This window comes from Gorilla gorilla, chromosome 8 (genome assembly GCF_029281585.2).
Source record: "Gorilla gorilla gorilla isolate KB3781 chromosome 8, NHGRI_mGorGor1-v2.1_pri, whole genome shotgun sequence".
NCBI classification, from domain to species: domain Eukaryota; kingdom Metazoa; phylum Chordata; class Mammalia; order Primates; family Hominidae; genus Gorilla; species Gorilla gorilla.
Window position 1 is genome coordinate 71767870 of NC_073232.2, and position 60948 is coordinate 71828817.

At 44.0% G+C, this 60948-nt stretch overlaps 1 protein-coding gene and 1 long non-coding RNA gene across 5 annotated transcripts; one reads left to right on the top strand and one right to left on the bottom strand.

Annotated features, from left to right (window-relative positions):
• Positions 1–14677: 14677 nt before the first annotated feature.
• On the bottom strand, positions 14678–59946 carry LOC129524842 (uncharacterized). 2 transcript variants are annotated; one of them, XR_010135221.1, is made up of 5 exons: positions 59757–59946; positions 41933–42817; positions 41036–41647; positions 17227–17328; positions 14678–14953 (listed from the first exon to the last, which is right to left on the bottom strand). It is a non-coding gene; the product is annotated as an uncharacterized lncRNA (long non-coding RNA). The 2 variants fall into 2 exon arrangements; XR_010135222.1 differs by lacking the exon at positions 14678–14953 and adding an exon at positions 16945–17070.
• Positions 39423–44884, top strand: ZNF32 (zinc finger protein 32). Of its 3 annotated transcripts, XM_004049311.4 has the most exons (3): positions 39423–40173; positions 42557–42695; positions 43948–44884. In XM_004049311.4, the coding sequence occupies exons 1-3, from the start codon at positions 39480–39482 to the stop codon at positions 43958–43960; spliced, it is 846 nt and encodes a 281-aa protein (XP_004049359.3). In that variant the 5' UTR covers positions 39423–39479; the 3' UTR covers positions 43961–44884. The 3 variants fall into 3 exon arrangements, with proteins under 3 accessions (XP_004049359.3, XP_055208041.1, XP_018891009.1); XM_055352066.2 differs by lacking the exon at positions 39423–40173 and having other exon boundaries at positions 42560–42695; XM_019035464.3 differs by lacking the exon at positions 39423–40173 and having other exon boundaries at positions 42676–42801.
• Positions 59947–60948: the final 1002 nt, after the last annotated feature.

Below are 60948 nucleotides of genomic sequence, written 5' to 3' on the forward strand. Positions count from 1 at the left end.
TTCCCAGCACCTGTTTCCGCACAGCTCCTATTTCTCCTTCACACCCTGACACATTCACCTTTACCCAGCACTCCACCAAAACCACTCAGACATGGTCAGTCTCTTTTCCGCCTCGCCCTGCTGCACTCTGAGGTACTGGCCACCGCTAAACATTCCCAGCTTGCAATGCTTTCCCACAGGAGGGTCTCAGCCTGCCCCTCGCTCCCCAGCCCCTCAAGCCTCCTTCGCAGCCCCTGTAGCCCAGGAGAGCCCAGCTTCAGGCACAGTCCCTGGCCCTCTGGAGGCACGCTCCTGCCCCGATGACTTCACCCACCCTCACTGTTTAAAGGCCAGCTTTCCGCCCGTGAGTCACCAAGGAACAGCCCTGTCCCAGCCAGCTTCTCACACCAGCTCCACACTCGCCTTTCCTGTAGTCCACCAGACAGCTCCTGCCAAATGCCGAATCTTAAACTGAAAACACAAAGGGCAAACTCCTGATTCCCCTCCCCCCCCATAAAAAAATAGTCCGCAGGCTGGGTGCGGGGGGGGGGGCTCACGCCTGTAATCCCAGCACATTGGGAGGCCGAGGCAGGCAGATCACAAGGTCAAGAGATAGAGACCATCCTCGCCAACATGGTGAAACCCCATTTCTACTAAAAATACAAAAATTAGCTAGGCTTAGTGGCGCGTGCCTGTAATCCCATCTACTCGGGAGGATGAGGCAGGAGAATCGCTTGAACCCAGTAGGCGGAGGTTGCAGTGAGCCGAGATTGTGCCACTGCACTCCAGCCTGGGCGACAAAGCAAGACTCCTTCTCAAAAACAAAACAAACAAACAAAAGCAGTCCGCTGGGAACTTCTTTGCCTTTCTTTCGGTTGCTTAGATCCAAATCTCATTTGTCTTCAACTACCCTGCTTCTCCTCCATCCAAACCCACTGTCAGCAAATCCTGCTGGACTTGCCTACAAGGAAAACCCAGAGAGCAGCCACTTCTCGTCACCTCCCTCACGCTCAGCCCAGGACGCGCCACCACCGTCACTCCCAGAATCATGTCGCGTCCTCCCTCTTCTTCCTACTTCTGCCCTTACCGACCCCTCCAGGAATCTAGTCACAACACAGCAGCCAGAATGGTCTTGTTAAAGCATTAAGTGAAAGTCATGTCACTTCTTTGTTGAAAATCCCTCAATGGCTTTCCATCCCAGAGTCCTAAGATGTCCCAAATGGGCCTCCTCTGCTGAGCACTTCCCCTCCTCCACCCACAGTGGCCCCCCAAACTCCCCAGCTCAAGCCCTCCCCGCAATGCCACCACCATCTCAGGGTCTCCACAGCACCATCCCCCTGCTTGGAATGCAGCCTCCACGTCTCCCCGCTTGCTCCCTGATGCCTTCAGCTCTCTGCTCAGAGCTCCCTGCACAGCAGGCTCCTTCTGGCCACCTTATTTAAGACTGCAGCTCTCTCCCTCGTCCCCACCCCTTCTTTTCCTCTTCCTCACTCTAGGTTTCCAAAGCCCTGGCCGCTTTCTCTCATTCGATGTGTCCTGACTTGCTTATTGTCTTTCATCCCTCACTAAACATGTGCTTCAAGCAAGCAGGGATTTTTTTTTAAGAGACAGGGCCCCACTCTGTTGCCCAGACTGAAGTGCAGTGGCTTTTCACAGGTGTGATCATAGCCTGCAGCAGCTTCAACCTCCCAGGTTCAAGCAGTCCTCCCACCTCAGCTTCGCCAGTAGCTGGGATGACAGGCACGTGCCACCACCGTGCCCAGCTGATTTTCTTCACTGCTAGATGCCCCTTGCTAAGACCATTGAGGAGGATCTAGTGGATCTTTGCCCACTAAATGCATGAGGGAATCCTATATCTGCCTTCTCTCCGCTCTTTCCTGCCATTTCCATCACATTTTACTCTTGCTCTGCTCCGTAAGAATTTCTCCAGGTGGAGTCTTTCCTGCCTCAGATTTTAGAGTCCATTTTGGGACTCACCGCCTCCAGTGGGTTTTGCTTTAATTTGGGCCACTGTGGACCATTTCTATTTCTAAGAACACTCCCTTGTTCTCCCACTGCTGCTTTTTCATAATTGCCTACACTTGTGTTTAATCAAAGTTCTGGCCCCTTAATGCCCTCTGAGATGCAGGCTAAAATTGTGTAAACGTGTTTCTGCCTTCTACAGTAACTATTTGGGTCAGGGTATTTTGTGGTTCTAAGCACTGCTGGCTTGCTGACCCACCTGGACGTCTTCTGTGGCCCATCCACATTTGTGAACTTGATTAACTGCCATGGAGCTGGTGGGATTCCATCAACCGGATGTTGAGGCTCCCCTAAAGGCATCCACATGTAATTATTTGAGTTGAAGGAAAGGCCTCCCCACTGAGAGATGAGTGAACCTTATACCTTACACCTTTCCTTCAGGGTGTTCAGCTAAGAGGCTGACCAGCAGAACGAGGCCCTCTCAGAAGGGAAGTAGGTGATCAACCACATGGGGTCCTCGGGGTGCACCCACCTCGGGTAACAGGTGGCCAAGCTGAGCCCCGGGAAAAGCTGTGGCCTGCTGTTCTGTGTGTGCTCTAAAAGAGTTCCGGAAATATTTTCCTTTATTCTCCCATAACTGCTTCCTGACCCACCTGTTCCTCCAGCCTCTGGACTTTAGATTTATTCAGTCAGATCTGTAATTATAACAACAAGAGCTAAAATCATCCTGACATTTGCTGTATGCCAATATTGTTGTCAGGACTTTATAGAAATTAACTCCTTTAGTTAGCTCATATCACACCAATCAAGTAGTTACTATTGTTTTGCCAGTTTTGAGAGGAGGGAACTGAACCGCAGAGAAGTGAAGACCTGCCCGTGGTAAAGCAGCTGCTAAGGGGCGTCCCTGAGACCACAGCTCACTCACCAGTGGGGAGCGAGAAAAACAGAGGGCGAGCACATCTGAGACCTGCCGTGCTGGGCCTTTGGGAGTGTCTGTGAGCGCATGAGCGTGTATGCAGTCAGGAGTCACCTGGGGAGCTGGCCCGGGGCTCTCACATGAAAGCCCAACCAGCCACAGCCACAGTTGCCCTGCTATTCCTATCAAGACCTTGCATAACAAGAAATTGTTCACATGCCAAGGCTAGAAAGGCAACAGACTCTGCAAAGCCAAGCTTTCATTGACCTTATAACCAGAGGGCCTAGCTTGTGCATATAGTAGGTTGCTTAATAAATATTTGTTGGAATAAAGACATTAGAAACATCAGAAGTCTCCTTTTGATTTTTTTATTCTGTATGTGCATGTATTTATGTATGCATGTGTACAATGTATATCTGTAGGTACATGTATTATACATGTTTTCATGTATGTGTATAATATACATACACATGCCTACATATACTATATGTAAAATATAAGCATGTGTGTGTTGTCAGAAGTAGCTTTTTACAATCAAACTCTACTGAGGGACACACGATTTGCCTAGTAAAGGATTCCCAAACCAGTAGGAAGCCAGTTTTGTTTCCAGTCTTGAAAAAGAAATATAACTAGCATCAATCAGAATTGAGAAGAATAGTCCTTCTCAACAATATTTCATATTATTAGAGAGTAATCCTGAAAAGATCAGGCTACTACATATACCACACCTGTAGTTAAAATTCAGTTCTGTAAAACCCTGTCTTCTAAGTATACCATTTATGGAGTCAGAACATAAAAGATCTTAAAAATAAATCCTTCAGAGGGTTAAAAAAATCACCAACTTAAAAATAAACACTGAGACATTGATTTTGGAAAGACTCTAACAAGGATGTTGCAGAAAGTCCACAAACACAGCACCAACCAAATTCAGGTTCAAGGCTGCACACCAATCAACAAGAACTGGTTGCGCATGAAACACCCATCCCACTTTTACAAATCTGCATAGAGAAGCCTTAGAAAGCCACAGAGTGCACTCCATATTCCAGTCTGTAAAGGCTATGACTGATTAGCATCACTTTAATATTCAATATAGATTTCTCACAAAGCCCAATATGTATTAGTCTGTTCTCACACTGCTGATAAAGACATACCCAAGACTGCGCAATTTACAAAAGAAAGAGGTTTATTGGACTTCCAATTCCACATGGCCTGTAGGCCTCACGATCATGGCAGAAGGTGAAAGGCATGTCTCACATGGCAGCAGACAAGAGAGCTTGGGCAGGCAAACTCCCGTTATTAAAGTCATCAGATCTCATGAGACTCCTTCACTATCACGAGAACAGTGCAGGAAAGACCCGCCCCCATAATTCAATCACCTCCCAGTGGGTTCCTCCCACAACACACGGGAATTGTGGGAGTTACAATTCAAAATAAGATTTGGGTGGGGACACAGCCAAACCATATCACAATGTGTTAATAAAACTACACAATTGAAAACCTCTACTATAAGCCAAATATGTAAAACCTTTTAAAAAAAAATCTCAAACCGAAGATTAGAGGATAAATGGGGTTTTTTTCACATAAAATTTCATAAGAAATTGGCTGAGTATGGTGGCTCACATCTGTAATCCCAACACTTTGAAGGCCAAGGCAGGAGAATCACTTGAGCCCAGGAACATGAGATCAGCCTGCACAACATAGTGAGACTAGTCTTTACAAAAAACAATTTTTAATAAAATAATTTTTTAAAGAAATTGTCCAGAATACAGGGCCAACTAGACTTGAGGGATTGCAGAAAGTGTCCTCAAACTTGGACGTCAAGAAAGATGAACTTGAAAAAACAGTCCTGCGTCCCATCATCCTTGAAGTTAGAACTGTCTGAAATGTGTACAGTATGCATTGCAAAAACCTATTCAAATGTTTCTGTTTTTCTATCCAGATATGTTTTGGTTCTGTGCCTGTCTCACACTTGTCCAGAATGTCTTGCCTGCTACTGAGTCATTTGCTTGAAATCTGTAAGTTCTATCTCAGTGTGCTTAGCACGAAGAACCACACAGGAAGGATACAGGTTTCTTGGTGACAGGAATGAATGAGGAGGGATACAGGTTCTTGGGTGATGAATAAGAGATAACCAGGGAAAAAAAAGTCAAAGGAATTGTGTCCAGAAAGAGGAATTAACTTCATGTTAGGTCAAAGACATGACAGAACAAAACTCAACTGAAGAACTGTAAGTTATTTTAAAAAGCTGGATTCATACGGTGGATGGGTGGCGGAGGGAATCATGAGAAACGGGCTGGAGACTTGAGCAGAAGCAACACCACAGGGCAGAACTCTCGCTGAACTCTAGAGGGAGCCGCTGAGCTTCACATCGACCCCCTTCACTCCATCCCTGGGCTAGAGGGATGGGGGTGCTCTGGTCTAAGTGATGAATCTCTGCAGCACTGAGCAAGGTGTGTTGTCTAATGGGAGAAATTTCAACGGTAATCAAAATTACAGGGCTGACAGGCAGGTCCTCTCCTTTCTCTGCACAAGGCTGGGAAGATGCAGCTGGAGGCAGCTGCTATGGGAGGCTCAAAGGATAAACCCAGTACTTGAAGTTTTTACACTTTCACATTTCCAGGGACTGTTCATCATCACAGATTTCTTCTCCCATTTTTTGCTTGCATCCTCTCTCTCTCTCTGAAATTTTAACATTTAAACAAGTTCAAATCTCTCCTATCGTCAAAGCAAAAAGCAAACAAAAAAATGCCTCAACTGCAATGTTCCTTCTAGCCACCATCCCCCTGTCTCCCACTTAACATCAAGCTTCTCAGGAGAACTGTCTGTATTCATTTTTGTTGACTCACATCTCACTGACTCTCCATGCAGTCCACACAGATTTCTGCCTTCATTAGCTCCCCAGGAGCATATTCCCTCGAGTCATCAATGCTCTCCATGTAACTGGTTTCAGTGGATGGTTGTCAGACTCCTTCTGACTTTCTCATACTTCTCCTGGTTTCCCTAACTCCACATTCTCTTAGTTGTCCTCCTCTATCTCTGGCTACTCCTTCTCAGTTTTCTTTGCCAGTCCACCTTTTTCTAACTGTCTGTATATGTACAGACGACTCAAGGGCCAGTCCTTAATAAGCTCCTCATCTTCAAACTCCATCTTCTCTTCCCAGGGGGTTCTCATTCATAACAACATTCATTACCATGGTTACCTGGCTAGATGCTCACCAACCTCTGTTCCTCTTGTGGGGCACATAGACCAACTATAATTCCCAGCTTCTCTTACAGTTACGTTGGGGACACATGACTGGGTTCCAGCTCATGGGACAAGGACCAAAGTGGCATACAGCATAAAACATCCTGAACAAGCCCTTTTGTTCTGGAACCTGAGTTCAGTCACCATTTGGAAGATGGCCATTCAGAGGAAGATTCTGACCCACAACAGACTTTGTGAGAGCAAGAAATCAACTTTTATATGTTCACTCACTGAGATTTTCCAGGGTTTGTTTCAAAAGCGAGCATTAATTACCTTAATACACGTCTACCATCTGCCGGTAGCTGACTCCCAAAGGTACATCTCTACCTAGATCTCATCTCTGAGCTCTGAATCTGAATATATGTGTCTCCTCAATATCTCCCATCATAAGTCCAAGGGCCTTTCTTCCAGAATATGCAAACCTGACCTCATGGCACTGCCAATTGCTTCTCTTCCTGGGTTCCTATCCCAGTGAATGGCACCTTATCCATCAGCTGCTGAAGCCAGAAACTCGGAAATCATCTTCCACGTCTTCTTTCCCTCACATTCCCCAATATGCACCATCAGACATCTAGTCTATCCCTAAACCTAGTGGATTTTTCTCTCCTAAGTTGTACTTTTTCACCATTACTTCCCTAGTACCAGCCACCATCAGCTCTTGCCTGAGCTGCTGTGAATCCTCTGTTGCACACCTTTAATCTGCACACCTCTAACACTGCAGTCTAAATTTTCAAAGAACAAAACTAGCCACAGCCCTGGCTGACTATTGCTCCCAGAATAAAAAGTTGGCATCCTCAATGCAGCTGCAAGACCCCACCTGATTAAGTCCCTATGAGTTTCCCAAACCTCATTTTATGTCCCTCGGCCCTCAGGCTCAGCGCTCCAACCACTTGACCCTTCGTCCAGTCCTTGAACCCACTGGGCTCCTTCCTTCCTCATAGCCCATGCTGCCAGGTGCCACGACCCTGCTCCACAGAGACAGAGAGCTCTTGTGCCCTCGCCTGCAGCCCAGGCTAGAGGCTCCACATGTATCACTACACCTAATCCTCGAAACAGTCCTCTGAGGTATGTGTTTTTATGCACATCCTATAGATGGGAAATTTGAAGTTCTGGGGATTTAGGAAACTTTTCAAGGTTTACATACCCAGTAAGTGATAAAAGTAGAATTCAAATGTCAGCCTGCTTGGCTGCAGCGTCCGTGCTGTCACTCCCTGCACTGTGAGGGAGACACCTGCAATGGTTGAGAGGACCATGGTGGAGGACCAGGAAGGATGGGCTTCATTGAGGAAGAGTCAAGGCCCCAACACACCCATTCCTGGAAAACTACAGGCGACAGGGCCTGCAGGGATGGAGGAGGAAGCCAAGCCAATAACAAGGCTGGCGCTCTGCCTGAAGCATCTGCCGTGCTCCTTCCTCTTCCCAAGGCCCCAAAGGGCTCCACTGATTGTCCCCACAACTCATGAGGGAGTCCACGACTAACATACGTAACAGTATTTGATAGCTAGTGGATAATTTTCTTATCATCAAGGAAATTATCGAGATAATTCCACGTCCTCATCACTATCACACATTTATAAAGTGTCTTGCCAAGCACAGAGAGGAAATTGGTTTTTAAAAATAAAAATGCTTATTGAGCACCGCTGGATCCAAAGTTTTAGGTTGTCAAGAGATGTGATCCTTATTCCTGTGAAGCTTAAGTACCCATTGGGGTGTGTTCTGGTTATCCACAATCATGGAACAGACAAATCCAAACTTAGTGGGTAAAAACAGCCACTGCTTCTTTATGTCTCATTTTTTTGTGGCTGGGGAAATTGGGCAAGGTTTGGCTGGGTGACTTCTCTGTCCCACATGGCACTGCAGAGGTCACTTGGTGGTATTCAGCTGGCAAGCAGGCTCTTCTGGAGGGACCAAGCTGACCTCACTGACACATCTAGTGACTTGGAAGACATGGGGGATGGCTCAGCCAGGCCTATCCATCAGAGCTCTATACAACAGACTACTACCGAGCAGTAAAAAGACAAATTACCGATCCATGCAACAAGCTGGCTGAATCTCAAAGGCATTACACTGACTAAAAGAAGCCAGTCTCAGAAGTTACATACTCTATGATTCCATTTATATGACATTCTCAAAACAGACAAAACTATAGTCATGGAGTGGGTACCAGGGGCTGGGGGTGAAGGAAGGGACAGTGTGACTATAAAGGAACAGCATCAGGAAGCTTTGGGGGAGATGGAACAGTTCTGTGTCCTGATTGTGGTGGAACGGCCCATTCCCAAAAGGTCACACTTACTGCATGTTAATTTTAAAAATAAAATAACTTTGAGTCAAGTAACAACTTCTTCTGTACTGAATACATGAGCACAGAAGTAATTCTGAATAGAAGTCTGAGCAGTCTGTGCTAGGGACATGATGTGCTGAAGAAGTGCCTCAGTCCATTTTGTGCTGCTATAACAAAATACCTGAGACTGGGTAGTTTATAAAGGAGAGAAATTTCTCTCACAGTCTGGGGGCTAAGTGCAAATTAAGGCTCCAGCATCTGGTGACTCATTCTTGCTGAGTCATCCCATGGTGGAAGGTAAGAGGGCAGGAGAGGATGAGAGAGGGTAGGGGAAGGCAGAAAAGGCAGGGCAAACACCCTTTAGTAAGGAACCCACGCCTGTGATAACGAACCCACTCCCAAGATAATAGCGTCAATCCATTCATGAGGGCAGACCTGCCTAAAGGTCCTGCCTCTTCATATTGTTAAAATGGCAATTAAATTTCAGCATGCATTTTGGAGGGACATTCAAACCATAGGTGGAAGTGAGGAAGGAATCCCTACCATGAGCCTCACCCTTCATCCAGGGCTCACCCAGTTGACTCCATTCATCCCAGCAGAACTCTGGGGAGTGGAGCCATGGTGAGTCCTGTCATGTCCCAAACAGGCATGAGGAGAAAGGCACAGAAAGACTCCGAACCTAGGAGAAGGCCGGGCCAAGTCAGCATGCTCTGGTTTCCCCGCCTCCTGGTTACCAGAGCTCCTTGGGCCATGCCAAGTCAGCATGCTCTGGTTTCCCCGCCTCCTGGTTACCAGAGCTGCTTGGGCCATGCCAGCACTTGACAGCAGGCACCGGGACACCAGCCAAAACTCCTCAAAACCGCCTCCCTAAGTTGCACTTGTCAGCAATTAAAACATTTGTCAAAGAGTATTTAATCCTAGTGTTATAAAGTGCTATGGCAAACAGATTTGGCTCGATATTTTTAAAAGTTCTGCAAAATGGCTACTCCCAACTGTAATTCAATTATGTTACTATGGCTTTAAACAAAAACAGTAACTAAAAAGATCATATTTTGATGTACCAGGAAAAAGTCATTTGGAACCACAAAGTCATCAATACTTTTTAAAAAATAAAAATAATAATTCCAACTATAGAAAGGATCCTTAAAGCCAAGCCCCAGAAACCTCATTAGTCAAAGGACAAATTCAACACACAGGATAGCAGAGGTCACGGCACTTACACCAAACTGTGGAAGAGACTGCATTTTCTTGGGAGACCTTCAACTCCTTCTACCTCCCTTTCTGTTCACCACATTTGGCAGGGTTTATCCCCTTGAATTAGGAGTAGTGTGAAAACCAGTGGTTATCGTAAATCCAGAGGTTATCGTAAATCCAGATCATAGACAGATATTTCCATCAGTCAAAATGTATGTGTGAGTAGGATTTAATTTACATGAAAGGGTGTTTGCCAAATGTTAACAACTGGTGGCCTGAGACGGTGCTGGGAGGTAGCAGGAAGCGAAGTGCAAGGCTGAGGAAGACCCTCTATAAGGGCCAGGGCCTGTGCAGAGACATGGCGGGCAGCATGGAGATGCGGAGACAGAGCAGGCAGAGAACATGGCAGATGGAGGAAGATGGCAGCGAGCAGAGAACATGGTGGGCGGACAGGGAAGATGGCAGCAAGCAGCGAACACGGTGGGCAGGAGGGGGCGTGGTGGGCTTGGAAAATGTGGCATCAAGGATGGAGAACTTGGTGGGCAGGGAAGATGGTGGGTGGTGAATATGATGGGCAGAGAACAATGCAGTCCCCAGACAACCCTTCTCCTGCCTGGATTCTGACTGATGGTGCAGTCTCCAGACATCGCTCCCTGCCTCCACTACACCCAGATAAGAAGATGAAAATCTCATGCCAGCTGCCCAAAGTGGAACACTGCCCCTTAGGTTTCCCTGAGGGCCACCCCTGCTTTCTTCTCTGCTTATGAGTTCCTAAGCATCAGCAGTATCATTGCATCTGCCATATATCTCCGGTTCTGCCCTCTGTCTTCATTTTTTTTTTGTTTGCTTGCTTGTTGCTCGCAAATAAAGAATAAATGAGGAATAAATAATCTTTTAAAGAAGCCAAATTGTGCCTTTTGTTCATGGTCCCCAAGTCATCTTAGGGCAGAGCTGTCTGATGGGAAGGGTACAAGTTAGACTTGATAGATTTTTTTAATGTTTACTCAACACACAGGAACTAGAATTCTAGAGGAAGGAAAAGGCATGCAGAGATACAAAGTGAATCACGTTATGACGATCAGAGGCACCAGCAAAAAAGAACACACAGCCCTCACCACCACATGAGGCTCAAATAACATGCTATGCCAACACATGAAGTAACTCCTGCAGGAATTACAAAGACAAAGTAGAATAAACAAGTGTCCTGGGATGTTTTATTGTACCTATTTTAATATACATTTATGACAGATTAAGTACATTAAAATGAAAATATAAGGAATCTAATAATATATAATGAGTCCTTGGTTCAGACTCTTTCGCAATAGTACTTGTGGGGCACATATAATAATAAATCATGATTTCAATTACAAAGGAAAAATGAAATGTTAACTCCAAATCCACCATAAAACTCGCTTCCCTGCTTAAAGAGAGTTGAAATGCGCTTCTGGAGACAGTGAAATGCAGGTCCCTGAGACCTGACCAACTGTGCCTGCGTCCGGTTCTGGTCACTAACAGTGTGGCATTAGGCACCTCTCCCTGCCTTAGTTGTCATCTTCTGTAAAATAGGGAAATGGTGATCTTGGCTTCAAAGTGTTACTGTAGAGATTACAAAATATACACATAAAATGCTTAGGAGAGTGCCCAACAAATAGGAAACACACACTCAATATGAGTTGTTATTATTAATACCACCAATAGTCGTAATACTGCTACTGCTATTATTATTACTACTACCTGCTCCTGGGGCTTCAAAACAATATTTAAAAAGAAGCAATTCAAAGGAAGAAATGGTTAGTTTTGGATATTTGTAACTTCAAGGCCATAAGTGAGGATGCATCACAGAAAGGGAAGTGAAAAAATCTTACACCCACAAAATTATGGAGAATCATTCTCACCTCTGTATTACTCAGGACCTTTCCAGTATATGTAAGAGGAGGCCCAACGCAGCCTGGCTTAAAAAGAATTAAAACACATAACCACTAAGTCTAAGAGTTAACACAGCTTCAGAATTGGTTAGCCCAGGGGCTCTCCAATAGCACGGAGTTCTTCATTTCCTTCTTTCTGCCACAGTGTCAGCTCCATCTCTTCATGACTGAAATTCAGTGCTGTGTAAAGACCACACTCCATGCTTCCTTATTCTTGCCTAGCAAGAGGTCTCACTGTTCCAACAAGCACTCTGCACCCCTCCCAAGAGAGTATGGCTAGAGGAAGAGTCTGCCAATCCAGTGAAGCCAACCAGCTCCATGGCAAGAACTGGGATGGGTCATCGGCTTCATCCCAGATAGGAGAAGACAGAACACAGGAGAAATTCAAGAGAAAATGTGGATGAGAATAAGTGCTGAATAGTGCATCACGGGGTGGGCTGTCTCCCAGAGGGGGTTTTTCAGAATAAGAACACTGGATGGTTAATTGTGTCCACTACACACATCTTTGAGACAAATTCGCCACATTCAAGTGGGTCCAGTTCTGCCCAAAGGGTGGTCAGTGAGTTATCCTGCGAGAAACCATCTGCTAATCTCATTAAATGTCTGAAGACTACGACTAGCTTCTAATGTAGTCCCTTTCATCCACATGTTTCTGTGCTGGGTACCATGAAAACCCAGGTTCCACTGGGCTCAAGACGGAGATGCGGCCCAGAAGCCACAGACTCACCAGACTCACTAAGATGGGGTCAGGAGGCCCAGTGCTGACCTGGCCCGGGCTGGGCTCCAACCATCCTACTTCCTCAAATTAGCAGTCCTGATTACATAAATTACACAGCTTACTAAATGCATCCAAATTTCTGACAAAATTTTTTTTCCAAGTCTGGTTTATTTCCAAAGGTGAAAAGTCTAAATTATAAAATATTACAATGTCTCAGTGAAAGTAAACAAGGGAGAATTAGGTGAAAAATAGTGGAAGTTTATAAAAACCCCTTCACAGAATGAAGAATTCCCAAGAGCATTCTGTCTGGTTTAAATTGATAACTTATGATTAAAACACCATTTGTACGAATCCTCCAGTTAATCCACATAATGAGAAAGGTCAAAGCGTGACCGGTTGTATGGTTGTGACCCTGCTCACACTCTTCCATTTGAAATGAGCTGCTCTCCTAGCCCTTCCTGGAGGCTCTTGGCCATCAGCACAGGAGCATGTGCCCCTCTGAATCTCAGGAACCTTTAATTCCACTTCTTGCCTGGAGTGAAAATATCTATGGGCTCTGCCTGCACTTTTATCTTTAAAATTCAAAAAAAGTTAATAGCCATAAGACATAAACAGGGAGCCAAAGATAGAGTGAGATGATAGTTTTTAACTGACAAGCAGAATCACTCAGAGAATCACGGCTTAGAGAAAATATTAATTTAACCCTGAAAGTATTTACTCTCTTGGAAAAAAATGAAAGGTCACAGCCGTATCTGTTTACCTTTTCAAGCACTGCACTCAGTAGTGGTGCTTGCGGAAGAGTTTTACAGCTTCTCACATGTGTTTTCTGACATCTCTGCAGATCACAAGGTTACTCTGTTTCCACTCTAGTAACATGGTAGTAATGTTCACAGATTTCCTTTTGTTGAACTATCCTTGCATTGCTCACAAACCTTTCTTGGTCAGGATGCACTATCCTTGAGAGCACTGCTTGTTTGATTTGTTACCTTTTTTTTTCTTCTTTAAAGAATGGAAGACAAGGTGCCTCAAACCTGTAATCCCAGCACTTTGGGAGGCCAAGGCAGGTGGATCACCTGAGGTCAGGAGTTCGAGACCAGCCTGGCCAACAAGGTGAAATCCTATCTCTACTAAAAATACAAAAAATTAGTCAAGCATGGTGGTGGACGCCTACTCATGTGTCCCAGCTACTCAGGAGGCTGAGGCAGGAGAATCGCTTGAACCTGGGAGGCAGAGGTTGCAGTGAGCCAATGCACTCCAGCCTGGGCGACAAGAGAGAGACTCTGTCTCAAAAACAAAAAAAAAAAAAACAAGATAAAGACTGTTTCATCCTTTGCTGTGTTCTGGAACAGTTTAAAATGACAGAAGTTATCAGTTCCTTAAAAGATGGTGACTATTATTTAATAGGTAACTGTGGAAGGACTTGTGAGCAGTGTTTTAGCTACAGGAGGAAATAGACAAGCACACACGAGGTGATTCGTACACTACACAGGATTGTCCATGCACAGGTCCTTGCTGTGTACTAAATGCCTGCTACCCACAGTGCAAGTGGCCATAATCCCGACTGGGTTCTCATAGGCTCATGGTTGCTTGGTAACACTGACATTCCCTCTCGGCTCATCACAACCTCCACCACACTGATGTGTGAAAAGAGGTAACAGGAGAACCCCAGAGCCCCAATGATGAGGCAACGCCTCCGTGACATGCCTGCCCCCTTGGCTCCAGAGCCCCAAAGCATGGTGGCTCCCTATCACAGAAATCTGAGCTCACACTGAGGCCAAGACTGGGACAAAGGACACGTGGAAAGAAGTAACAGTCTTAATATGTTGGTGCCAGATTATGAGTTTCTCTGGAGTCTGTCCTAAAGGAAATGGAAAATCACTGAAGGTGCAGCAACGGGAGGCAAGTTAACAGCAGGTTGGCAAGAGGGACAGCAGTAAGGAATTTAATTGAAAAACACTAAAACGTTTTCCAGGAATATGTGCCAAATGTGACACTTTAGCAAGATGGGAGACTTCTGCAGACCGCCAGAAAGGGTTTCTGCTTAGACTTTAAATCCTTCCTCTACATGTTGGATTTTACTATAAACCCATTTTTAACATCTTTTCCATTTCTAGAATTCCCTAACCCTGTCATGCTGTGGTTGCTTTTCGTTCATCTTTCCACATGTTTCTGAAGAGGAATAAGTCATAGAATATTTACTGATTATATATAAGCCACAGAATATGTACACAATGTGAGCATAATAAAATTAACCATTCAAATGTGCAATAAATGATTCAGTTCCAATCATCCCAGCTACATAGTCATGTAGAAAATAATATCTTAATATTTCTTCCATTCTATGTGCCAAATTAAATGAAATTGGCCAAAATATTGTACTTGTTATGGTTGTCATGCTAAACCAAAAAGGTTTTAATGAAACAAAACAGCTAAAAGTAGAATGATGGTATGTATTTTCTAACCCAGTCCTTGAAAACATCCGCATCAAGGTGCCAAACTGGTTTTCCAGTCTTGTGGGTCACAGTCCTCATCACAATTTAATCATAGCCACATTCATGATGGTTGGCATTTACGGAGTGTGAGGAGCTTTGTCGGGTGCCTGTCAGATGGGGCTTTCCTCAACAGCCCTGCAGAGTGGGTCTTAGTGGGCCCTCTTTGCACTGATAGAACCTGAAGAGCAGAGAGTTCTGTCTTTCACTTCAAGAAGCCGACTCACGGATCCTGGCCAGGAGCCCTGTTAAAACAATACCCAAACTTTTTGAGATAATTTGTTAATGGAGGAAGTATCTACAGTTCCAACCCAGTCTTCAGTACTTGGGCAGGCTTGCCTCTCAAGAATTCATTTCGTTATTTATTCATTCAACAAATATGTGCTAGGCACCTGCTGCATGCCAGATACTGCTCTAAGCACTTGGGGCACATCAATAAACAAAGCATGCCTGGCCTTGTGGAGCTCGCATTCTAGAAGGAAAAGCAGTCAGCACTAGATAATAAATAAGCAAATCCAATAGGATGCTGGGGGATAAGTGCTGCAGTGTAAGTAACAGCACAGCACCAGGGGGTGGGGAGACAGAGTGCGACATGAAGGAGGGTCGAGATAGACCTCGGAGAGAAAAGGACATCTGGGCAAAAGCTGAGAAGAGAAGAGTGTCTGAGGAGGAGTGTTCCAGACAGAAGTACCCAGCAGTGTGAATGTTCTCAGTAGGTGTGTGCCCAGTGCCCCAGAGGAATAGCAAGGAGACCACTGGGGACAGACTGGAAAAGGCACAAACACAAAAGGTCAGAGACATACAGGGCCAGAAGGCAGAGGGCCTTGGCCATCAGTGAGCTGAGGGGCATTGTGGGATTTTGAGCAATGGAGGGTGAGGAGCTCCCTACTGGTTTGATGGCCACTGTGCTCGCTCTCTTGACAATAGCCTATAACAGGCCAAGGACTGAAGCGGTGAGAGCCATTGAGAAATTTTTGCAATAACCCTTAGGAATGAGGTGGCAGAGTCTTAGACCAGGTGACAGCAGAGGAAGAGGTAGGTGGTTGGATTCTGGACCTTTTTTGAAGGTAGAGACAGCTGAATTTCCTGATAATGCTGAATATTTGATCAGATATCATAACTGTACTTCTTTTAACAGAACATATTCTGGGAAATCAACTTGCTGTGGAAATTACTTTCTTGAGTTGGTCTGTTGAGGATGTTTCCATGAGAACCCAGGCCTGCTAGAGCAGGGACTGTAAGTTCAGGTTTTCAGAGTTTAGCAAGTTCTTGTCAAATGTCAACTTGACCCTATCATCCATTACCCATCCAAGACTCATGAAGGAGTTCCCTTACACAGTGTTGAAAATCAGCTGGGATTTCAGACAGGGCTAAGACATTAGCAGATGCTCAAATTGTCACCCAAGGAGTTTGAAAATCTGGAAGCATTATTCTGCTAGGTCCAGGAATCAAAGTTGGTGCACGGACTAGGACCCTCAGACCAGCAGGGATGCTGAAGCAAGAACGTAATGTTGAAGACAGGACCACAGGAACTGCAGCTAGTCCTAGGACTGAGGGGGATCACTTCTGCCAAGGCCTGCCCCCCCACTTCCCAGACAGGGTGCTGTGCCCTGGAATAAGAGAGCTCATAACCACCTTCTCCCAGCCGCCGGGTCTTCCCATTAGGTCTCGGCCCTCACTTGCTCTCTTCTTACTTCCAAACACACAAAAATACTGTGAGGGTTTGCAGCTGATGAAGTCCCAAAGGAGCAATCCAGGGCTTTGCACATTTTCCTGTAAAGGGCCAGACAGTAAATATTCTAGGCTCTGCGGCCACACGGTGTCTGCGGCGGCTTCTCAACTCAAAGCAGCAGAGACAACACTGAACAAATGAGCACTCATGTGTCCAACAAAACTTCATTTACAAACCCTGAAATTTGAATTTTATGTGAGTTTTACCTTCCACAAAATATTATTTTCTTTTTTTTTTCAGTCATTCAAAAATGTTAAAACCATTCTTACCTTGCTGGCCAAACAAAACCAGGCAATGGCCAATGTGAGCCCTGAACTAAATCGCGTGTTTTGAAAGGGCTCTGGTGCAGCCAGGCCGACTTGGAGCCCCTAGGTCATGCAAAACGCAGTGGTCTTTCTGCTGTGGCCTTGGCTTAGTAGTGACTCCAGTAAGTCCAGTGTGTGAAGCCTGGTCGCCGCTAACTCACAAAGGTGCAGCACAGGGCACCAGGCAACTCTGTTTCATGACACTTTACTGCCATCTGCTGGACAATTGTTGCAATACAATTACATACAGATTGCGCCGACCGTGAATTTGAAGAGTCCCGTTGTAGTTTTGTGATGCATCATTTGTTCAATTTAAGCAGTGGCCCTGGGTTGGGGAAATATAGGAGGAAGAAGCAACTAATTCACAGGAGTCCCAGAAGTCATCATGCAAATGACACAAAGATCCCATCACTTTCTAGTTTGGGAAGGGGGCGCAAGGGGAAGGAAGGAGGGAAGAAAGACATCTTCCAACTGTTATTACCTAGTCTCTGCAGGCTTAGATTGGTGCTCTGCCTACATTGGAGGTGTTCTGCAAACCGGAGTCTTCCTCGCCAGACTCCCATAAACATGCCTCAGTCAGATGCTGGAGAGACAGAGAAGGGAAGAGTCCATTAGAGCCTCCTGATTCGAGCATCACACAGCAACCCTTCTGAGCTCGGTGGTCCACACAGCGCAGGGTTCTATGAACTCCTGAGGAGAGCCAGGAGTGCTGCTAAGCTTTCCCAGGTATGCGTGACCATGTGTGCCTTCATCTGTGTGTGTGCCTTCATCTGTGTGTGACTTGGGCCAGCACCTGCCCTCCTCCTTCCTTGGTTTCTCTGCCCCCTCAATGGGGATAACACTCCTAGACGTCGCTGCCTCATAGAGACAGTGTGACCGTGGAACGAACACCGTTTGCACAGCATAATCAGGATCAGCAGTCCTGAAGCTGCAAGGCTGGAGAGAGAACAGGAGGTGAAAGAAAAGGGTGAGTTAGACCACAATTGGGTGCAGTCAAGAAGCCACAGCACGCAAGAGATTGCCTGTGATGGGGCTCCAGGATTCCAGGCCTGGCAACAGATCCCCAGGTTTCAAAATGAAAAAGGAAAAGAGCTAGAGACCAAGACCAAGGGATACGTTCAAAGACTATGAGGTCCACTGTCTCTGATTTAAAACCAAAACGTTTGCCATTTGCTCTAGGGAATCAGGGAAGAAAGATACAGGGTGATCTGTTTGGCCCCGCCCCCAGGCTTCTGGACATTTCCAGGACTCTAGGCAAAGGCAGAAGCCAAGTCAAGAGTCCCACAGCAAAACAGGTGTGCCCAGGACCGGGGAAGGCTCAGGAAGCCCATAGTACATATCAGCTGGAACTTGGGGGGACAGGGACTCAAAGTGCCCTGTGTCTGGCCTGGGGGGACCTGGGGCGGGCGACATGATGTGCAAACCTCAGACCCAACTCTGGTAACACAAAGCTGTCCCAGGGAAAAGCGGGCAGATTCCAGTGTTGTGACAGCTCAGGCTCAGGACGAAGACGCCTGCGTGGGTACAATGTGTCCTCTGGGGGTGCAGTAGTGGTCTTTGTGGGGGAGAGCAGTGCATGGGAGTCTGGTGGCCCCTTCAGCTCCTTCTAGAACCCTTGGGAAAGAGACACTGCATGGGAAAGGTTGAGTGTCATGACTCACCCAACCCCTTGTCCAACATGAAGTGACCAAGCCCTTGATCAGCTTTAAAAACTAGTTTACGGCTGGGCACAGTGGCTCACGCCTGTAGTCTCCGCACTTTGGGAGGCCAATGCAGAAGGATCGCTTGAGCCCAGGAGTTCAAGAACAGCCTGGGTAACACAGGGAGACTCTGTCTCCACAAAAAATTTAAAAAATTAGCCAGGCATACTGACACGTGCTTGTGGTCCCAGCTACTCAGGAGGCTGAGGCAGAAGGATCTCTGGAGCCCAGGAGTTCGAGGCTGCAATGAGCTAGCTATGATGGCACCACTGCACTCCAGCCTGGGAGACAGAGTCTTGCTCTGTCTCAAAAGACTAAAAATACAAACTAGTTTCCGTCTCCTCAGCCACACACCATGATTAAATTTCAGCACTAACACTTTCATGCAGGACAGTGGTTGACATGCTTTAAGACTGCCTCCTTAGCGCACAGAGGGCAATGGCACAACATCATGGCCAACCAAGCCCAGGCCAAGGTGGGATTCCACTCTCACCCGGATCTGGAAGGCAGAGTCCCCCTGGTCACTGGCCAGCGCTGTTTAGAACTATCCAGGGGGCTCAAGGACTCATGGGCTCTCTTCCTCCCTTCCCTTCTCCCAGCTCCCATCTCCCTCCACACTTTTCCTGCTCACAGCCCCGGGGAGTCAGGTCCACAGGGCTCTGCCCTGTGGTAAGCCTTGCTGTCCTAGGAAGCAGGCTCTGTCCCTCTGGGCTGCTCACCAAGCCACATGCACAAAACCCTGCCAGTCCCCCCAGCAGCCTGCCACGCTGCTGAGCCCAGATGGTATCTTTTAGTGGAAATTTCCTGAAGACACAGGAAGAAACCAAGGGAAATGTAACAGAGAACTTAGCAGCAGGCTTTGCCTCTGTCATAGAGTCCCTGAACTGACCCCCTGCCTGGCCGAGGAGGCCTGTGCATGACAGAGGTGTGACCTGCCCACTAGCACTAGTCAGGGTCAAGCCATGCCTTGGCCCCCACCCTTCACTCTTGGGGGAAAGCTCTCAATTTGTTCAGTACCTACACATGAGGGGCTGTCTTTACGGGTTTGCCCAGACATCCCAGGCCCTCCCGAGTCCATGCCCTTCCCTAAGAGTCTCCACTTCCCAGGATGGTGACAATAAAGGCCCAATCCCCTCAGGAGAAGCCCCCTCTACTCAAGATGTGGCCTTGGAGATGTGCTCCGACCATGCCCAGAGCCACACAGACCCAAGTGCAGCCAGGACCACCCACACTGGCCTGCCCCTGCCCTCTGATGGCTCCTTCTGGCCCAAGGACCATCCCCTCCTCATTGAAACCCTGACTCAGGGATGCTCTGGGGAAAGGGGAGGTCACTGTGGAACCAGAAAATAAAGATACAACCCTAGCTTCTCATCTAGAGAGTGCCATCCAGCTGTGAGACCAAAGATTGGAAAGGCAATGAAGTAGAGCGACCCCGGACCTGGTGTAGTCCTCACCCGCAGCGCGTGCAGACACATGGCACTGCAAGCTACAGGCACGGCTTCTCTATATCTAGAATTGTGTATGTGTGTCCATGTGTGTCTGTGTCTCTCTGTGTACATCCACGTATGTGTGTCTGGGTCTGTGTGTGTGTGTGTGTGTCTCTGTGTGTATCCATGCGTGTCTGTGTCTGCGTGTCTGTGTGTGTGTGTCTCTGCATATCTGTGTGTGTCTATGTGTGTCTGTGCCCTCCAGGCCAGGTAGGGGGAGGAAGAGTTGGGAGAGGAAGCCTGAGACAGGCCCAGGCCCCAGGCCCTGCTCACTCCCCTCAGCTCCTTGGGCTGAGTGCAGTGGGCTTGAGGGTGGATGTGCAGTGGCCTCCTTCCTGAAGTCTGAGGGCCTTGGTCTAGGGCTGAGGTTGAAGGACAGCCTGGATGGCACAATGCCAAGGCTCTTGGAGAGGCTGTGTCACCCGCCTCGGGGGTGCAGGTGGTTTGGGCACATTTGGCACCCACAGCAGCCCCATCTTCCCTGAAAGGCTGAGGAGGGAGGGCAGCCAGAAGTTCCATGGGGACCCCGGTGGACTTGAAAGCTGGACAACCCAGGCGAATCTGATCGCTGGAGTCGGAGGTGGGGAGGCTGCAGTGAGCCGTGATCGCTCCACTGCACTCCAGCCTGGTCGACAGAGCAGAGCCTTGTCTCTAAAAGAATTAATTAACATGACTGAGAAGTGACTAACTTGGCAGAATTCACCAAGAAGGGGTCGATTGCTCTCTATCAAGCATGAAATAGGGGCTAGACTAGAATTACAGAACATAATGGGAGTTAGGTTTTTTTCGTGGGCGTCCTACTGGGAACTCTGCACCCACGGCCAGGCCTCCTGCCGCGTGCGAGTCTTCTGACAACCCCCTGCGCAAGCGGGGCCCCTCCGGCCACCCCAGGACGTGCGTGTTCCTCCCGCTCGCGGCCCACCCCACTCGCGGGGCGTCCTCCCGCCAGCGGGACCTGCCGTAGGAGGGGAAGGGAAGGGAAGGGAAGAAGGCCGAGTCGCCTCCCCTTAGGTGTAATCTGTGCTGCTGACTTCAGAAGGATGTCTTCGGGTTGGAAGATTTAACTTGGAGCGAAAGTCAGTAAACAGACCACGAAACAAAGGCCAAAGCTCTCCAGGCCCTTCCAAAGGTTTTTCGTATGATGAAGCCCCGCAGTGGGGAGGGCCCCGGAGCGCACCCGCCGCGCCCCTACTGGGAGCTTCCCACTCTCCGCGGAGGCCCGGGGCAGTCCCGGCCAGCGTTTCCATCCGCGAAAAACACCCACTAGGCCACGTCTAAGTCACGCTTGGAAATCGCTAAGTGCGGGACCCTGGCTCGGGCCAGTGGACACCCGGACTCCCCGCGCGCACAGCAGCCCGGCCGAGCCTGGGCGCCAAGCCTGGGCCGGGCTCCACATGGCTCCCCTTGGCCCCAGGGAACTGTCACCCCTGGGTTCCGCCGCGGCTGTCCTCTCGGCCCTCTGCTGGCGCATCGGCACAGTGGTTTTCCGAGGCAGGGGACGGGTCCAGCCTGTGCTGCTTCTGAGCCGCAGGAAGTCGCTGGGACCAGCGTAAGGAGGAAACCCCAAAACCTCTAACTGGACAGGAGAACCCCTGAGGAACCTTCCGAGAGGAGGGGCCTCAGCTGAAGCCGGCAAGCAGAGACGGAGAGAAATTTGACGTCGTCATAATCAGCACCAATACATATATACATAAATACTTGGAAAACCACCCAATGTTAAATTTCAAATTAGAAACGTCCTAAATGTCCAACAGCAGGGGAATGGCTAAGTAAAGTATAATACCTAGCTAGAACAGATGGTACCAGCCAGTCTAAAAGGAGGGTTCAGAGTTTGCTGTAATTTTGGAAATTGTAATTAATACCCATTTAACTGAGGAGATAATTTTTATTAACTAACATGATCTCATTTATAGCTTTAAAATGCGCCTAAAAATAGCAATTGTCATGGTGATTTTATTTGTTTGATAGAATGGGTGACAATTCATATATGAATGAACAAGTTACCCCAAGAAGACAAACAGGTTAGAGTAACCTTGTGCAAAAAAAAAAAAAACTCCATCTGCTTCCAAAGGAGGAGTGAGGTTGCCTGTGTGGTGCCTGCCTTCTTGAACGTGGTGCAGAAGAGCTGGGGCTCTGCCCGGCAGTGCCCACTTCCTCTGTAACAGGCAGGATGATGTCTGCTGAGGAAAGAGCTGTGGCCTGAGGAGGGGACAGCGGATTCGTGAAAGTAGAGCCCAGGGAGTGAAGGAGGGATGGGATGGGGGATGGTTAGGGGACAGGGAGTCCAGAATCAGAAGCGTGAACCCCGGGGCCCGGGCCACTTGGGCTGATGAAGCAGCCTCCCAGCTTGGCAGCAGGAGGTGAGCCCTTGACTATGGCCCCCATGAGGTCCCCTTCTCTCAGGAGGGTAGTAATGGTCCCTGCTGCTGTGATTTGAATACTCCTCCCTTCAAAACTCATGTTGAAACCTAATCCTCAATATGGCAGTATTGAGAGGTGGGGCCTTTAAGAGGTGACTGGGTGATGAAGGTTCTGCCCTCTTGAATAGGTTAGTCCATTCCTGGATTAATGGATTGATGAAGGGGTTGATGGATTAATGTGTTATGCAGTAGGAGGCTTATAAAAAGGGAAAAGAGACTTGAGATGGCACCCTCAGCCCCCTGCCGTATGATGCCCTGAACCACCTCTGGGCTCTGCAGAGTCCCCGCCAGCAAAAAAAACGCTCACCAGATGCACCCACTCAACCTTGGACTTCCCAGCCCCCAGAACTGTGAGAAATACATTTCTTTTCTTTATAAATTACCCAGTTTCAGGTATTCTGTTATAAGCAACAGAAAACAGACTAAGACCCCTGCTTCCTAGAGCTGTAGAGAGGGGCCCACACCAGCATCCACAGAGCACTAGGAAGAGGGCCTCCATGGCATAGGTACCCAGGAAATAAGTGTCCGCTGAACCTGTGGATTCGCAGGTGCCTCTGATGGACTTTGGGATGGGCTGGTGGTGCTGTTAAAGACCGGTGGCTGCCTCTGTTGTGTTCGTGTTGTCCACATCACTGCTGGGATGACAAACCTGCAGAGGCTCCATCTGCACACAGTTTTGATGAAGCTGGAAATTCTCCCTCTCTCCTTGCACCTCTTTCTCAGACTTTCTTCAGGGATTTTTATGGTTTTCTAAATTATTTTTGCATAAACACTATTTTAACAGCAAAGAATAAAAATTTTTAAGTGTAAACATTCACACTTCATCTCACTGCTCTCAAATTATCTTTTACATTTTCATATTTATCTCCTATCCCTTCTCATATTCAGACATAATTTGACATAGTGCTAATTATAGCATTAATTCATATTCTGTCTTTGCTGTTCAAAGGAGTTTGGGGTAGAATGGTGGAAAAGTCAGATTAAATGAATGTGAAGCAAGGTAGCATCAAGCTGCCCCTCTGCAATCATAAGCACCAGATCTTTGGGAGGATCAACAAGTGTTACATTCAGAATAGCCAGCTTCAAGAGCAAAGGCGAACCCAAATAAGCCATTTCTGAAAATATTATCCCAAGTGTATTATGTGTGTGTGTCAAAATTATACAATGGTTTCATGCAAATTGTTGAGTAGTGAATGAGAACATTGCCGTTTAAAACAAACAAACAAAAAGCCCTAGGTGAGTCCAAAACCACTTACTGGAAGGGATGAAGAATTAAAGAAAATCACTAAACTTCAATAAGAGGATATATTACTAACAAGTCTGATGAACCAAGTGAACTAGATGCAACCCCTCTCTCTCTCTCTCTTTCTCTCTCTCTCTGTCTACACACACACACACACACACACACACACACTCCCATCAGGAAAAGAGAGTAAGTTAGCATCATTTTAAACCAGCATTTAAGATCACAAACTAAACAATAAAGAATAGAAACAGGTGGGAAATTGGACAGAGGGAAACCGAAAATCATTAAAGACTTACGCTTCCATAAAGGGCAGACCAAGTTTTGTGTGTTTGTTGCCAATTGTAGATATATTTTAAATGAGACTGATACTGTTTTAGGATAACAACCATAGGATCAAAACTGGGCTGATTTCCTGGCTGACCCTTAGTAAGAGATGGAAGCAAATGGAATGTGGCTCACTCATCCAAAGACAGCAAATAGAGAAAGAAGACAGAAAGCTGGGCCTACTCTGCAGGTGTCCACGGTAGGCACCGCTAATGGGGCAGGGGCTCCCTCACCTCCCATGCTCCCCCCAACACTGGTCCTTGCAACCTTCCTCTTAATAATTTAGTAGATCTGTCACCTCCTTCTTCCCTTTCCATCACTCCACACCATCTGTGTGAACTTTTTCTGGATTTCTGGGTGGGCTCCTAAACGTTGATTTGTCTAAAATATAAAACTCGTTGTACAGAGTAGGTACCCAACAAATATAAAATGTGAGTATTTTGGTATATTCATTTTATTTACATCAAGTTTATTTCTATCTACATAAGTGTAATACTGTATATCAGCATGTTTCAGATTTTACTATGATGGTTCTGCTAGCTACAGTAAAGGAAGAAGGCTTTTATGTGTGTGTGCATGTGGCTGTCTTGCAAAATGTATATGGGATATGCATTGTCTGTTCTTTAAAAACATACAATGATTCATCTATGTATTTCCAACTTATTAGTTCTGTTTACTTAGTCATTTCCACTCTCAACTTCTATTAGTCTGCTCGGTTTGCCATAACAGAATACCACAAACTTTTTGAACGTGTCTTAAACAACAGAAATTTATTTCTCACAGCTCTGGAGGCTGGAAGTTTGAGATCAGAGTGCTGGGCAGTTTGGTTCCTGGTGAGGGCTCCCTTCCTGGCTTGTAGACAAACACCTTCTTGCTGTATCCTCACATGGCCTTCTTTTGATGAACATGCATCCCTTGTGCTATGGTGTGAGTGTTTGTGTCCCTGCCGACATTCAGTTTCATGTTGAAACTGAATTTCAACAGTATTAAGAGGTGGAGCTTCTAGGAGATGATTAGGCCATGAAGTCTCTACCCTCATAAATGGGATCAGAAACCTTGTAAAAGGGCTCAAAGAAACTAGTTCAGCCCTTTTTTGCCCTTCCGTCCCTTCCAACACGTGAGGACACCTAGACAGTGCCATCTTGGAAGCAAAGACTGGACCCTCACCACACATTAAACCTGCCTGGGCCTTGCTCTTGGACTTCCCAGCCTCCAGAACAGTGAGAAATAGGCTCTATTATTTATAAATTACCCAGTTTGTGGTATTTTTTATAGTAGCACAAATGGACTAAGAAAACTGCTATCTCTTCCTCTTCTTCTCAGGACATCAGCGCTGTGGCATTAGGTCCCTGTCCTCATGGCCTCATTTAACCTTAATTACCTGTTCAAAGTCCTCATCCCAAAATACAGTCACATTGGGGATTAGAGCTTCAACATGTGGATTTTGAGGGGACACAATTCAGTCCATACCACAATTTTTCTGGCCAATTGTAGGATGGTGCTTCTTGGCACACTTAGGGATGAATTAGATTGTGTGATTAGTTCTGGACAACAATTTGTGAGCTGCTATGATTTGAATATTTGACCCCTGAAAACCTCATGATGAAATTTGATCCCCAGTGTTGAAGGTAAGAGCCTAATAGAAGGTGTTTGGGTCATGAGGGTGGACCCCTCAGAAATAGATTAGTGTCCAGGGGTGGGGCTGAGTAAGTTCCTGCAAAGAGCCTGGCATTTCCCCCTTGCTTCCTCTCTCAACATGTGATCTCTACACACAGAGATCCCCTTCACCTTCTGCCATGAGGGGAAGCAGCCTGAGGCTCTCACCTAAAGTTGGTGCCATTCTTCTGGTACAGCCTGCAGAACTGTGAGCCAAATAAACCTCTTTTCTTCGGCTGGGTGCAATAGCTCACACCTGTAATCCCAGCACTCTGGGAGGCTGAGACAGGAGGATCACTTGAGCCCAGAAGTTTGAGGTTATAGTAAGCTATAATTGCTTCACTGTATTCCAGGCCGGGTGACACAGCAGAACCCTGTCATTCATAAATAAATCAATAAACAAACAAACAAAGAAATAAATAATTTTTTAAACTCTTTTTCTTATAAATTACCTAGCCTCAGGTATTCCTGTATAGCAACACTAAAAAGACTAAGATATGAGCAAATGTGATTTATGTCACTACTGGGCTGTGCACTTAATTGCCAGTATAAGATGTTCCAAAGCTTTCTTATCTCTCTGCCATAGTAACTGGCACTGTAAAGATACTGGCTGCTTTGTCAGCTTGGGTTGCTGAATGTCTACAATGAGTAGAATTCCTTGCAATAGGATAGCATGAGAATGGAATAGAGAAGAAATACACCTTTTTGACTTGTCACTAGGATTTTACTGTTTTTGCTGCAGTATAATCTAATCTACTTTCACTGATACAACTTCTTTGGTGGTAATTTTTAGTGGAGATGTAATTTAGACACACAAAAAAATGCAAAACGTTCATTTCGATATGCTTTGGTAATTATATTACTCCTGTGCAATCACTGTAAACAAGAGATGGTGCATGTCCATTACCCCAAGTGTTTCAAGCTCTTTCCAACTAGTCCTCCCACCTTCTTCCATCCCAGAGAAACTATGCTCTGATGCTCTGATTTCTGTCATCATAGATTAATTTTTCTCTTCCTGAGCTTCATATAAATGGGATCATATTGTCTGTATTTGTGTCTTGCTTTCGTTCAATCCACATAATGTTTTTTTGAGATCGATGTATATTGTGTGAGTCAGGTGAGCATCCTTTTGTTGCTTGCTGACTACTATTCCATAGTATTAACGTGCCACAGTTTGTATATCCATTCTACTATTGATGGACATTTGGTTGTTTTCCCTTTTGGGTTATTCGAATAAGGCTACATTCTTGTGCAAGTCTTTTTGTAGACATGTGTTTTATTCCTGTTGGCAAATACCTAGGAGTGAAATTTCTGAACCATAGGGTAGATGTATCTTGAAACTTATAAGAAATTAACAAAAGGTCTCTAAAGTTCTCCAGCCATTTTATACTCCTTTCAGCAATATTTGAGAGTTCAGTGCTATATACTCTTGCCTATATTTGGTTGCGTTGTCTTTTATAATTTTAGCTAGCCCAGACTGCTGTTAGCATTCAGTCCAGAAGCCCTCGGGAGAGAGAGCCTTTGCTTTCTTTCCCAAAAAAGTCTTCCTTAACAAATGGTGCTCAAGCACTGATTATTCGCATGGAAAAAATGAACTTTGACCTCTACGTCACTACATACACAAAAATTAAAATGGGTTATAGACCTAAAAATAAAAGCTAGAACCATAAAGCATCTAGAGGATAACACAGGAGATTCTTAAAAAAAAAAAATTAGAATAGGCAAAGGGTTCTTAGGACACAGAAACATTAAATCATTAAAAAATGATAAATTTGACTTCATAAAAGTATTTCTCCCAAAATACTTGAGTTATAATTAATTGTATTTGAGCACCACCATGCCAGGCTAATTTTCATATTTTTAGTAGAGACGGGGTTCCACCATGTTGGCCAGGCTGGTCTTGAACTCCTGACCTCAAGAGATCTGCTCACCTCACCCTCCCAAAGTTCTGGGATTACAGGCATGAGCCACTGCACCTGGCTGATTTTCTTTGTATTTTCTAATGCTTTGATCCTTTTTACGTCATAATGATTTACCATATTTTGTAAACATTTTAGACACCAGAAAGTCCCCAGGCAGGACCTGATGGCTCACGCCTGTAATCCCAACACTTTGGAAGGCTGCAGTGGGAGGATCTCTTGAGCCCAGGAGTTTGAGATCAGCCTGAGCAACATAGTGAGATCCTGTCTCTACAAAAAATTTTACAAATTAGACGGTGTGGTGGTGTGTGCCTATAGTCCCAGCTACTCAGGAAGCTGAGGTGGGTGGGTGGCTTGAGCCCAGGAAGTTGAGGCTGCAGTGAGCTATGATCTCCACTGCACCCCAGCCTGGGCAACAGAGTGAGACCCTGTCTCAAGAAAGCCTCCAAAGTCAGAATCTATCGATGAATTCTGTTTTGTATTTTTGTAATTTCTACCTACCTTTGCCAGCTTGACTTTAATAATGGTGAGTCAAATTGTCTAACATATTTTGTCAAATTGTTCCTAACTCTACATCTTATGTCTTTATGTCAAAAAGTAACAAAATTCATAAAGTTTCAAAGACATTATCCTTAATATTGATAATAATTTTTGTTAAATGCTGTTTATACATATTTTGCCAGTTGCAGTTGACGAAACCATGCCCTTTTAATATTAATATTGGTGTCAGTGCCTGTGATCCTATTTGGCAAAGGCTTTCTGGTTATTCTGCTGCTGCCCAATGCATATCCCGTCATGAAAGCCTGGTGAGTTGGAAGGAACAAGGTACTTGAGTCAGACCTGGGTAGAATCCCACATCGACTGCTCACTGGTTGTGAGATCTTGGATATGTGTGGTAACCTCTCCAAACCATGGAGGGAAGAACAATGCCTACTACAAAGGATGAAATTATAGATTCTATGCAGCAATGGCTACATACACACATCTGTGACCAAGAGCGACAGACGTGAACTGTTTCCAAGCCCATTTTTAAATTATATTTATATTTGAGCATAGTGGTGCTCAAATATAAATATAATACCAAACCATCACTATGGTTTGGTATTTTTGAGACAGGTTCTCGCTCTGTTGCCCAGGCGAAGTGCAGTGGCAACGATCTTGGCTCACTGTAGCTCTGCCTCCCGGGTTCAAGCAATTCTCGTGCCTCAGCCTCCTGAGTAGCTGGGATTACAGGAATGCACCACCACGTCCAGCTAAGTTTTGTATTTTTAGTAGAGACGGGGTTTCACCATGTTGACCAGGCTAGTCTAGATCTCCTGACCTCAAGTGATCCTCCCACATCGGCCTCCCAAAGTGCTGGGATTACAGGCGTGAGCCACCGCGCCCGGCCGCAAGCCGGTCTTTAGGGGCTTTTGTGTATTCATTATGGTTTGGAATTTATTGGGTGCCTAATATACACAATACTTGTATATTTTAGACAAGTCAACATTTAGAAGCCCATCCAGAAATCCAGAAAAAGTTCACACAGATGGTGTGGAGTGATGGAGAGAGAAGAAGGAGGCGGCAGATCTACTAAATGATTAACAGGAAAGCTGGAAGGACCCATGTAGGGAAATCGTGGGAGGTGAGGGAGCCCCCGCCCCACTGGCAGTGCCTACCATGGACACCTGCAGAGCAGGCCCAGCTTTTCATCTTCCTTATCTATTTACTGTCTTGGGATAAGGGAGCCACATTCTTGTTTGCTTCCATCTTTTACTAAGGTCAGCCAAGAAATCAGCCCAGTTTTGATCCCAGAGTTGTTATCCTAAAACAGTATCAGTCTCATTTAAAATATATCTAGGCTGGGCTCAGGGGCTCATGCCTGTAATCCAAGCACTTTCGGAGGCCGAGGTGGGCAGATCACCTGAGGTCGGGAGTTGGAGACCAGCCTGGCCAACATGGTGAAATCCCATCTCCACTTTAAAAAACAAAAATACAAAAATTAGCTTGGCGTGGTGGTGGGTGCCTGTAATCCCAGCTACTTAGGAGGCTGAGGCAGGAGAAACATTTGAACCCAGGAGGCAGAGGTTACAGTGAGCCAAGATTGCGCTATTGCACTCCAGCCTGGGTGACAGAGCAAGACTCCATCTAAAAATAATAATAAATAAATATACTGGCAATGAACACACAAAACTTGGTTTGCCCTTTATGGAAGTGTAAGTCTTTAATGATTTTTGGTTTCCCTCCGTCCACTTTCCCACCTGTTTCTATTCTTTATTATTTAGCTCATGATCTTAAACGCTGGTTTAAAATGATACTATCTTCTCTTCCATTACTTACGTGTGTGTGTGCATTATGTGTTTTGTATCCATTTCCTTGGTCATTCCTGTTGGAGTTTAGTGATTTTCCTGAATTCCCAATTACTTCAAGTAGCTTCGGGGCCACCACAAGCTTTCGACACCCCCATGAGCCTGGGGGTGCTGTTGAGTCACCTGGTGCACATGGCATCTTCTGCTGGCCTCCCCAAAAAGGAGACTGTGAGACAGGCTTGGGGCTAGTCGTTTGGGAAGCACTGTCAGCCACTGAGCAATGAGCCAGAACCAGAAGCTGTGCCACACACAGGTGCAAAATGAGTGGGGTGCCACTGTGGCAAACGGGGTACAATCCCACTGAGGCACTGTAAGAGAACATGAAACACGGCAGGACTGACTCACGGAAAAGGGGGTGAGCTGGGATAGTCCTCCAGGAACTCCTAGTCCTTATCGATGGAAGGTGCCTCCTGGAAGCATTAAATCCCCAGCACCTGAAGCTGGGCACACCCACAGGGCAGGCAAATTCCTGTGGCCACTGAAAGGCCTCAAGCAGGGAGCTCAAGTTCTTGAGGTGGGGAGCCCTTGACATACAGGGACATTGGCCACCAAAGCACAAGGTGAGCTCAAGAGATGTGAGGGGCGCTACCAGCAGCTGCTGCGTGCCATGTTTTATGAAGTGTCAGAACATGAGGGGCTCTGCCAACTGAACGTGGCTGGGAACGGCTGCCTTATGGTGCCCTTCACCAACATCACAGAACCTAGGCCATGGGAACACCTTCCCAGGAGGACCTCCAGGTATGGACCAATGCCAGGGGCCCAAAACTGAAGTAACAACTTCTCCTTCTGCTGTAGAAAAATTGCAGAAAAATATTGTCTCTAATTTTATTAGAAGTACTTCTAAATGTAAAATGTTTCCAATTAAGTATTTTAAATTTGTATCTCTCTAGGCATTTCTGAAAATGTTATTCAGAAAAATGTAGGAAAATACTTTTCAGCAGCTCTTTTTATGAGTTAAAAACAACTTATTTCAACTCCTAGTGCAATAAATTTTATTTTAAAAGCATTAATAAACTGGCAAGTTCAGAATTAAATACTGGAACAGTTCTAAATCAAAGTTTACAAACATTTGAAATGCTAACAGACTGCAGTACTTTTTAATAGTTGGAACTTTTAGGTAGTTGGAAGGATTTCAGAAATAAAGAGGACAAAAGTACAGAAAAATGACGTGTTCCCATGTGCACATTTACATATTTGCCATATATTGAAACTTTTTAAATGAAAAAAATATGTTCCAAAAAATGCCACGGCATAAAACATTTTCATGGTTAACATCCATTTTTGCTCTGAAAACAGCAGTCTTTGATAATGTAAACATCAATTTAGCCCTCACCCTATAATTTGTCTTTTCTCTTAAGTAAATATTGGTACTTCTGTTTCAGAAACTTAATAACCACAAGGCAAGTTCAAGTGCCTGGAAAATACTCTGCACTTGATGCGTCTGGTTCCCATAATGAAAAGATGCATCAATTCAGAGCAAACCTATCATAGAGCTGCGCCTTCAGAAAGATACCCATGTTGCCAAAATACACCACCACCCCCGCTGGAATTACATAAATGTGTTTAGTGTTCATATGGAATTTTCTAAAAGAAAACAAGTCAATCAAGCTGTTTTGTAGTCCTAAAGAACTTAGGTCTTGGCAGAACACTGGAGACATTTTAAAAGCTCTGGACTTAAGACAGATTCATGAGTGACGGGTCAAGATCAAGGTCTTTACAGACAGTGGATGTACATTGTTTAATCTCCATTGTTTAGAAGAAATCTAGTCCTCGTTATGTTCCCCCTCCTGTGTCCATATGTGCACATACACCCTAGAACTTAAAGTATAATAAAAATATATAAAAAAAGAAATAAATAAATTTAGAAAAAAAGAAAAGAAGAAATCTAGTGCTCGTTATAAACCCTCAATGCAAGTGAGATAACTTCAGGTCTTAAACTGACCATAGTTCTATTGGGTTCTTATAAATTAAACATGTTGAAGTGCATTTGCTAAATTGAAAATGACACTTTACTGGTGACAATCTCTTGTTTGTCTTGGGAGAAGGGTTATTTTTATCTTCAAGTGCAAAGACATGGTTTCAGATTCAACTTTTTTTATTGTTATTATACTTTAAGTTCTAGGGTACATGTGCACAATGTGCAGGTTTGTTACATAGGTATGCATGTGCCATTTTGGTTTGCTGCACCCATTAACTCGTCACTTACATTAGGTAGTTCTCCTAATGCTATCCCTCCTCCAGTCCCCCACCCCACGACAGGCCCCGGTGTGTGATGTTCCCCGCCCTGTGTCCAAGTGTTCTCATTGTTGAGTTCCCACCTATGAATGAGAACACGTAGTGTTTGGTTTTCTGTCCTTGTGATAGTTTTTTGAGAATGATGGTTTCCAGCTTCATCCATGTCCCTGCAAAGGACATAAACTCATCCTTTTTATGGCTGCATAGTATTCCATGGTGTATATGTGCCACATTTTCTTAATCCAGTCTATCATTGATGGACATTTGGGTTGGTTCCAAGTCTTTGCTATTGTGAATAGTGCCGCAATAAACATACGTATGCATGTGTCTTTATAGTAGAATGATTTATAATCCTCGGGTATATACCCAGTAATGGGATTTCTGGGTCAAATGGTATTTCTAGTTCTAGATCCTTGAGGAATCGCCACACTGTCTTCCACAATGGTTGAACTAGTTTACACTCCCACTAACAGTGTAAAAGTGTTCCTATTCCTCCACATCCTCTCCAGCATCAGATTCAACTTTTAAAGTCATTGCAAAAGTTAAGGCCAACTGCAAAGTTAGAGAAACAGTCCACAAGACTGCCTTCACTTTTTTTTTTTTTTTTTTTGAGACAGGGTCTAGCTCTGTCTACCCAGGCTGGAGTGCAGTGGCACAATCACAGCTTACTGCAGTCTTGACTTCGCAGGCTCAGGCAATTCTCTCACTTCAGCCTCCAGAGTAGCTGGGACTACAGGCATGCACCACCACATGCAGGTTTTTTGTTTGTTTGTTTTTGTTTTTTTTAGAGACAGTGTCCCACTGTGTAGCCCAGGCTGGTCTCAAACTCCTAAGCTCAAGCAATCTTCCTGCCCTGGCCTGTCAGAGTACTGAGATTATAGGCATGAGCCACTGCACCCAGCCAAGACTGCCCTCACTTCTGACACCAACTGTCAATTTGGTGGGGAGGTTCCCAAAACCACCCTCAGATTCAGTCATTTGCTAGGAAGACACAGAACTCACTGAGAGCTGCTGTCATTGTAGGTAGGGTTTATTACAGTGAAAGTCTAGATTAAAATTGGCCAAGGGCAGGGTGCAGGGAAAGTACCACATGCAGTTCCCACTGCCCCCTCCCCATGGAGTGAGGAAGGCATGGCTTTCCCAGCATCGCTGTGTAACAGTAGGCATGCAGCAGGGCCACCCTGCAAAGCCACTCATTGGGTCTGAGGTGTCTGCGAGAGCTCCCTCACATGCATGTGACTGATTGTTCCCCTGGCCAATCTCAGCCTCCAGCCTCCTGCCCTCCCGAGGTTGACTGATTCCATGTGACCCCCAAATCCCCCACCCATAGCATGTCGTTACCACCTGGAGTGTCCAGGTCCCATCCTGAGACTACCCAGTGGGGCAGCCCCACCGTAAATCACATCTAGACTACCCAGCGTGAGCCCAGGCCACTGGCAAATGAAGACAATCCTATTAAGCACTATACTCCAAGGGCTTGGAGATAGATCACCTGCCAGAAGCTGAGGACAAAGTCAGAGCTCTTTAGGGCAAGGTTAAACTCCTTACTACACAAATCAGTTGTATGATTATTACAGTCATGTATTTTATATTTCAAGAGATGTGTTTGACTATTGTGAAATAGAGTTGAAGCCTTTCAAACCTTTAAAACCAACAACTATATGTTTTGCATATTTTAAAATAAAAGTTATGACATACTTTACTTTGGTGATAGCAAATGAAAATAAACTTAATTTTAAGTTTTGCTTGGGACAGAAGAAGAATAAGAAGGCAAGAAGCAAGAAGGGCAGATCATTTGTGTGTCCCTACAGTTATCTTGCAGTTTACCATCATTGCTACCAACAGATTTTATTTTCTTCTTTAAAATGAGAAAATGCCACAGATTCAAAGAGATTATGGAGACACAACAATTGGGTGCAATGTAGGATCCGGGATTGGATCCTTGGAAAGAAAATGAACGTTAGGGGGGAAACTAGTGAAACACAAACAAGGTCAGCAGTTTACTATTAATTATTACCATGATGCCTTTGGGAAGCCGAGATGGGTGGATCACAAGGTCAGGAGTTCAAGACCAGCCTGACCAACATAGTGAAACCCCGTCTCTACTAAAAATACAAAAATTAGCTGGGCATGGCAGCGGGTGCCTGTAATCCTAGCTACTCGAGAGGCTGAGGCAGGAGAATCACTTGACCTGGGAGGCAGAGGTAGCAGGGAGGCGAGATTGCGCCACTGCACTCCATCCAGCCTGGGAGACAGAGCAAGACTGTCTCAAAAAAAAAAAAATAATAATAATAATAATAATTACCATGATGCATGGTACCAATGCTAATTTTCTGGTGTTATTATAATTCTGTGAGTTGTTAATATTAGGGGAAGGTGAGTGAAAAATATATGTGAATCCTCTGCATTGTTTTTGCAACTTTTCTGTAAGTCTAAAATCATTTCAAAATGAAAAGTCAAAAGAAAAAGTTTAAAATGATCTGTCTCTGCATATTCAAGGATTCTCAATCATTTTCATCTTTTTGGAGATCAACCAACTCTTTGATGAAAAGTAGGTACCTTCAGCCAACTCTTTGATGAAAAGTATGTACCATCTGCCCTAAAGAGCCTCAAGTCCACTTCATAGCTTGGATGTTTGTACCCCAAACCTTATGTTGAAATTTGATCCCCATGTTGGAAGTGGTGCCTCACAGGAAGTGTCTGGGTCATGAGGGCAGATCCTCATGAATAGATTCATGCTCTGAGTAAGTTCTCACTCTATTAGCTCCCTTGAGAGTTCCCCCATTAGCTGGTTGTTAAAAGAACCTGGCACCTCCTCTGTCTCTCTTGCTTCCTCTCTCACCGTGTGATCTCTACACACCACTCTCCTTCACCTCCCGCCATGAGCAGAAGCAGCCTGAGGCCTCCCCAGAAGCAGATGTTGGCACCAGGCTTCTTGTACAGCCTGCAGAACCATGAGCCAAATAACCCTCTTTTCTTTATAAATTACTCAACTTCAGGCATTCCTTTATAGCAACACTAAATGGACTAAGACACCCACTGTTGCCATTTCATCAGTTCACAGACCCACATGGAGCCCATCTGTGGGCCTCAGTGAAGAACCCTAGCTCCAGGGTCCACAGCTCAGGACTCAGATGTGAGAGGAAGTAGCATCCAACAGTTGATCTGATGAGGAACACCTAGCTCCCACTTCAGCTAAGGAAGGAGACCACCCCTCATATTGTCTTATGCCCAATTTCTGCCTCCAAAGAAAAAAGCAGTGAAAACTAAAAGGCAGAAATGAAATCCACAGGCAGACAGCCCGGTGCCACACCCTGGGCCTCATAGTTAAAGATCGACCCCTGACCTAATCGGGTTATATTATCTATAGATTACAGACATTGTATGGAAAAGCACTGTGAAAATCCCTGTTCTGTTCTGTTCTGTTCTAATTACCAGTGCATGCAGCCCCCAGTCACGTACCCCCTGTTGCTCAATCGATTATGACCCTCTCAAGCGGACCCCCTTAGAGTTGTAAGCCCTTAAAAGGGACAGGAATTGCTCACTAGGGGAGCTCAGTTTTTGAGACGTGAGTCTCGCCGATGCTTCCTGCTGAATAAAGCCCTGCCTTCTTTAACTCGGTGTCTGAGGGGTTTTGTCTGCAGCTCATCCTGCTACACAGCCACATTCATGTCTCCAGCCTCTGGCCACGTGGGAGACCTTCCTACAAAATGGGAGACAGGAATGCAGGACTTCATGCTCCTCCATGACATTTCCTCAAAAGGTTCATTATGAAAGCACAGCAATCACGCGCACAATACAGGGCACATAGTCTTTGTGAGCTGAGGAGCACCATAAATACATCCTAAAGGGGTCCTGACTGCAGCCCCACTAAGTGACACCAAACAGGGTAATCAGATCTGGGTATCAGAGCCTCTGCAGGAAATGTTGGCTTAGCCCACAGTGCTGAAAACAAATGCAAATTTGTACTAGGTGTGGGTCATCTGCTCCACCCCACACTTTCCCTCCCACTTTCTGGCTTATAAGCAATTCCATCAAGAGGTTAAAGAAGGGCACAGCTGGCTAAATGGTAGAAATGAAAGGCAAGACCCAAAATCTGCCTGAAGCCTGCAGAGATAGCTTCCATCAGTATGATTTTTATATGAATAGTTGTGGGAGTTATGAGGGGACAAGAGTAACGATGCACACACTAGGCTCATGAAGGCCAAAGTCTTCATATCCTGAGTTTATAAATCAGGTGCTAGTGAAATCAAACACAAGACACATTTGCTCAAAAGGACAAAGGCGGCTTCAGAGAAAAGGAATGGTTTGTCCAAGGAGAATCCACGATCACTTCCAGCCCTGAGAAATGGCTAGCACATCAGGAAATGCTTGGACAGCTCTGGCCCAGGTTCAACAACCTTTCCAAAGAATCACACTAAAGCACAGATCCCTTTATCCTGGGGGTCCAGCTGCCCAAGCTTGGCCACCAAGACAGAGGGATCTGCAAGAAAGCTGACTTTCTCCAAGCACTGCTCCATAATGGACAGAGTGAGAGGAGAGTGTGGAGTGGACAGAAGGCTCGCACAGTGCAGTGAGTGTGCAGAGCACTGAGGAAGGAGGAACACAGCCAGTGGGGACTGAAGAGGCCTGCATTTCTGACAGGGACTGGAGTAGACACAGATGGTAAGCACGATGGAAAGTGTTCTGATCAACCCCCTACCCCAGGAGGGTGGGCTCTCATTCTACCACTCTAGACCCAGGTGCAGTCATGCGCCACATTATAACCTTTCAGTCAATGATTGGCCATATATACAACGGTGGTCCCAGAAGATTATACCACCATATTTTTACTATACAATTTCTATGTTTAGATACACAAATACTTGCCATTGTGTTACAATTGCATGCAGTATTCAGTACAGTCACTAGCATGTGACTGTACTTAATAGAGTCTAAACCACTGAGCCTTACACTGAGTCTTACACTGAGTGTGTAATGGGAGGTACCATCTAGGCTTATGTAAGTACATTCTACGATGTTCAAAGATGAAATTGGCTAACGATGCATTTCTCAGAAGGTGTCCCCATCACTAAGCACCAAATGACTGTATTTGTTCAGAACTATGGCAGCAAGTGAAGGCTTCAGCTTCCCTAGACCTTCACAGTCTCATGGAAACTTCTAGGGCAGCCAATCCTTTCAAAGGAACTAAAAATCCTTTCAAAGCCAATAATTCACTTCAGCAACCTGGACCCTAAGGCTTTCATTCCACAATTAGGATACAATTATCTGATTATTTTTCCCCAAAGAAAAAATTCTAGAAGGAATATGTGCATTTTTAGGACTTTTGGTATGCACTGCCAAATGTCCTATCAGAGCAGTCATCTCAATTTACACACGGACAGACATGTCCACTTCCCCAGTCTCCTTTGCAATCTTTGCCATTTAGTACTTGGGAGGTAATTTTCATTTGTTTCAATTGGAAATTTTATAAAATGAATAATGAATGTATTTTCCTTTCATTTGTGTGTGTGTGAGTTGCTGTCCTTTGCCACATTTCTAGTGAACTGTCTTTTTCTTATTGATTTGTATGGTGTCTTTAAGTATGACGATTGCTAATATTTTCCCAGCTTGTCACATGTTAACTTCATTTAGTGGTACTTTGGCCACACAGCAGTGCTGGATTTAAATCTTCTTCCTTATTGTTTCTGCCTTTGTTACATTGGTTAAGAAAGCCTTCCCTGGCGGAGCTTCAGTGAGCCGAGATAGTGCCACTGCACTCCAGCCTGGGCGACTGAGTGAGACTCCATCTCAAAAAAAAAGCAAAAAAGAAAGCCTTCCCTATGACAAGATTATAAGAAGATTAATCCATGTGTTCTTCTGGGCCTTTGTGGCTCTGTGTTTCCCATTTTACATTAATCCATCTGGAGGTTCTCTTGGCATGGGAGTTAGGTAAACATTCAACTCCCCGACCCCACCAATGTCTAGCCCTTGTCATAACACCATTTATTGAATTATCTGTCCTTCCCCTAATATTTTGAAATGCCTGCAAAGTGAGGAAATTGTTCTTTGGCAATTTTTCAAATCTACACTGCGGACGATTTCCCTTTCACCCTCACCCCACACCCTCCCTTTTGTTGAGTATTTGCCTTAAGATGCAGGTGGTGGGTGAGGATGTGCCCCATTTTGCAGCTGGGCAGTCTGTCTATGGAGGCTGGGGTCACATCAACCCCAATCCTAACAGCTTTCTCCCCTGCTTTGGGCCCTTCAATGTGTCCACTTTCCTGAGACGCCTTAAGGGAGTTTATGCAGATCTATAAAAGTGACGATGGTGCCCCCTCACAGCCACCTTTTCCCACCAATGCTTTGTCATGTACCTTCACGGCAGGATCTGAAACTTGTCCTAGTGTCCACAGCCGGTCTTGACCTTAACAGAACCTATGTACCCTTGTGTGAAGCAGAGGCCGCAGCCTTAGGACTCTGAGCCTTGGCCTTTGCTGTGTGCCGCCCTCCACCCCTTTCTCTCTCAGACTTGGGAGGAGTGAGGAGAGGAGCCACCTGGGGCAGTTCAGGAATGGGGAGCTTCAGGATAGTTTGCACCACACACTCTGGGACCTAGCTGTGCAACACCCCGACCCCCATGTGAGGAAGGTGGTGTTTGTTTGCTCCACCAGACTGTCAGCTCCTCCCTAGGAGCACGGAGTGTGTCTTGCTCACATTCGTATCCCCAGTGTCAGCACTTAAAATGGATTCAACGGATAAATGTTGAATGAAATTCAGAAATGATGTGCAATAGTAAAAGCTAACATTTAGGAATCAACTTATTACTTACACGACACCTTTGCATATTGAGTGAAATTAAGTTGTTTAACAAATGTGTGGCTTTGGGGTAGAGAACAAGAACATAGCAAGAGGAAGCATTCTTTATTAGTCCTTCACGAAAGAGGATGGACAGACACATCTACGGAGAGGGGCTCCAGAGGCAGGGACCCAGAGATACACCCGGCCAGGCAGAAGAGCTCCAGGATGTGGCCCCGATCCTGGAAAAGTGCGTTTAAAAGAGGCTTAAGGCATATAAGACAGCCTGGCCAACATGGTAAAACCTTCGTCTCTACTAAAAATACAAAAAAATTAGCCGAGCATGGTGGCACAGACCTGTAGTCCCAGCTACTTGGGAGGCTGGGGCAGGAGAATCACTTGAGCCCAGAAGGCGGAGGTTGCAGTGAGGCGAGACCGTGCCACTGCACTCCAGCCTGGGAGACAGAGTGAAGGAAAAAAAAAACAGGCATTATTAGAGAGGCTTTATCTCCTACGTGTTCAAAAGCAACCATGCTCCTCCCAGTATCTCAGGACGACAGGACTGCCTGTGTTCCTGTTGCTCTTCACAGAAGCTCCATGAAAGCGGGCTTCGCCTTTGTTCATGCAGCCAGAGGCTCAACACATGACCTCGAAGCCGCCAAGGCTTTATCAACGGATTTCTCCCCAAAACTTCGTTTCCTTCCGCGACGCCCTGCAAGAACCCTGTATTCCTGAGTCCCTGGCTCAGCGTCTGCTACCCCGATGCTGTCAATCAGATCCTGCTAATCTGAGCGACCGTGGCTCCGTCCCGGCTCCGCGTCCGCTGACAGGTCAGCGCTGTGAGTCTCCGGATTACCAGTCCAAACGGGACGGTTTGAGGTCCCCGCGCCCTAGGGACCTGCGGAGCCCGAGCGCAGGGCGCGCCAGAGAACTACATTTCCTACAGTGCTCTTGTGAAGCCGGGGCCGCCGAGACCCACGGCCCGGCGGGCGGGGCTCGCGGGGAGACTCCTGGGAGTTGTAGTCCATTCCGCCGGCGCCGGCGCTGGCGCTGCTGCGGGCTCGGCGCCGGCCTTTGTCTGCGGGCACGCGCCGCTGCGGTGAGTGAGGCCGCTGGCCGGGTCAGAGCGCCGGGGCAAGGCGGGGCTGCGCCATCAGACCGCTGTCCCGGGCCCTCCGTGTGGCCGCCTTATGCCAGCGGCCGCCAAGGAAATGAGCAGGCCTGGCCGGCCCGGGCCCCGAGGGAGGCCAGCTGCGAGCGGAGAGGTCGGCGGTCCGCAGAGCAGGGTCCCGTGGACCGGAGAGCGGGATGCCGAGGTTCAGGACGCAGGGCGGGCCCGGTGCCCGGGGCCCGGGGCCTGAGGCGGGAGGGCAGCGTCTGCGGAGAGGAGCAGGGCCCATGGGGTCGGGGCGTGGGAGGGGGAGGCCGCGGCAGGCTCACCCGGCCTCCGTGCGGGCTTCAGCGAGTGCGGGAAGCCGGTGCCGGCCTTCCGGGGTGGGAGGAGAGGCAGCCCTTGCGGGGGAGAGTAGGAAGCCAGGCAGCGTGTGGGAAACCACGCTACCCACAAGCTCCTAAACCTGAAACTGGCCCCAGGACATTTTCCAGACCGCCAAGTGTACCCCTCTTCTCATCCGCCCTCCAGAGGACGCCGGATTTTAGATCTTGAGTCTGGTGGTCTCGTCAGATACTCCTCCTATTTGGTTCTTTCCTTCTCATTGTCCTACCTGATAGGACAGTGTTAGTAACCTGTTTAATAAGTGGGGAAGCAGAGTCAGGGCTGCTGGGTTACTCGCCCAAGATCATATCCTGGGGGAGCCACGGCAAGAAGCCAAGACTCTCACGGACTACTTCTAAGCTTTTTCCAAAGGATATAGTAGCCTTTCTAATAGGAAAATCAATGTTTTTAATTATAAAGCCACTTTTACAAAATCTTGGGGAAACTGCTTCCTCAGACCTGTGATCTAGGGAGAAAAATATGACAATTTCTCCCTTACTAATCACGGAGGTCCCTGATAGGCGGCGGAGTTGTAACTTGAAGACCTCACAGCAGGTGGAGAGGCAGAGCTGTGAATTCTACTCTAATTTCTGGAATCCCCGGCGACAGAGTCCAACCCCAGGCAGCAGGCGCCATGTACCCCAGGGACTTTTAATGTGTGTGCAGCTGTCGAGCAAGAATACCTTGAACTTCCAAATGATGTGCTGGCATGCTGGTAGGGAATTCCTTTGCAGCTTGTGTTCCAAGTTGGAAGTGAGTCCTCCAAATAAAAATTTAAATGATTCTCCTGGTCATCACAGCTTGTAGCAGAATGTGCAGTTGTCAAGAAGAACCAGGTGCTTAGGTTGACAAAACAAAGAATGGTAGCATCATACTATTATTTCATTAAATCAGAAGGCCAGCATTTTGATAGGACAAATTAGAGGGAAACAAGGAGTATGCATTGAACCACTGCACTTCTTAAAAGTGTAAGAATTCAGTAATTAGGATCCTGAAGTAAGAAGAAATATTTTTTTAAAAAAATAGATCATGTGGGCCAGGTGTAGTGGCTCATGCCTACATGTCTTGGGAGGCCGAGGCAGGAGGGTCACTTCAGGCCAAGAGTTGGAGACCAGCCTGGGCAGGATAATGAGACCCATCTCTACAAAAAAAAGTTAAAATAATTTTTAAAAATTAGCCAGGCTTGGTGGTGCTTACCTGTAGTCCTAGCTATTTGGGAGGCTGAAGTGGGAGGATCCGTTGAGTCCAGGAGTTCAAAGTCACAGCAAGCTATGATTGAGTCACTGTACTCCAGCCTGGGCAACAGAGCAAAACCTTGACTCAGAATTTTTAAAAAATTAAAAAATAATTTAGAGCACATACAAGAGGATTCCTAGGATCTGGAAGAGTACTTCAATCTGGTCAAACTCTCTTCCTTTCTGTTCAATTTTATAAGCATTCTGACCAGCTCTTTAGTGATCAGGAACTAGACAACTGTCTAATGTAAGAGCATACATTTTGGATCCAGAAAGTCTTGGATTTGAACCTTTGCTCCACTTTGACTCCTTATTTTCTGTGGGTTTTTGGGCAAGTTACTTAACCTAGTTGGAGTGCCTTGGGCTTGGAGTCCAGAGTAGGTCTTTCTTTTCCAAGAATTGACAAGTGTTTACACTTGGTCAGAACTGGTATTCTTGTATCTTCAAGAGCAAGAGAAAGGCGAGTCTGGGTCTGGAGCCTCCTAAGAATTGTTCAGTGGTAACAAATGGACTCTCTTGTTAAGTCTTTGTAACTACAGATAACTGGAGAGCTGATTGGTTCCAACCAATCGTGAAGGCTGAAATGTTGTTTTCTTAGATTCTGAATTCCTCTGGGGCTTGGAGGGAAGAAAGTAGTAGGTGGTTAGGTGGGGAACCAAAATGGAAGATCCCAATTACATGCCAAGACCAAAGTGTAAACAGGAGTGACTATTAACTTGGGATTGGCAGGAAGAGATATATGTTTATGTGTTCTCTGCTTTCCCACATCCTGCTTCCTCCTAGACTCATTTGTGTGTGGTCCTGGTACCTTTGGGCCCATTTTGCAGTGACATTTTAGTAACTGACATTATGTCAAGCAATCTAGGTTTCTTACATTCACTTATGTCTCAACAACTGTTGACTTTTTCCTTCTCACGTATCAATTATTCTGCCCTTTCCTGTTTGTTTCTGTTTGTTTTTCTCCCTCAGGTGCTCAGGAACAGCCCATGGAAGAATCATATGAAGAGGTGGTGACTGAGGTCGTAAGCAGGAGTGGACATGTTTGGATTTCCAACAGCTACCCTGCTGGACTGTCATGGAAGATATGCCCAGAATGTAGCGTTCTTCAGTGAGTGACTCAGTTGATGGCTGGATGCGCTCAGCTCACAGATATTCAGTGTCCCTGTTCTCAGCACTGGTCGGCAGTCTGAGGAAGCAGAGGAGACCTTGCTTTGGTAGAGCTTGCTGTTCCTAGGGTTATAAGAAAAGCCTGTGAACTGGAGTTAGAAGTAATAGTAGAAACAGAGCAAGAGAACTATCTTGATATGGAGGTAGCGTTGAAGTAGTCTCTCAGAATGAATGAGCAGCTTAAATCTCAGCACTGTCTCTGAATAAGGCAAGGGAACAAGGAGAAGATTACCCTGGAGTGACACCAAGAAAACTGTTAATGGTGATGAATGGACCCATATTTAAAGTGCACCAGGAGGCTCAGATGCAGGGCAGTATTCGGAAAAAAAAAAGTCAATATCTGCATAGAGAATAACTTCCAAACCAAAATTGATTTCAGTTTTGCCATAGCTTAGTAGACTGAAAATAGCAAGGATTTTAATGGGAAAAATTCCTTGGATCAGATTCTATAATTGCCATGGCTAGATCTGCAGTATCAGGTTATTTAACTTCCTTAAGCTCCAGGTTCGTCTGTAAAATAGGACAATAAGTTCTATCTTGTAGGGTTGCAGGGATTAGCAATGATAGATGTAAAGTACCCAGGATTGTGCTACATATTTTCTGAGGTCATGGTGCTTATTCTATTGTCAGAACAGATTGGACAGAGGTGGATTTCTGAAGAAGCAAATGCAGCTTCAGTTTTAGGACCCCTCACTTGGATTGGTCTCTCCAAGACCATGTGCTTCATTTTATACATTTTCTTAAAAGGGTGCCTCTAAAGGGAAAGTTTTAGGCCTTATACAGCCTGGATCCACACCTGTTTTGGAGTCAGATAAAAGTTGGGTATGGGGCTCTGTGTGATTCTGTATAGTTTTCTAAATTTTCTGAGCCTGTTTTCTGACCTGTAAAATAGAGAAAACCATGTCTATCTTACAAGGTTATTTGTTGGCCTAAATTAAATTTAGAGGCAGTACACTGCTATGGAGAATGCCTATTTGAGTCAGCTCTAACTTACCTAGCTCTGTGACCTTTGACAGGCTCCCTTTGCTCCCATTATCTGTATCACTCTCATGGCATTGTTTTCAGGATTGCATTGGCTAGGCAAAGAATAAGGCCTGGCACATCATAAGCACTCAAAGTATTATGTTTCTTTTTCCCTATTCTAACTCAGCATTATTGGTGCTTCTTATATGACTTCCCTCTCATTTTATCAGATGTGATGACTGAAGCCCACCACAAATATGACCACTCTGAGGCTACAGGATCCTCAAGCTGGGATATCCAAAATTCTTTCAGAAGAGAGAAGCTGGAACAAAAATCCCCAGATTCGAAGACACTACAGGAAGATTCACCTGGAGTGAGACAAAGGGTCTATGAGTGCCAGGAGTGTGGAAAATCCTTCCGGCAAAAAGGTAGTCTAACGTTACATGAGAGAATCCACACTGGTCAAAAGCCTTTTGAGTGCACCCACTGTGGAAAAAGCTTCAGGGCCAAAGGCAATCTTGTTACACATCAACGGATACACACGGGAGAGAAGCCTTATCAGTGCAAGGAGTGTGGGAAAAGCTTCAGTCAACGAGGTAGTCTCGCTGTCCACGAGAGACTCCACACTGGACAGAAACCCTACGAGTGTGCTATTTGTCAGAGAAGCTTCAGGAATCAGAGTAACCTTGCTGTTCACAGGAGAGTTCACAGTGGTGAGAAGCCCTATAGATGTGATCAGTGTGGAAAAGCCTTCAGTCAGAAAGGAAGCTTAATTGTTCACATCAGAGTCCACACAGGCCTGAAGCCCTATGCCTGTACCCAGTGCAGGAAGAGTTTCCACACCAGGGGGAATTGTATTCTGCATGGCAAAATCCACACAGGAGAGACACCCTATCTGTGCGGCCAGTGTGGAAAAAGCTTCACCCAGAGAGGGAGTCTGGCTGTGCACCAGCGAAGCTGCTCACAGAGGCTCACCCTTTGACCACTCTCCTGAAGAGAAGTTCTCTTTATGAATTAAGAGTACAAAATCCTCTGAGATGAAGCAGCCTATCCAGTTCTATGGAATGAATGGAGAATCTTTCAGAAAGACCATCATCGGGTAGGGCAAACTGACTTTTTTCCTTTCCCCCAAAAGAGTATGAAAAATAAATGTCTTGTTTATTATCATTATGATGTATGTTTTATAATTTCTGTCACTTTATTCTGACCTGATTTTTCAAGGTACCCCCATTAATCTGGTGCCACACTAGAGATTGTTCTGTGTATACCCAATACAGATTTTAAATTTGTAGTTGACACCATCAGGCTTTTATAAATGTAAAAAATCAGCCCCTCATCAATCCCAAGTTATTTTTCTTCCTTACATATTCAAATTAATCTTGTTTTGCCTTCAAAACCACTGGGCAAAATCCATGGGGCAAATCTAGTTACCTTTATAATCTTCTTGTTGAACATTTCATTACCTGGATAATACCCCCAATAACCTATTGTAACTAATCACTCATGTCTATAGCAAGGGGCCTAGCCTTTTATTACAAAAGAAAATTTCTTTCCAAGCCTGCACAGCCTTAGTTTGTGCATTGAGACATACTTCAGTCCTCCACTCCTAACTAGGATAGAGATAATTCACCTGTAACCAAAGAGCAAACAACTACTGTCTGTGCAATTTTTAAAAATCTTTAACCCATTTCTCCCCATCTACTAAAGGGACTCCTACGTTTTCAGAGACCTTCACTCCCTCTTTGGTAACAGCAGCAATATCTTGGGGTTGGGTTATCTAGAAAGGATGTAAGTGTTATTACTGAACCCAGACTTATAGTTTGTAGTCAATAATGAACTTCCACTTTCCAACAATACTATCCTCTTCCTCCTGCACACACACCAAGAAATTTGGAATTCTAACCCATCCTTTTTTCTGACCTCCGGGGGATGAGATTTGAAGAAGGCTGCAGAGGAGAAATTGGTTTTGAGGGGAAATTTCCATTTCCATTTTTTAAAATCTTAGCCATCTCTATAATTTTTCATACTGAGCATTTATGTAAGTGAAATGATGAATGATAGAGATTTTGGTTTTCTTGGTAAGACACCATTCCATCCTTTCTAGTGGATCCTATAAATCAGTGGTCCCCAACCTTTTTGGCACCAGGGACCAGTTTCATAAAGACAATTTTCCCACAGACAGAGGGGGAAGGTGGGGGGATGGTTTTGGGATGATCCAAGCACATTACATTTATTGTGCACTTTATTATTATTACATTGAAGTATATAATGAAACAATTATAAGGTATTCACCATAAGGTAGAATCAGTGGGAGTCCTGAGCTTGTTTTCCTGCTACTAGACAGTCCCATCTAGGGGTGATGGGAGACAGTGACAGATCATAAGGCATTAAATTCTCATAAGGAGTGCACAACCTAGATCCGTTGCATGCACAGTTCACAATGGGGTTCACACTTTTATGAGAATCTAATGCTGCCACTATCTGACAGGAGGCAGAGCTCAGGTAGTAATGTGAGCGGCAGGCAGCAGCTGTAAATACAGATGAAGCTTCGCTTGCTCTCCCACCACTCACCTCCTGCTGTATGTCCCAGTTCCTAACAGGCCACGGACTGGTACTGATCCATGGCCCAGGGTTGGGAACCCCCTGCTATAAATTATTGCTTCCTTAATCCCAAAAAGCTTGTAATAGTAAATCTTTACCATGTAGAGAGGTAAATGTCAAAGGTCTTTGAGCACTGAAACAATTTAGAAACACTGGATTCTAATAATACAAAAATATTCCAAAGATACCACAATAACATTTGAAGCTATATACAAGAATGTTCATGTCATCTTCATTTATAATAGCCACACACTAGAAATGTCCAACAATGAGTGAGGGATAAAGAAATTGTAGTATATCCACACAGTGAAATACAACTCAGCAATAAAAAAGAACATACACGTGGTACATCAACAATATGGATGAATCTGAAAGTTTTATGTTGAGTTGAAGAAGCCAAATACACAAATAGCATAATTCCACTTATGTGCCTTCACAGAACAGGAAAAACTATGTGTGAGGATTGACTTGAAAGGCACACAAGGGAAGTTTACAGAGTGAAAACAATGTTCTGTACCTGACATCAGGCAGTTGATGCAGGGGTCTAAACAATTAACCAAAATTCATTGAACTCGATGCTTAAGATCCGTGCATTTTATTATATGTGAGATATACTTCAGTAACCATGAAACAGTATAAATGTATTGCCCACAAGCTCTTTGACACTCATCCCATGAAGAGATGGGGGGCTATGTCACCACCACTTGAATCTGGACACGCTTGTGACTGCTTCAAACAATAGAACACAACAGAAATGATACTACACCAAGTATAGTTCTGAAAAGCCTCTAAAAGGTCTGAAAAATTTCTGCCTGGTTCTCTTGAGACACTTCCTCTCAGGTGAAACCAGCCCATGTAAAAAGTCCAGTTATCCTGAAATCACTGTCATGGACAAGCTGCATATAAATGCTCCAGCCAACAGTTTCAGCTGAGCTCCCAACAGCCTCCCAGCCATGTGTGAGGGTCATTGTAGGTTTCCGGCCCAGTAGAACGAACCTTCACATGACTGCAGCCCCATCTGACATCTGGCCAAAACTGCATGACAGACTCCAAAGTGAGACTGCCTCACCTAATCCCTGACAAACAAAATCATGAGAAAAATGAAACATTATGGTTGGATACCACTAAATTTTCAGGTAATTTGTTATGCAGCAATAATAGAATAACTTAAGTACTTTTTAAGGATAAGCCATTGTAAAATTTATATATAGGAAAAATCTGAGGCCAGGCACGATGGCTCACGCCTGTAATCCCAGCACTTTGGGAGGGGTGGATCACCTGAGGTCGGGAGTTCAAGACCAGCCTGACCAACATGGAGAAACTCTGTCTCTATTAAAGATACAAAATTAGCCAGGCATGGTGGCGCATGCCTATAATCCCAGCTACTTGGGAGGCTGAGGCAGAAGAGTCACTTGAACCCAGGAGGCAGAGGTTACAGTGAGCTGAGATTGCACCACTGCACTCCAGCCTGGGCAACAAGAACAAAAACTCTGTCTCAAAGAAAAAAAAAAGAAAAAGAAAAAGAAAAAGCTGGGGAAGCAACTTGATATTACCTCACTGGCTAAATCAAAATAGGAAATTATGGTTTACGATTCATCAGAAAGCTTAAGGTTTAAAAATAAACATTCTCTTTGACAAAATAAGAGGCATGGTATAGGTTAGTTAACTGAGATCTAATCCAAGTTATAAAATGAAGAAGTAGATGCTGGACTCCAGCAGTACTGCATTATAAGAAATGTAAAAATATATGCCTATATGTATACTTATACTTTCAGAACCTCAAATATAAATATGCGTATATATAGATAGATATAGAGAAAGAGCTATATAGATATATATAATCTTAAAAGCATAGTTCTGCAAAAAGGAATGAGTAAATAATAAAGAGTAAAGAGGTCAGAAAATATATCATTGGCCATTGGTGATCAACTAAACCTTTAGACCCTCTCCCCTCCCTGTGGTAGGGGGGTGCTGAAAGTTCCAGTCCCCTAATCCTACTTTGGTCTTTATGGTGACCAGCCCCATCCTGAAGCTACCTTGGGGCCCCTGGCCATAGTCATCTCATTAGCATAAAAAAGACACTCTTATCACTCAGGAGATTCCAAGAGAGTTAGAAGCTGTTATGTCAGGAAATGGAGACAAAAACCAAATATATAGGCCAGGGTATGGTGGTTTATGTCTGTAATCCCAGCACTTTGGGAGGCTGACGTGGGTGGATCACTTGAGATCAGGAGTTCGAGGCCAGTCTAGCCAACATGGTGAAACCCCATCTCTACTAAAAATACAAAAATTAGACAGGAGTGGTGGTGGACACCTGTAATCCCAGCTACTTGGGACTCTGAGACAGGAGAACTACTTGAATCCAGGAGATGGAGGCTGCAGTGAGCCAAGATTGTGCCACTGCACTCCAGCGTGGGTGACAGAGCGAGACTCTGTCTCAAAAAAATAAATTAAAATTAAAATTAAAAAATATATATATAATGCAATATCACAGGTCCCAAATACATAAAGCAAAAATTGAGAGAACAAAGGAAATATAGACACCACCAAAATCCCATAGTTAGAGATGTTGACACCCCCTCTCTCGACAGCTGGTAAAATTAGGGAAAAAAAAACAGTAAGGATATGGAAGATTTGAATAGCACTATCAACCAACTTGATGCCATTGGTATTTGTGGGACACTACACACATCAAAAGTAAAATACACATTCCTTTCAAGTGCACATGAAACCTTCACCAAAACAGACCATATGCTGGGCCACAAAACAAGTCTCAATAAATTTAAAACATTTGAATTATACAGAGTATATTCTTTGGCCACTACAGCATTAAATTAGTAATCAATAATAATAAAATATCTAGAAAATTCCCCCAATTGTTTGGAAATTAAACTGTACACTTCTAAATCACTTATAGTTCAAAGAATAAGTCACAAAGAAAATTGGAAAATATTTTGAACTGAGTGATAATACATGTCAAAATCTGAGGGCTGCAGTTAAAGCAGCTCTTCAGGGGAATTGTGTAGCTTTAAAATGCCTGGATTAGAAAAGAAAAAACATAAAATCACTGATCTGTTACCCACTTGAGAAGCTAGAAAAAGAGTTAATCAAAACCAAAGTAAGAAGATATTTGTTCATAATAGAGTAGATCAATGAAACTGAATATCAGCAAACCAGAAGTTAGCTCTTTGAAAAAGTTAATAAAACTGATAAACTCATACCAAGGCTAATCAAAAAAAAACACAAATTACAAATATCAGTAATAAAAGAAAGGACATCACAACAAATTACAAAGATATTCAAGGAATAATGAAAGCATACTGTGAACAATGTTATGTCAATAAGTTCAACAACAAAAATGAAGTTTACAAAGTCTTTAAAAGACACAACTTGCCAAAATGACACAAGAAGAAACAGAAAATCAGCTGGGTGCATTGCGTCACACCTGTAATCCTAGCACTTTGAGAGACCAAGACAGGAAGATCGCCCTGAGGCCAGGCATTTAAAATTAGCCTGGGCAACATACTGAGACCCTGTCTCCACCAAAAAAAAAAAAAAGAAAAGAAATAGAAAATCCAAGTATCCCTATATCTAATAAAGAAATTCAAATACCTTCACACAAAGAAAACTGCAGGCCAAAATGGCTTCAATGATAAAACGTAAAACATAAAAAAAAAGTATTCCTACACATTTTTTCAGAAAATGAAAGAGAATATGCACCAAGTCATTGTGTAAAATCAGTATTACTGTGACTCTAGAACCAAAAATATCATTAAGAAAATTATACATCAGCATCCCTCATGAACATAGACACAAAAATACTTAATATTTTAGCAAATCTAATCAAACAATATATAAAATACATAATACATCATGATAAAGTGTAGTCTGTAAAATTAATGTGCCTTTGCAAGTCTAAAATTTTTCCCCATCACAGCACCATATTATATGCCCAAGTAAAGACCCAAATCTGTTTCAACTACCTAGAAAGTCGATAATTAAGAAAATGTATATATGTAGGGGTGTGTGTGTGTGTGTGTGTGTGTGTGTGTCTGTACAGCTGATCTTCATTATTCATACATTCCATTCTTACAAATATACCTACTTGCTAAGTTTTATTTGTAACCCCAAATCAATTTACTGGGTTTTTGTGGTCAGTCATTCACAGACATGCAGAGGACAGTGAGAAATTCGAGTCATGCAACACGCACATTCCCAGCTAAGGTCAAACAAAGTATTATTCTGTCTTCTTGTTTCAATTCTCATATTATAAACAAGTGGCCTTTTCACAATACATTTAGTGCTATGTTTTTCACAGGTTTGTGCTTTTTGTTGATGATTTTGCTGTTTAAAATGACTTCAAATGTAGTGCTGAAGTGCTCTCTGCTGTTCCTAAGCTGTGATGTGCCTTGTGGAGGGAGAAAACACATGTGTTACATAAGCTTTGTTCAGGGATGAGTTATATTCCTCTTGGCAATGAGTTTAAAGTAAATGAATCAATAATATATATTGAATTAGGTTTCTTTAAACAAGCATACATAAAACAAGGTTATATGTTGATCAGATTATTAAAATGTTGTGACTAGAAGCTTGTAGGAACCTAACCCTGTATTTCTCCGAGGAACAATGGTTCCATATTTGCTAATCAATGTTCACAGAGACTTTACAGAACATAACTACTGTGAATAATGAGAATCAACTATATATGTATATATAATACATACATCTGTATATATATCTATATATGTATATATAATACATATATCTGTATAAATGTGCATATATTTGTATAATATGTATAACACATAAAATATATTTAAAACAAATCATAAAATATCAAAATGTTAAATTAAAATTTTAGGCTAAAGTTCCTAATGTATGGGTACATTAAGAATGAGTAAACATATTCCACTGAAGTGCAGAATTTTGCTCTGGTAAAATGAGAATCTAACTTCCCACTGACTTTCATTGTAAAATATCAATGTGTCTGTAAGGTGGGACTGACCCCCATACAATAAAAATCATACACCAGAAAACCAGAAATATTTGATATTTGTATGTAGAAAAATGATTTTTAAGTGAGAACTAACATTTTTGAAATGTTTAGGCTTTGCTAGATGCTGAGCTAAGCTTTATATCCTTGGCTCTCACAGCAAACTTGGGTAAGTGCTAATTATAATTCAGGAAATTAAAGTCTAGAGGGGTTAAAAAACTTACACAAGGTCATGCAGGTGGTGAATAAAAAAGAATCAAATGGAAATTTTAGAACTGGAAAATAAATTTAAAATTCACTAGATGGCTCAATAGCAGCAAGAATATGGTAGAGCAAGGAATCAATAAATTTGAAAATAGAATAATAGAAATTACCCAATCTGAATGAGAGAGAAAATAGACTAACAAGAAATGAACAGATTATCAGGGACCTGTGAGACAATAACAAAAGAGATAACATTGGTATCACTGTTATTTTAGAAGAGAAAATAAAGTAAGACTGAGAAAGTACTTGAAAAAAATAATGGCTGAAAATTGCCCAAATTTGGTGAAAGCCACAAACTTCCAGATTCAAGAAGCAGAGCAAACTTTAAACATGATAAACCCAAAGAAACACACAGCAAGACACATCGTAATCAAACTTCGTTAAATCAATCATGATGAAAAAATCTTGAAAGCAGCTAGAGAGAAACAAAACATAATCTATAGCGAACGAATGATTTGAGTAACAATGGATATGTCACTAGAAATTATGGGGGCCAGAAGGAATTGGCACACATTTTTCAGAGAGAAGAACTCTCAACCCAAAATTTTGTATCAGTGAAAATATATCATTCAAGAACAAAGGGGAAGGAAGGACTCCTCCCTAACTCATTCTATGAGGCCAGAATCATCCTGATGCCAAAACCTGGCAGAGACACAACAAAAAAAGAAAACGTCAGGCCAACATCCTTGATGAACATCAATGCAAAAATCCTCAACAAAATAGGCTTTATCTCTGGGATGCAAGTTTGGTTGGTCCAACATATGCAAATCAATAAATGTAATTCATCACATCAACAGAACTAAAGACAAAAACCACATGATCATCTATAGTATATGCAGAAAAGGCTTTTGATAAAATGCAACATCCCTTCATGTTAAAAATTCTCAATAACCTAGGTATGGAAGGAACATACCTCAAAATAATAAGAGCCACCTATGACAAGCCCACAGCCTGAATGGGGAAAAGCTGGAAGCAGCATTCCCCTTGAAAACTGGCACAAGACAAGGATGCCTCCTCTCACCACTCCTATTCAACATAATATTGAAAGTCCTGGCCAGAGCAATCAGACAAGAGAAACAAATAAAAGGCATCCAAATAGGAAGAGAGGAAGTCAAACTCTCCCTGTTTGCTGATGATACGAACCTATATCTAGAAAACCCCATAGTCTCAGCCTAAAAGCTACTTAAGCTCATAAACAACTTCAGCAAAGTCTCAGGATACAAAATCAATATGCAAAAATCGCTAACATTCCTTTACACCAACAACAGTCAAGCTGAGGGCCAAATCAGGAATGCAGTCCCATTCACAATTGCCAAAAAATAAAATAAAATACCTAGGAATACAGCTAACCAGGGAGGTGAAAGATCTTTCTCTACAAGAAGAGCTATAAAACACTGTTCAAAGAAATCAGAGATGACACAAATGGAAAAATATTCCATGCTCATGAATAGGAAGACTCAATATCATTAAAATAGCCATATGGCCCAAAGCAATTTACAGATTCAATGCTATTCCTATTAAACTACCATTGACATTCTTCACGGAACTAGAAAAAACTGTTTTAAAATTCATATGGAACCAAAAAAGAGCCTGAAGAGCCAAGGCAATCCTAAGCAAAAAGAACAAAGCTGGAGGCATCATGCCACCTAACTTCAAACTATATTACAGGGCTACAGTAACCAAAACAGCACGGTACTGGTACAAAAACAGAGAGACCAATAGAACAGAATAGAGAAGCCAGAAATAAGGCCACCCACCTACAACTATCCAATCTTCAACAAACCTGATGAAAACAAGCAATGAGGAAAGGATTCTCTATTCAATAAATAGTGCTGGGATAACTGGCTAGCCATATGCAGAAGATTGAATCTGAATCCCTTCCTTGTACAATATACAAAAATTAACTCAAGATGGATTAAAGACTTAAATGTAAAACCCAAAGCTATAATAACCCTGGAAGACAACCTAGGCAATACCATTCTGGACATAGAAATGAGCAAAGATTTCATGATAAAGACACCAAAAGCAATTGCAGAAAAAGCAAAAATTGACAAATGGCATCTAATTAAACTAAAGAGCATCTGTACAGCAAAGGAAACTATCAATAGAGTGAACAGACAGCCTATAGAATGGGAAAAAATTTTTGCAAACTATGCACCTGACAAAGGTCTAATATCCAGCATCTATCAGGAACTTAAACAAATTTACAAGAGAAAAACAAACAACCCATTAAAAAGTGGGCAAACAGATGGGGCACAGTGGCTCACGTCTTTAATCCCAGTGCTTTGGGAGGCTGAGGCAGACGGATCACTTGAGGTAAGGAGTTCAAGACTAACCTGGCCATCTCTCCTAAAAATACAAAAATTAGCCGGGCATGGTGGCATGCAGCTGTAATCCCAGCTACTCAGAAGGCTGAGGCAGGAGAATCACTTGAACCTGGGAAGCAGAGGTTGCAGTGAGCCAAGCTAATGCCACTGCACTGCCAGGGCAATAGAGCGAGGCTCTGTCTCAAAAAAAAGAAAAAGAAAAAGTGGACAATGGACATGAACAGACACTTTTCAAAAGAAGACATACATGGGGCCAACAATCACACTTTTTAAAAATTCAACATCACTGATCATTAGAGAAATGCAAATCAAAACCACAGTGAGATACCATCTCACGCCACTCAGAATGGCTATTACTAAAAAGTCAAAACGTAACAGATGCTGGTGAAGGTGTAGATAGAAAAAAGGAATGCTTTTACACTGTTGTTGGGAGTGTAATTATTTCAAACATTGTGGAAGACAATATGGTGATTCCTCAAAGACCTATAACCGGAAATACCATTTGACCCAGCAATCAAATTACTAGGTATACATCCAAAGGAATATAAGTCATTCCATTATAAAGACACATGCACACGTGTGTTCACTGCAGCACTACTCACAATAGTAAAGACATAGACTCAACCTAAATGTTCATCAGTGATAGACTGGATAAAGAAAATGTGGTACATATACACCATGGAATACTATGCAGCCATAAAAAAGAATGAGATCACATCCTTTGCAGGAACATGGATGGAGCTGGAGACCATTATCCTTAGCAAACTAATGCAGGAACAGAAAACCAAATGCTGCATGTTCTCACTTATAAGTGGGAGCTAAATGATGAGAACACATGGACACATAGAGGAGAACAACACACATTGGGGCCTATTGGAGGTTGGGAGCAGGGAGAGGATCAGGAAAAATTGCTAATGGGTATTAGGCTTAATACTTGAGTGATGAAATAATCTGTACAACAAATCCCCATCACACTAGTTTACCTTTATAACAAACCGGCACATGTACCCCGAACTTAAAAGTTAATTTTTTTAAGTATGAAAAGGAACATGAAGGGGAAATCAATCATTTCTTTCAAATGAAAGAAAACCAACAGAATTTGTCAACAGCAGACCATCCCTAAATTAATGGCTAAAAAAGTTCTTCAAGCAGAAAAAATGATAAAACAAGGAAACTTGAAGCATGAGAAAATAAGAAATAAAAACAGAAAGAGGCCAGGTCCGGTGGCTCATGCCTGTAATCCCACCACTTTGGGAGGCCGAGCTGGGTGGATCACCTGAGGTCAGGAGTTCGAGACCAGCCTGGCCAAAATGGTGAAACCCTGTCTCTACTAAAAATACAAAAATTAGCCAGGTGTGGTGGTGTGTGCCTGTGATCCCAGCTACTTGGGAGGCTGAGATAAGAGAATCGCTTGAACCCAGGAGGCAGAGGCTACAGTGAGCTGAGATCACACCACTGCACTCCAGCCTGGGCAACAGAGCAAGACTCTATCTCAAAAAAAAATTAGCCTGGCATGGTGGCAGACGCCTGTAATCCCAGCTACTCAGGAGGCTGAGGCAGGAGAATCACTTGAACTTGGAAGGCAAAGGTTGCAGTGAGCCAAGATCGCGCCACTGTACTCCAGCCTGGGCAACAGAGTGAGATTGTCTCAAAAAACAAAACAAACAAACAAACAAAAAACAGAAAGAGTAGAAATATGGGTAGATATAATAGATTATCCTCTTAAGTTTTCTAAACTATGTTAGGCTTCTGAAGCAATAACTATAACACTGATGTAGTTCTCAATGTGTGCAGAGGAAACATTCAGAGCAATTTCACTATAAAAAGAGTGAGGAAGGGAGCTTGGAGGTACACATATGGTTTATTTCCTTAACAGGATCAAACCACACATAATGATCTACATCAGGCGGATCTAGTCTTCTGGCTTCCCTGGGCCACATTAGAAGAAGAATTGTCTTGAGCCACACATAAAATACACTAACATTAACAATAGCTAAAGAGCTTTAAAAAAAATCGCCAAAAAAATCTCATAATGTTTTTTTAGAAAGTTTACGAATTTGTGTTGGGCCGCATTCAAAGCTATCTGGGCCGTACGCGGCCATGGGCCATGGGTTGGACAAGCTTGATCTACACATTTACTTTTTCCCCTTAAAATATTCTGATTTTCTACATTAGTTCATCTAGATCTGCCTGGATTGTTAATTGACAATTATGAGCTGTATGTCAGGAAATGAGGACAAAGATTAAATATATATATTTCACGATATCACAGGTTATATTTCATTTACAAGTTTCTCTGTTGATTTATTAGCTTATAAGTGTTTACTATCACAAACGATGCCGCAGGGAACATCTTTATGCATATCTTTTCATGTAACTGTGAACAGTTAAACATAAAATACATTCGTAGAAGTAGAATTGCTAGATTAAATTATATACACTTTAATGCTTGTTGTTGTTGTTGTTTTGAGACAGAGTCTCACTCCGTCGCCCAGGCTGGAGTGTAGTGATATGATCACAGCTCACTGCAGCCTCAACCTCCCAGGCTCAAGCAATCCTCTCACCTCAGCCTTCCAACTACCTGGGACCCCAGGCATGCACCACCACACCCAGCTATTTTTGTATTTTTTGTAGAGACAGGGTCTCCCTATGTTGCCCAAGCTGGTCTCGAACTCCTGGACTTAAGCCATCCTCCCACCTCGGCCTCCCAAAGTGCTGGGATTGCAGGTGTGTGCCACCGTGCCTGGCCCTTTAATTGTTTCATATTAAAATTTTTTCTATTTAAAAAATTATTTCCAGAGCTCCTTAGGCTTGAAAGTGTGGATTAAACATTAACAGACTTTTTTTAAACAAACTATCCAACCTCATAATCAAATTTTCCCAGGAAATAAAAGGTGGTGACAAGTAAAATCCAGAAGAGAACCACTGGATCTCCTCTGCCACAGGGTGGAAATTTTAGCTTAAACCAGTCAGGGAGCACTGTTCCTGAGAGTTCTTAGGGGTTAGGGTCGCAGATAGAAACAGAGAATTCAGAAAGGGAGGGAAATAAACACAAGGTGGGACAAAATTCAGAAGCAGCGGCTGCGACTGTTCAGCACTGTGAATATGACATCCATCAACCCCAAAGAGGCTCTGAGACCAAACACAAACTGCGCCGGCGCTTTTGCTAAAGTCCATAAACATCAACACGCAATTTACTCCACTGTTCCGTAGTTTACATGTGTTGTGTTATATATGTTTGTGTATACAAAATATTAAATATATTATTAAATATAATGTTTAAAAGGTGAACTGTTAAAAGCAAGGATTACATAGTGTTTATCTTCTGGAGGGGTGCTCATAATTTTCTTTTTTTTACAATCCAGAGGTCTTCTATTTTATTTTTTTTAACACCGATTATGCCATGAATCAATCCATAGGGAAGAGGTTCCAGCAGCTCAAGCTCCTTCCCATTTGTTCTCACACAGTGCGCTTCTCTGGGCAGAGCAGACTGGCACTTCTGTTGAACCCAGGTACCTTTCTCTTTGGCTTCCTTCTTTTTCTGATCATTTTCCTTCACAAGTTTCAGGAAGCTAGCTCATCTCTCAGAGCGCTTAATGTGCTCAATACCCACATGAATTCTCTTGGCAAGAACTTGCCCTTAACTTGTGTGTTTACAACAATGCCGACGGCCTGCTGGGTAACACTGTAGACTCTTCCAGTTCTGCCATGATAACACTTGTGGGGCATTCCTTCTTGAACAGTGCCCATTCCTTTAATGTCTACAATATCATCTTTCTTATAGATTCACATATATGTGACCAAAGGGAACAACTCCATGCTTCCTAAAAGGCCTAGAAGACATCTACCAGGAGCCTCTCCTCTTTCCCTTTGTGTTTGTCATTTTGTCGAATTACTGGAAGACGGTGGTTCTGGCCAAAAGGGCCATAATAAATTTTTATTTTCTTGTTTCTGTGTTTTTCTATAATAAACATACATTATTTTTATAACCAAAAATGACCAACAACATACATTAATTTTCTCTTTAATAAACTTTATCTGATTTTCCCATTAAAGCTAAACATGCTCCTTACCACTTCCAAAGAAAAAGTTATACTAAAAAAAGCCAATAATCTCCCTACTCCAAAAACCCAAGTGTTACATCACTCCAAATAACATCACTCCAAAGTTACACACACACACACACACACACACACACATACACCACAGTATACTGGTTGTGTGTATTTCTATATACTATTTGATATATATACTTACACAAACCATGGAATTTGAACATATTTTCTTATTTCATTCTTTTTAAACAAAAAAGGACCACTCTATACACATCGTTTGGAAGTTTAGTTTTTCTTTTTTCATTAATAAACGTATCTATCTTTACATTCTAGTAACATATTACTGCAAACTTAGCAGGTTGAACAACACAAATACACTATCTCACAATTTTGCGTGGTTCTGAAGTTCAGGAGGGGCCAAGCTGGGAACTCTGCTCAGGGTCTCACCAGCCTGAAATCAGGTTGCCAGCCAAGCCGTGTCCATCTGGTCTCAACTAGAGAAGATCCCTCCTTAGCCCATTCAGATGGTGGTACAATGCATTTTCCCGATGTCTGTAGTACTAAGGGTCCCAGCTTCTTACTATTAGCTGAAGTTTGCCCTGAGGTCCTGCAGGCCACTTAAACTTCTCTGCCGCCACATGGCAGTTTGCCTCTTTAAGTCCAACAGAAGAGAATTTATCTTCCAAGTCTGCTAAGAGTCTGCTTATCTTCCAAGTCTGCTAAGAGTCTCCAGAGTCTTATATAACATAACAACCATAGGAGTGGCGTCCCATCACCTCTGCCATATTCTATCAGAGGCAAGTCTCTGGTTATTCCCACAAAGGGAGAGGTTACACAAGGGCATGACCCATTGAGGGTAACTTTAGTGTGTTACTTTTCTAAGGATTCTATAATAAAGTACAACAAACCAGGTCGCTTAAATAACAGAAATTTATTATCTGGCAGTTCTGGAGGCTAGAAGTCCAAAATCGAGGCCGTGCTCCCTCTGAAACTGTAGCGAGAGCCCCTCCTTGCCTGTCCCTAGCTCTGGTGGTTTGCTCTCAACCCTTGGCGCTCTTGGCTTGCAGCTGCAGGACTTCACTTTCCGCCTGTGCCATCACATGGCCTTCTCCCATGTGTCTGTGTCTCTACATTTCTCCACCTCTTATATGGACACCAGTCACATTGGATTAAAGGCCCACCCTATGCCACTATGATGTCATCCTAACTAATTACATCTGCAAAGATCCTATTTCCAAGCAGGACATGGTCTGAGGTACTGGTAGGTAGGACTTCAACATATCTTTTTGGAGGACAGAATTGAACCCATAACACTTGGGGTGTATTCTCCATGGTATCAAAAACATTCTTCTGCAGAAATACATATAAATCCAACCTAGTGGTTCCTGAGGACATCAGCATCACCTGGGAACTTATAGGAAATGCAAATCCTCAGGCCCTATCCCAGACCTACTGACCCAGAAACTGCAGAGACTGGGGAGAAGGGAGGGAGAAACAGCACACTGTGTTTTAACAAGCCTACAGCCCATTCTTCTTACCAGCTGCACAGTTTGACTCTCAACCCTACCAGACTCTCTAGGCAGACCCAAAACTCCCTTCAGGGCAATAAAAGAGCAGGAAGAAAATTCCAAGCAGCAGGTGGCCTGGATTACCCTACTCCTTACACAGGGCGTTGAGACAGTGCATGTCTGTCCTCCTTTTCCACGCCAAGTTCCTCATTGCTAGGGCTTCCATTCAATAATCAATGCCACAGAAAACTAGAAAAGTCAACAAGGATGAATAAATACATGATTTCTTACCTAATTTTGATGTCAAGTCACAGGAAGGAGCACAGACAAGTCAACCATGTCAAAAAGGCCCCACACATGCAAACTCAAAGGAACACCTTCATCTTCCCTTTTATCATGGGCACAGGTCTCTCCCAAAGTCCCTTCCACACCATTCACCAAGTCCAGTTCACCAGATCACCTGTAGCCCTGCCCTGATTTTGTTCACTTTACTTGCATTTGGGGTCATTATGATGTCGTTGCCATAGGGTCAGGGACTTAGTGACAACAGAATGTACAATCCAGCCATGACCAAGACTTGTGTTTCTGCAGTGCTGAATCTCACCTTACTCTTAGAGAGCCTCATTCCTTTGATTAAAGAATGCAAATCACTCTACAATTCTGCTTGTTTTCTAATTTCTATCTCTTCCCAGTAATTCTGGCCAGCCTGCCTAGTTTTTCTTGATTTTACAGATTATACTCCTTTTATGTTTTCAGGCCACTAACCTCCCTAGCTTTGCCATAGTCCGAGATGGCGACTGTAATCAATACATCTCATTCAACACAAGCTACAGATGTGATGGAAAAACTTGTTTTACTATTACCATAACCTTTCAGGAAGTTTCTTGGGGTTTTGCCTATACAAACATCTCATATAATCCTGACTATAGCCTGTTGTGACCCTGTCTCTGCTTGCTTCAAGGCAATACTCTCTCCCTCCCTCTTAACTCCAACGTTGAGTCTCTTGCCTTAAAGCCATTGTACACATTATTCCTCTTTGCAGCAATCATCTATCACCTGGGTCGCCCCTTGAAGATTTTAGTTCCTGTATCATTATCACTCACTCCAGCTCTACTGTCATCACACTTGGAGTGCTTATAAATGACTCATCACTTTTCCTCCTTACTTCCAATGAACTTCCTCTCCCGAAGACCAGAGCCACTCACCTCCATCCATGATCATATTTGTAACTTCTGCATTATTAATCCAACAACGGTCTCAATTTTAATCATCTCATTTTCTGATTATCAACTCCTGTCTTTGCATCTCACTTCCTCTAGTGAACTAAAGCCAATAAATTGTCAGCTGCATCAAATAATTCATGGATCCTGCTACTCTCCCACTACTCTTCAACCTTCCTTACCAGCTTACATTATATGGTCCCTCTTTGAATCACCTACTTGCAAACACCCTCAACTCCCGTATCTTGCTATTATTTTTAAAA

Bases quoted from the DNA above. Each gene is read 5' to 3' on its own strand.
- ZNF32 (XM_004049311.4), top strand. From the start codon at position 39,480: ATGCAGCCAGAGGCTCAACACATGACCTCGAAGCCGCCAAGGCTTTAT. The intron at 40,174-42,556 runs GTTCAGGACGCA...TTTCTCCCTCAG, and splicing joins CCGGAGAGCGGGATGCCGAG to GTGCTCAGGAACAGCCCATG.